General features: G+C 31.2%; 1 protein-coding gene across 1 annotated transcript; it reads left to right on the forward strand.

Moving 5' to 3' along the window:
- The first annotated feature begins 25,154 nt into the window (after positions 1-25,154).
- On the forward strand, positions 25,155-57,576 carry kek4 (kekkon 4). The gene is made up of 2 exons (XM_065508220.1): positions 25,155-26,954; positions 56,630-57,576. Exons 1-2 carry the CDS (start codon positions 25,271-25,273, stop codon positions 57,553-57,555), a joined length of 2,610 nt encoding a protein of 869 aa, XP_065364292.1. The 5' UTR covers positions 25,155-25,270; the 3' UTR covers positions 57,556-57,576.
- The last annotated feature ends 14,513 nt before the right edge of the window (positions 57,577-72,089 follow it).

The raw sequence follows: 72,089 nt of genomic DNA on the forward strand, positions 1-72,089 counted from the left end.
TTATTATAAAATATTCGGACCAAATTTCGTATTTTTAGTTCCATTAGTTTCGGTCATATCATGTTATTAACAGCGTATGTTCGCTTAGGTGGGTCAACGTATTTCCACATATCTTTGTCCATATATGTTTTACCGATTTTTCCAAACATTTTTCAGAAACTAGAAACATTAATAATAAATTTCATACCCTTAGAGGTCCTTTTATTTTGGCTCTATCGCACTTAAAATTCAGTTGATGAAAAAAATTCAAGTATTTGTCTTAAATTGGTGGCCACCATTGTAGATGGTGAAAAGTTAAAACCACATATCTACCTTCTTATGTTATGTTAACCATTTACCATCCATTTACTATTGATCTACATAAGTCTGTCTTGATAAAAATATTGTTAAATTTTAAAGATAGAGTAAAATAAATTCAATAATAAGTCGGTAAAAATTGACAAAGTTCTAAAATTTATCGAAAATTCTTCAACATCTTAAAGTTTTAACAGTTGTTGGTTAACAATTATAAATGAATGAGGAAAATAATGAAACAAGCCACAGATATTTTCCATCAGATATGGTTGATACTTTTAGAAAATATTATAATGTCGGATGAAATTGAAATAACAAATGAAAATAATGGTAAGTCTGCGATGGAGTGTATTTATTAGATCTAAAGTTGTATCTTGACTTTGAAAATAATGGAAATATTGGTCTCCATAATATAAAACCATATTTTTGTTAATGGCGAGAAAGTCTAGGAAACATTATATAGAAAATAAATGGGGTTATTGGGAATTTCTACATCACTAATAATCCTATTTCACTTTTCTCTGACTATTATTAAAACCATGATAACATGGTAACTTAAGAGTGGTTCTGGTAAAGTTTTCATAAATGAATAACAAATTGAGGAGGAATGGAACTCTGTCAATACACTCAATACACCAGTAAAATACACTAATTTTCACTATTGTCTAAACACCTGGTTGACACTAACTTGTATGTATTGGGTCATTCGTCAAGAATGTACTCGTTGTAATGCAGAGTGGTGACAGTTGTTACTTAAACATTCCCAGGTATTGCATGGCGGAGGCAGTCGTCACTTTACTGGTCCTAAGAAATCTACCATTTTTTTCAACATAAGATAATCTAAATCTTTTATGTAGTCATGTATATTCATACCTCTAACCCCCGTTAACACGAAGTCTGGTTATGCCTTAACTAATAGTTATACTGTCGGTTAAAATAATTTTTGTACGAAAACTGTCAGTATAACTATTAGTTAAAACATAACCAGACTTCGTGTTACTGGGGGTAAATGTTTTTATTATGATTTTCTAAAAAAAAACTAAATTTTTACTTGAAAAATTAAATTCATATTTCATATGTTTTAGAACCCACATATGCCGAAGTGGGTATTTTTATACCAAATCCACAAAATCTTCCCTGTGGCTTAGGAAAGTGGGTCTAATCACTTGGCTATTTCGTTTACTGATAGAGGACATCTAAGACTACTAGACGCAAGGAGGGCATGGGGGACTTCCAGTCCCCCCGTTTTCTAGAGCCGTTTATTTTCGAATTTTGTAAAATTGCTCAGCTTTGGCCCACTAGTTCCCCACCAAGGAATGACCTAATATTACCGATAAAAATATTTTAAGTAGCTCGATCCATACTTCATAAATTCCAAGAATAATATTTTTGATATCGCCCTCCTAGAATTTTCTAGAATTTTTCTAAAATTGCTCTATTTTTGGGTATTTTTCTACCCATTCGGCGTTAATGGGTTAAAAAATTAAGACGGACAAAAAATGCTTTTAACTGAGTGTTTGGAAAGATACAAATTTTACAAATTGAAATTAAATTCTTATCAACGAATATTTTCTAAAATAATTTTACAGTTATATTGATTTTTCTATTGAAAATGCAAAAAAATAAAACAAATTTTGAAATTTGTTATCGGGCATCACGAAATTCCCAAAAAATGTTTTGAAAAATTAAAAAAAAATTAGATTTTTTTAGGTTTTTGCTATAATAACTATACCTAAGTCGGGATTATTGGAACTCTTTAATTGGGCCATCTAAAATTGCGAATTTGCGATTTGAAAATTTTTGTCCTAAAATTTAATTTTCCATAAAAAATAGCCGTTTTTTTTGGATGGACCTGGTCCCCTCGATAACACAAATTTTAAATTAGGTTCATTAAGTCCAAATTCAAAACTTAAATTCAGAAATATTTCCTCTTTGCGTATGTGAAATTCCATTCTGTTACAGCACCATCAATGAGTTTTTGTTTGAAAATATGGATGACATTGATTCGTGCGAGATAAGGTTTCAACAGGATGGCCCTACAGGTCATACGGCGACCGCGATTTATTTAAATCAAAGTTTTTCGATAAATTGATTTCGAGAAATGGGCCTGTCAGTTGGTCTCCAAAGTCGTGCGATTGTGACACCTCGATTATTCCCTTTGAGGCCATATAAAGTCAATGGTTTTTGGCTGATAAACCAGCAACAAGGGAACATTTTTAATGTAGTGCTTTTCAATATTACAAACAAAATACTGCGAAATACCACAGTTATTTGAAATATTAAGTTTTACTTATACTCCATAGCGTATGATTAACATTTATAAGTGCTATTAAGGGTTAATTTCCATTTTTGTACTGTTATTGTGAATACTAGACTTCATTTTATATTTTTCTTAAGTTTCATCAAAATCGGCCCAAACATATATAATATTTCGCTATTTTTCCATGAGAAATTCCAAATATTGAAAAAATTGACTTTTGACCTTCACGATTTAAGGGTTAAAGTTTTCCGATTTTAGTAAAACTTTCAGACTATATTTAAAATTACCTGGAATATATTATTCTGAATAGCTTTTACTTAAAAATCATTAGAGTAAGGAAATTCTGGTCATTCCCCAAAATATGGCCAAAAAATTAGTTTTTCTCGAAAATCGCAAAATTTATATCGCAGGTACGGAAAAACTATAGGAGGTATTGACATACTTTTTTCACATTTTTATTCCCTATTATGTTGTCAATAAATCCCCACGTGATGAAAGTTCTGAAAGTTGTTTAACAAAATTTTTAAAAATTTGAAATTGGATTTTAGAAACTGCCGTTAAAAAAATTTAATTTTTTTGGTCATACCTGCGAATAGGTTAACGGTATCCTACGAGGACAAAAACTCATATACAAGTAAATATGGATATATTTTAAGTAAAAATAAGCTTTTATTTTAATATTTCTCAAAATATGTTAATTTTGTTCATAAATTTCTTGTTCTAATGGCCTGAGTCACGTTAATGGCCTGGCGATTTTTTAATAACTTTAACATTTTTCACCAATTTTTGTCTTTTATATCTTATTATAACGACAATTACGTACATATTTCGATTATTTTAAATTAAATTGTAAAAGTCATTATTTAATGGCAAAATTTTTACAAAAACTGAAAAAATTGCATATTTTCCCCTTGTAAATGCACCTCAAAACTTCAGCGTCGTTGCGCCACCAGTTAACGTTATCCTATCATCCTAATATTTTACACAACGTGTTTCTACAATACATAGAACAATTCTAGAGGGGGGGACGGCTTGTACCTAGAAAGTTTTTTTCGTCCATACAATCTTGGAGCACTCTATTTACCACGTTTGAAATATTAACGATTAGCATGAGTTTAAATACATAGTTTAAATTCTAGGACCCCAGTGGAAATTCATGCCATACAACTTCGTAATCAAATCGAAATAACTTCTCGACACTTAGTCGAGTTAGTATTAAAATCACTGATAAATGCGCAACAAACTTTAGTTGAGGTATTGAAGAGAGTTTTGTAGAGTATCTAAATTTTATGGCCAAGAAATTACCAAGACTCTATTGACACTTGATGTTCCATATCTAATTTCAACAGATGCCTTGGATATATCTAGATCCACCACAGTACTTTTACCAAAACTCTGAAGCAAACATTATCTTTCCAACAGAAAGTTCTCAAAAATCGTCCTGCGAAACTTAAGCACCATGTACTTAACAGGATGACAAGATTGAAAATTAAAGGCTTCTATAAATTCCTATAAATCGATAGAATTGTTTGCTCATTTCATATTTCTTCAAATTATATTGGCAATTCAGTTCCAAACATTTGGCTAACGGCCTACAATGAGTCAAAATCGGCAACCGCGATATTTTCACAAAACATTTTTACATAAATTTATCGTAATGGATCCTTGCTTTTGGATGAATCCTGGTACTCACAAACGTTTTTAAATTATTGCTTGAGTAGCTCCCAATGATTTTGCAAGATCTTGTTGAGTTTGACAACCATCCCCAATTCTTGGTCTTCACACTTTTTTGGCTGGCCTGGGCGATTTTTGCCTTCCGTGTCAAAATAAGCACTTCTGAACCGAACAAATCATTTCTCGCATGTTGAAATATGAGCTTTAGTGAGTAACTGGTGTGCTTCAGCGGCAAAATTCGACATTTTTGAAGCAAAAAAAAGATGGTTCTTTATTCTGTAATATTAAATAATTAAATGGGAAAAAAATATTTAAGAGAAAAACAAAATACGCGTTCAAAGGATACTCCATTTATTGCAAATCGAGCATTTTTAAGTCATACACCTAATAAATAGTAATTAATGTCAGTTAAATTAATAATTCTACCATTTCGTCACGAATTTTACCTTAACATACTTATGCCTTTTGTTATATAAATATTATTTTAATGGTATTATGTTATATTTATGTATTTGAAATGAACAATTATGCTGTTAAAGTTTAAAACTTATTTAAAATGAACAAATTTGTTGCTCAAGTTTAAAATTTACTGCTCATTAACGCTTGGTAGCTTAAACAGCCTTTGAGTATTTTAAAATATTGTCTTCTTGTTAATGTTGCTTGGAAACTTTATAAATAGCTGTCAAATTTCCCTTAGGATAGTTGATGGACTTCATAATTTTATTGTCGTTTAAGTAAAAAGTTTTTATTAAGCACACGTTTCAATTGCACGTTGAAGTAAGTACGTTGTACAAGTGTTGCTGTTGTATGTGGCCACTAAGACTCATTGACACTTTTTGTATCCAAAACTTTGCCAGAAAATTGTTCAAAAAGATTTTTTATTTTTTGGGGGGTATTATTTTGAGTTTTCAAACATAGTGCGACATTTTATCTTAATTGTATCAATAGAAATTAAAGTTATTTCTGCAAGCAGCTAGATACTGAAAATGAATGAAAGTGCTTTGGTGTTAAAAGACAGTTTTTGTACAAGAAAACTAAATAATTGGGTGTTAACTTTGCCTTATTAAATTTATTTCTTGTTATGTTTTTTTTTTTATTTCAAAAGTTATCAGCAATTTATAAAGTTTCTAGATGCTGTAGAGTTTTTCCTTTGTAAATAAAAAATAAATTCTTGGAAATTTCAATTACTTGGCTCCTGTTTTAAGGAAGTTTAATTGTAAAGTGTTTGATTAGTATAAGATAAAATTCCTGTTGGGTTGTGACAGTAACGGGTGGTGCAAATGCAGGCATTATTTATTTGTTTTTTGTTTGTTAGGTTAATGTTTTACTAATGTTTACAATTCTCATTAAAATATCGGCCTCAAATGGTGTAAGTTCTGTTTAGGATTTATGGATATATCATAAGAAATGTTTCAAAATATACCAACAGATTTTAAGACTTCTTCACATTATTTAAACATTTTAAAAATGCTTGTATTGAATGAACCCTGTGTATTTTAAGGTTGTTAACTTTGTTTCGGTATGTTAGAGTAAAAAGAAAATACATTGTACATTATTTGTGAAACATAGATAATATTTTGCCAAACTATGGACAACTGTTGCCTTTTACTTTGATTGCTACATTGCACATAGGTCTGGCGACCCACTTTTTTTGGCCAAAACTAAAATATTCACTTATATACATAAATTCATACAAATGATACAATTAATAACAAAAAACATAATTTTTTTTAAGTTTTTAATAATTTAATTTTTTTTTTGTTTTTTACTTCCACTCTGCCAAATTCTGAGTAAATCACAATTTTTAAAGTAAAAGTATCCTGAAACATAAATTGATTTCTTAAAAATAAGCAAAAACTAGCAGAAAGTTATGGATGATTCCTAAGCACAAAATATCACTGTAATTTTGTGCGTTTTTGGTTCGTTGAAATCGGTTGAAATTATGTATGTTATATACACTATATAATTATGAGTAAATCACAATTTTTGAAGTAAAAGTATCCTGAAACAAAAATTGATTTCTTCAAAATAAGCAAAAACTAGCAGAAAGTTATTGATGATTCGTAAGCACAAAATATCACTGTAATTTTGTGCGTTTTTGGTTGGTTGAAATCGGTTGAAATTATATAAGTTATATACTATTTTTTTTATAAAAAGTTAAAATCACTGATTTTTAGGTTATGAAAGTTTTTTATGTAATTTCTAATTACCATAACTTTTATTGAATATTTCACTATTAAAAATTTAACTACTTTCCATCGTCATTAATATCCATAACTAACTGACTTAAAAAGTTTATTTATTTTCGTATAATATGTGACTCAAAGAAAACAAAAAATTACACCACGTGTTTCAGTTTACCACTGCACTTAAAACATTGAACTTTCTCCCTTCATAGAATAACGGTTAATTGAAGTTTGTAAAAAAAAAATATTTTTTTTGTTTATCTGAAGTGTTTGCTACTACATCCTAACAACAAATATAGGAAAAAGAGTTTTGAGTTTTGGCCAAAAAATGTGGTTCGCCAGACCTATGTGCATTGTTCTTTGATAGCTCCTTAAGAATCACATTTTTATGATATAATATATTAATATAAGTAAGAAACTAGGAGTCTGTGGCAATTATTTATAGAAATTCCTGCTAAAATTAAACTAACTTAGTTTTACATTGACTTCCTTAAGCTTTAAAATATGAAAAATTTCATCTGATCTCATATAACTCATATAATTTAAAAGGAAATTTGTTTTGAATTTTATTCCTAAAATATTAATTGCTTAAAGGTATTTTCTTGGACATTTATAAATTCATTAGTGATTTTATATAAAACTGGATTTTCTGTTAGCTAAGTTCGATAAAACCGGTTTAAATATTTTAAAGGTTTCAACAATACATTTTTAGATGCATTTATAGAACTAGAGGCGCAATTGAGAATAAAATATATTAAACATATTTAATCTATCCGAAATTTTATTGCTGCAACAACAAAAACAAAACATTGATTTAAATGTTTTTTATTGTTTCTAGAATTAGATTTTTGACTTAGGTTTTTGTCTCTCAGTAACGCTTCTATGTATATTATATTCTATGCTAAGTAGTTTCATAATTTGTCATTTCCATCCCCTAAATTTGCAATATTTTTTTAAATTTGTAGGTTTTATTTTGAAACATTTATTCAAATTATTGGCCATTGTTAGCTATGACCTTTTCTCATCTTTCTAGCAACAAGTAGATTTGAAGCCAAAAGAACTGCTCATTTTTTGAAGCCAAGAACGAATCAAGCCAATGTCGGATACTGTGTTCCAAAGTGATAACGTTCTTCATCAATCGAAACAAATAGTAGTCGATAGGTGAAGTCGATAGATGAAGTAACGCAAATCCTCTTCCATATGACGATTCGTTGGTACAAAATTCAAAATTTTCGATGTTATATTCGCCTGTGCCGAATCTTATATAACCTTTACCAAATTATATTTAAAAAAAAAATTAAGTATTTTTAGGTAACAAAATTTAATTTAAATTGTTTTTATACATTTTTTTTACATTTTATTAAGAAAAAAAAATTTATTGAAAAAAAAATCAGGTTAAACAAATATTTTTCCCGATTTTTACCCGATATCATATGTATATATAAAAACTAGCTGACCCGACAAACGTTGTTCTGCCATACAAATTATTTCTAGTGAATACTTTGGTTGTTAAATAAAAAATAATGAATGTATTCTAATTGTGTGGGAATGGGATCCATGACAGATGACGATAAAAAATTCTTGAACCACTTATTTGTTCAATTCAATGTATTTCATTAACATAAAATTCCATTGATTCATTTCAGTTAATCATATACAAATATGCATACAAAATTTCATAAAAATCGGTTGAGCCGTTTCGAAGGAGTTCAAACACAAACATTGTGACACTAGATTTGTATATATTAGATATTGGTAATTGTGGGCGTGGCATGTTGTTAAAGACAAATATTTTATAAAAATTGTTATGTGTAAATTTGACCAGGGGCCTTTTCCACTAACCTACAAGTTTTTGTGCCTGTAAAATTGTAAACTTGTGTATAATTGTGTTTCATCAAAATACAATTAGAAGTTTGTAGCTACAAGTTAATTTTACAAGTCACAAGTCTACAAGTCATACCTCCAGGGGCCTATTTCACTAAACTACAATTCTAAAAGTTTACAAGTTACAATTACAAGTCTAATTCTTACAAGTGCTGACGAATTGTGTTTCATTAAAATTTTCACAACACTTGTAGCTTTTTGCACTTGTAAACTACAATTTCTACAATTACAAGTTCTTGTACATATATATTGTGATATTAATTTTATAATTCTTATTTATTATTACTCAAAATACTAAAATATCCTATAAAAACGTAATATAACATATTTCAATAATATTTCTTATATAAAAAATATTTTTTAACCCGAATTTTTTATTCATAAAAAAAAAATTAAAAAACCAAAAAAAATTTTTTTAAATTTAAAATACAAAATTTTTTTTTTTAAAATTTAAAAAAAAAAAATTAAAATAACAATTCGAAAAATATTTTTTTCCAAAAAATGAAAAAAACAACTTTGAAAAAAAAAAAATTTTGTTTACCTAAAAAAATTTAAAACTTGTATTTTGATGTATAATTTGGTGAAGAGTATATAATATTCGGCATAGCCGAATATAGCTCTCTTACTTGTTTATACCCAATCTATCGGAAAATGTGCGGGGACTGATAAAAATAAATAGTTTTGCAATTTTGTTTACTAATTTAGAATTGTATATATATATGTTTAGATTTCCAAAGTGGCTATTCCCAAAGGCAAAAAAAAAACTAGTAAGAAAGTATAGTCTATGAAGCCCGACCATATGATACCCTACATCAATCGCCTTAAAATTAGGTGGCATAACTTCTGTATATATGAAACCTATTTAATAGTAAACAAAATAAATAAATCGTTACTTTAATATAGAAAGGCCCTAAGTCGTGTTTTTTATAAGCCCAGATTTTTGATTATTTCGATAAATGGTCCAATCAAATATCATATTTAACAAAAAAATTCGGCTTAAAAAACACGAGTTAGGGCCTTTCTATATTAAGGTAACCAAATGCTAATTAATATTAAAAATTTTGGATTTTGTGTTTATTTTAACTAATTTTTATTCAAAAATAGTTAAAAATCTAATTTTATTTAAATTTATCATTCACTTGTAACTTGTAAAAATTTTTCTGAGGGTCTCCGTCGACCCTAAGCTTTTTTTCTACAATTCTACAAGTTTACAAGTGCAAATTTAGTTTAGTGAAACAAAACCACTTGTAGAAGTATGACTTGTAGACTTGTGACTTGTAAAATTCACTTGTAGCTACAAACTTGTAATTGTATTTTGATGAAACACAATTATTCACAAGTTCACAATTTTACAGGCAAAAACACTTGTAATTGTGAACTTGTAGCTTAGTGAAATAGGCCCCAGCTGTCATTGCACCATACACCATCACCGAGCCACCAGCGTATTTCACTGTTGCTTTTAAATTATTTAATTGCAACGCGGTTTTTTCTTTTCGCCACTCAAACATTCTTCCATCATATTAAATTTACTTTCATCAGTAAAAATAACTGTTTTCCAGAAGTCGTCTGATTTATTTATATATTTTTTGGCATAATCTGAACGTTGTTTTATATTCGGTGGTGGCTCGGTGATGGTGTGGGGTGCAATGGCAGCTGGATGTGTGGGAAATCTCATGTTTGTGGAAACGACGTTGGACAAATTTAGTTATTTGAATATTTTAAAAGAAAATTTTAAAGCTAGTGCTACTAATTTGGTTATACAAGACGACTATCATATCTTGCACGACAACGACCCAAAGCACACTTCCATGGTTGTTCGAGAATAGCTCCTCCACAATGGTAACCGGCTCGGTCCACAAATGGCTGAGATATAAGGAAAAAGCCAGGACAACCTCGATTTTTGACCTACATCTGGATTACTAAGTCATTAATATTGACAATAAGAATATCTAATGATAGATATTTCAAAGACCTTTGCGACGACTTATATAAGATCATAGTAAGTTGGACCTACAATGGGTCCAAATCGGAAAAAATATTTTTTAACCCGAATTTTTTTTTTTACCAAAAGTATCTTTTTTGCTAAGCATTAAAATTTAAGAAATTTCCAAAAAAAAAAATTTAAAAAAAATTCGAAAAATTTTTTGAAAAAAACAACTTTGGAAAAAAAATTTATTTTGTTTACTTAAAAATATTAAAAATTTTTATTTTGAAGTATAATTTGGTGAAGGGTATATAAGATTCGTCACAGCCGAATATAGCTCTCTTTCTTGTTTTTTCTTATGTTTCTAGGATATGATGTGTCACTGTTCCGTTTAGACCTGCTTAAATGTTTTCTCAGGCACTATATTTTATTCAAATTTTAATTTAAGTGCAATATATCCATAGAGGGTCAAAAGGGGTTAAACAAATTTTACTACCAGAAGAAAGGCGAAAGTGTTCTCTTTAATCCCATATATGATAGTTTACCTATTTGGACCAGTCTGTAGAACACTTTTTCCATTTGAATGAAATTACTCGCAACATTTTTTCTATTTTTAATTTACATGTTCATATGACTGACTGGCTGGCTTGCGGTCTGCGTAAACCGTGTGCGCAAAGCGTAACTTTGAAAATATATCTATAAAATTTGATTTATCTTGGCCATAGGACGAAGCCTATTGAAATTGGCTGAAATCAGTCCATTATTTCACGTAGAACTCAATAAAATATTAATCGGCTGAAATGAACTAATACGGTTTTCCATAGACCCTTTTGAATTTATTCCGTATGTTCTAAAATCCCAAAGTTATGATTCATATAGTATTATTTTACCAGACCCTGACAAATTTGGACTTAATTGTTGAAATTTACAAAAATACCAAAGTGTGTTTTTGAGAATTTTCTTCTCTTATTTGCTTTGACCTATTATTTAATCTATATATTAGGGTATTCGAATTATTCGATTTTTCTCTTGTTCGAATAAAACGAATAATTCGATTAAGAGATTTTAACTTGTTCGAATAATTCGATCACACGTTTAAAATTAATCGAATTATTCGAATAATTAAAATTTTTTCTAAAAAGTAAAGAATGAAGTTTTGATTTCGGTTTTTTAATATTTTATTGTTAAAGAAAAACAAAAAATAACGTTAAAGTTAACAATTCAAGTATTGATAATGTTAAAAAACATTCGAAAACGAAGTCCATTATTAAATTGTCAACAATAATATTCCGATCAGAATAACTCCCGAACAATCTACAATACAATTGACTAGCAAAATCTTTAGTTTCCGTTTTGGAGATATGCTTTAAAAAATTGGAGCTAGTTGGACATGATCCTGAATTCAAATACAATATAAACGTATTAAGAACTTTTTTATGTAGTTCATTAATTCGGGTTTTAAATTGAGTAACTAATTCTTTAGTAAATTAATTATTCACTATTTCTAAATTATTTACAACAAATTGTATTATACATCAAGCTCTATCAACGTTGCCGAATCTTTGCCTAATAAAGTGGTCTTGGGGAATTTCACAATAAAGGGAATCTGTCCAAAGTTTGATATCATTGTCAGTGAACGTGGCTAATTTGAAGTCAGGCAGTGCATGATTGACGCATTTACAAATACGCGAAACGTTTATTACCATGTTAGACAAAGATGTTCAACGATGTTCAAAATCATGTATAAGACGAACTCCATGCTTTTCTTGCAACAAAACATTAGTTTGCAATATTTGTGTTTATCATTCGATTTATTAAATATTTTGCAACACTTACGTATATATTTTAAGATCATGGCCTTCATGTATTTCAATGTAATCATTATAAATATCATCCTCAATATCACTTTCGACGACCGTTTCAAAATCACATTCTCCATCACATTCAACTCCACTTTAATCTAAGTTAATATTTTGATTATTAATTGCAATCTTCTAATACTTCGGCAGCTAAATAACAAATATTTTATTCCGTACCTTTTATTTTCATTGGATCAAGTCCTAAGTTAAAAATTGTGAAAAATTTGTTTTTTGAATTGTAACTTCTTGCAGAAATATTTATATATTTATAGAAGGAGTTATCGGAACACTCATCTACAGTGATCGAAAGTCCCTTTGTTTTTAGTTATTAGTCGAATTTCAGAAACAATACAATTTTTGTGAGTTATTTAATTGAAATTATGAAAAATGTTAAGCAATTTAATAAATTTAATTATATATTAATATTATGATATGAACATTTATTCGATTATTCTACATAGAATTGTTCGAATTATTCGTTATTCGAAAATGGCCATTTTTAAATTGTTCGAGTAATTATTCGTAAGAAATTATTCGATTAATCGAACGATCATTAGTCGAATGAATACCCTACTATATATATAAAAAAAAATGGTCCATGTATGTAATGTCATCACGTGAGAACGGCTGGAGCGATTTGGCTGATTTTTTTTTTATTCGATTCGAAATGGTTTGTAAAGAAAAAAAATTCTAAAATTCGGGGTAAAACTCGGAAATTCTTTTTTTTGTGAGTTCAGTCAACTGTAATAAAAAAGCTCCCTAAAGTATGCAGTACAAATTTAGATATTTTATTTGCAAATAAATAACAACAGGCTGATGTGCGTGGGTTGGAGAAACTTAAAGAACTAACATTAGAACTAATTTTAGTATTATATATTTATGAATTCATCAATTAAACGGTTTTTGTATTTCATAAATATCAGAGTTAATTTATGCATAGTGACTAAAGAATTAAATTATTTTGGACAATTGTTGCTACAAATATTGTATGTATTTGAAAATACTTTGACTGAACTATTGAATAATCTTTAAATTTTACTAATCTTCTCTACTAGAAATGGAAAATAATGATTATTTTTATTGATATTTTGTCCAATGCGAATTAATTATCACTCTCAAATAAAAAAGTATGAAAATCAGTTCAATGTCATGTAAAAGAACTAGTAAACGCCCAGTATAGTACATTTTTAAAATATAAGTTTACCAAGAGAAAGGATTTTAATATTGCTTTTGTTCTTAAAACAATTATTGTAAAGTTTTCTACTGACTTTTCTTTAAAATTTTATATTTTTGAAATATAATTATTGTTTCTATTTTTGGATGCCTTAAATATTTATGAACACACTAACATTTTTTCTAACCTGACTTGTGCCAAAATTTTATATAAATGTTTAACATTTAATAAAAGTACACATAAACAAAATTAACAATTTATGAACATTAGACCTGTTCGTTATACCTATGAAAATAAAACATATTTTCAGTTGTTACGCGCTGGTTTCATTTATAATAATAAAAAAATTGAAAAGTTATGAAAGAAGAAAGGTTCAGTGGCATGAAAGTCTGTGTCCGGCTAACTCTAAACATAGTAGTGGTGGTTCTCAACCCATTTCATTCTGCGCGTAAGCATATAACCTTCTCCCCATGCCAATAAGTAAAAACTACCAAAGAGAAGGCAAAAAAATAAAATATAATGCAAGGTATCAAATAAATAAGTCATGGCAAGATCTGCACCATGTAGGGTATACGTGTTCCCTCCCTTGTCTTACACCTTGACAACTAAAATACCCTGAGTTTGCTGAAGTTGTCCCTAAAAATACATGACCTAATACATTACGCAAAATAACTCATTGTAGTTGTTATTTCCCAAAAATTAAACTAGTGAGATTTCATATTTACAAATTAAACTCAATGAGAAATTTATTGATCAAAACAAATAAAGTAATAAGAGAAAATAAAAATAAGGAGAAAAAAAAAATGCATTTAATTCAAAAATGTTTACATATTTAAGTATAGAGTGCCGAAAGCTTACTAAAATAGATAATGAACAAAATTAAACAACTAGTAATTAAAATATTTTGTATAGGCAAATGAGAGAATGGAAAGGGGACAAAATAGAATCGGACAGGACTGGACTGAATTAGAATACCTACATATGTATATAAATTAAATTATGAATGATATTACTTACAAAATTTTATGTTTTTGTATACTGATGTTTCGTTTTATATTGTTCCGATTGGTGGGCCCATCAATGCTGGAATATATGTGACGTGATGACTGTGTTGTTGAAGTTTTAGAAATTTTGTAAATAATTCATATTGTAGTGTAGACTAGATACTAATTAAACTCATAAAAATAATTTAGTTAAAATGTAACAATATATACGTATTTATAACTAACCTTTGTTCAGTATAATATTTTACATCATTTTTTTATTTTAAATATAATAGATAATTGAATAGTAACAAATGAATTAAAGGTAATAGGAATGATATATATAAATTTAAGTAATAATATATAAGAAAATAGTAAATACGAACAACTTTGAGTATATTTGAATATTTCTTGCAATTTTTTTTTTTAAAAAAAAAGTTTAAGTATTTTACAAATTTAAATTACTTTTTCTTCAAAAAAAAAAATGAATATTAGCATTATTATCAAAATTATGTAAAAAAAAAATTGATTTTGTAGTAAAATTCAGATAATATAATTCAATTTTAATTAAAATATTTGTATTACATTGTAAAGAAATATACATAATAAGGATATAATTTTAAATAACAAGAAATTAATATAATTCTTTTCAAAAAAAAACAATTTATCATAAAATTCAAATTTATTAATTAATCAGTTGACAGAAATTATATGTTAACTGTTAAAAGAAATATAATTTTAAGCAAAATCTGACTTAATAGCTGTGTAATATACTTAGTCTTATATAGTATGAATTATAACTCGAGTGTTGTAAATTTTGAGGTTAGACTCAAAACGTGCTCCGATATTACAATGTTATCTGAAGACGACTAGATTACGTGATTTTACCACGAATGGTGTAAAATTTGAGGTTAGGCCCAAAACGTGCTTCGATATTACTGAGTTATCTGAAGACCACTAGATTATGTGATTTTGCCAATAATTCCACTTATTTGATGTAAGCGTTAGACTCTTCTAACCAGCGAAACCAAAAATTTATAGTCTCAAATCCAGGTCAGAGACAAACAAGCCTTTGCTTGTATAAATGAATATTGATGTCTTTTTTTTGTTGTTTAAAGAAGATTTGCAAAATTAAAGAAGCAACTTTTATTTGAATTTAATTTAATTTTAAATGAAATAATTTTGGGTTTTTTCCACTATTAACCACAATTAATATTTAATATTAAAATATTGATGATTATCTTTACTTCACAACTGCCTAATTGCAAGTGATCGTTTTAAGATTATCAAATAGAAAGCGTTAGGTTATTCAGAAAAGCTTGTTATAATTATGTAGCAAAAATTAATGAATGTAAAAGAAATAGACTAATTATTCTTTCACATAATTACAAGATAAATTGTTTGTCTATTTGCAAAAGGGAGACAAAAGATATTAATAAACACGAGATTGACAATGATATCAAAAGCTGAGAGCATGAAAGGTTATTGTATGTACAATCAAACATACTAATACACAGTGTATATGGATAAGGTTATCTAAACAAAATATATCGCATGCTATATGTTTGGGAATGTATACTAATAATAATTGATACTTTAATAAATAAAAATTTAATTAAGTAAAATAAATCATTACAAAACTGCTTCATTTTTCTTCTGATTTTTATACAAAAAAAAAATGAACAGGAAATATTTATTTTACTAAAAGTTCAAATCATTTGACGAATATTAAAATTATGAAAATGTATTTTAAGGAAATATATATAAGCTTATATATATTCTGAAAAAGCAATTTTTTTATTATTATACATTGCAAAAAAAAGTGTGGCACGACCCACGAAAGCCGGGCAAAATTATGACTTAATATCTGACGCGTGATATTTTCCTATATATTTACCATTTAAATCTTCTAGATCGTATAATGTGTTACCTATTTTATCCCGTATTTTACATTTCACATATTTCGGCATGAATTTTCTGTTTATTCTTTTGGATTGATCACTGAGGGCATGGTTTTTTCTGTACACAATCTGTCCCTTATGGAAATTTATTGGTCTTGTTCTAAAATTATATTTTCTGCTAGATTTCTCATGTGCTTCATTCAAATTACTTCTAACCTTTTCTCTTATTCTATTCAATTTATCACAGTTTTCTAATACACAAACATCTTCTTCCTGCATACAACCAAGTTTATCTAAAATATTGTAAGAACTACCATGCTGTATCATATTTTGACCAAAAGTTGCGAAATATGGAGAACACTTTATTGAGGAATGATAATCACTTCTCAAAATAGATAGAACCTGTGGGATATATTTATCCCAATTACTGTGGTCTTTATGATCGGCTAGAAAACATCTAATTTTGGAAATTATCTCGCGATTTGCGCGCTCTGAAGCATTCGCCTGCGGGGCGTAAAATCCAGTAGTGATATGTTGAATACCATACTCATTCATAAAGTCCTTCATTTCATGGGATACAAATTGTTTCGCGTTATCACTATGGATATATCTTGGGACTCCGAATGTTGGGAAAATCTCTTGCTGAAAATATAATATTACGTTTGCAGATGTTGCAAATTTAAGGGGTTTTAGAAAAAGAAACTTTGTTAAATGGTCTAGGCATATGAAAATAACCGAATTTTTTGCTTTTGTAAAAGGGTAAGGTCCCAAAAAATCACAATAAAACCTCTCAAAGCGCCTTTGTGTAGGATATTGATTACCCATAGGAGGTTTAGAGATCATATTATTAGACTTGATGATCTTACATGTATCGCAATTCTGAATAAAATGTCTAATATCTTTCGCCATAGTTGGCCAAAAATATTTTTGTCTTACTCTTGCTAAAGTTTTTAGAAATCCGCCATGGCATGCAGTTATTGAACTATGAGCAGATTCTATTATATTTTTGCATAACATTTTCGGAACCCAGAGGCGCCATAGGTTTTCTTCTTCCTCAATAGAACCTGATCTAAATTTTACCCTTTTATAAACCAATTTATCATTTATACATATGTCAGGCAATGATTTCCTATTTTCCTCAATAGTTTTCCTAAGACTCTGATATTCTTCATTATCAAATTCCGAAGAATTCAGGTCTACTTCGAGTGGTATGTCTGTTAGCGATAGCTCGTCCGTATCAAATCTTGATAAGCAATCAGGAACAACGTTTAATGACCCCTTTCTATGCTCTATAGTGAAGTCATACCTTTGCAGTTTTAGACTCCAGCGAGCCAGCCTTCCACTTAAGTCTTTCTGAGACATAAGCCACTTAAGTGAAGAGTGATCTGTCAGAATACGAAAGGGTAAGCCTTCTATATAGGGTCTGAATTTATTTACACATACAACTGCTGCCATGCACTCTAGCTCTGTGACTGTGTAATTCTTTTGAGCCTTGTTTAATTTCTGAGACACAAATGAAATAGGGTGTTCCTTACCAGCATCATCACACTGAAAAAGTACTCCACCAACGCCAACTCTTGAGGCGTCGCACTGAATTATAAATTCCCTTTTGAAATCTGGCTGGGCCAAAACGGGAGCTGTGGAAAGTGACTTTTTCAGATTTTCAAAAGATATTTTCGCCTCTTCGGATAAGGTAAAAGATTTTTTTGAATTCCTGAGGCAGTCAGTTAAAGGAGCAGAAAGATCAGAAAAATTACTTACAAATGACCTGTACCAGTTCGCCATTCCGATGAATCTACGGACTTGTTTAGGACTCTTCGGCAGAGGGAACTTAACTATTGAACTAACTTTGTCGGGATCTACTTTGAGGCAGCCATTTCCTACAATGTAGCCCAAGTATCGAATTTCTGTTTGACAAAACTTACTTTTGCTAACGTTTATTGTTAGATTTGCTGTTTTTAAACACGAAGCCACTTCAGCCAAAAGTTTTATGTGTGAATCAAAGTCTGAGCTACATACCAACAAATCATCTAAGTAGATGAACACATTTTCCCTTAACTTTGATGGTACCACTTTGTCCATAAGTCGGCTCATTGTTTGTGGTCCATTACATAGTCCGAATGGCATAAATTTGTATTGATACAGAGGCTTACCTGGTATTACAAAGGCTGTTTTTTCCTTTGACGTTTCGGTTAGCCTTATTTGAAGGAATGCATCCTTAAGGTCAATGCCGCTAATAAAATACGTATCCTTGAGTCTACTTAATAGCCCATTTATATGGGGCAATGGATACGAGTCTTTTTTTGTGACTGCATTAAGTTTTCTCGAATCTATACATAATCGAACTTTTCCAGGTTTTCGCACCAAAACAGCTGGTGAACACCATGGAGAGTTCGATTCTTCTATTACACCCATATTAAGAAGTCTTTCTATTTCTTTGAAAGCTTCCTCTTGCCGTGGAGGTGATAGTGGGTAATGCCTTGACTTAATGGGGCCTGCATCCCCTGTGTCGATGTTATGTTCTAGTAAGTCCGTGCACCCAAGTCCTAGCTTTTCAAAAGAGGGAAATTGTAAAATTGTCTTTTCTAAAATAAGTTGTTGTTCGGAGGAAAGCTTATGAAATTTAGCGTCGGCATTAGAATCAGGTGATTCAGTCAATTCTGCATCAATGGCAGAAACTGTTGGGAAAATATCGGGTGCCAGAGCGAACTCTCGCCAGAAATTTATGCCTAGATATACTTCCTGATTTAATGATGGAACTAAGTAGAATTCAATATTGCGTGTAACATTTTTGAATAGAACTGGCAACAAGCAAGAACCAATTACTTCTTGTCGTGATCCATTTGCTGTTTTTAAAAAAGATTTTAATGGTCTATAATAAATTTTATTCGTTTCTAAGAAGGGTAGACAGTTTTTCCCCAAAACGGAAACATTTGCCCCTGAATCCAGCAAACCTAATAATTCTTTATGAAAAACTTTGATTTTAGCAAATGGTCTATAATCTGGACCATGAATGATAGTTGATTCTAAAATTTTACGCACAAGTTTCCTCTTTTTAAAACGTTGTCTACATTTTAGTATTTTCAGTGAAGGTTTTCTTTGAGTAGTATGTTTTCTGTCTGTGGAATCGATTAAGTCGTGTTTTTCTTTTTGAGATGATCTTGGAAATTCATATTCGGAAAAATGTTTGAAAAATGACTCAGAATTTAATTTAAACTCGGGGTAGGGTGAACTAGACGAGTGTCCCCGGTAGCCATCTCGTCCTTTTTCTGGTTTCCCTGTCTTACAAAAGCATGCTTGTTTGGACATTTGGGAGTAAGTACTCCTTTAAGCCCACACTTAAAACAAAAAGCTTTTCGAATTTCTTCAGGACAATAAATGTACGAATGTCCTAAGGACAAACAGTTCCAACATTGTATTTGTGAGTAATCGTACTGACTTCTTTTCCTCGAAAACTGTATAGCATCTAGTTGGGGGTCGTTATCTTCTAAATCGTTATCTTCACAAATGGAACTTTCAAGCTCATTTACATTACGAGTTGATACTAAATTTGGGTTCTGAAATTTGTTATCTCTAAGTACTTTTTCCGCTTTACGAGCAATATCTCTGAAATCATTCATAGACTTTGAATCAGAGTTAAATAATAAAAATCTGAGATTCGAGTTAACATTTCTTTTTACAATGTCAATTAGTGTACTATCAGGTAGAGGTGTTCGAAGTCTCGAATTCATAGAAATAATAGCAGCATGGAAATCGTCATACACCTCTTTATACTGTTGTTTTCTTAGCGAGATTTTTAATATTATGTCGTGGTCAGACTCTAACTGCCCGAATTCTCTAGTAAGAGCACTGCAAAGAAGAGGATATGAAATATCTCGGTTTTGCTTTGTAAATAGCCAGTACCACTGCTCAGCTTTACCGTCTAATAGTACATGAAAATTTGATAAGATATGCTCTTCCGAACATTTTGATCTTGTGCATAATGTATCCACTTTAAAAAGAAAGTCTGATACTGAGCCAGAACCGTCATATGAAATTTTCCATTTTTCTAATTTGACGTTTGATTCGCCACTAAAATTGGATTTTGTTTGAAAATCCATGGAATGATTCATAGTTTGAGGATTTGTATTCATATTAAAATTGAGTAAATTAGGTTGAACAAAATTATTTGACAGGTCGGGTGGTCTGTAAGGAATAGAAGTGTTCGTATTCCCTATTTGGGATATGCTGTCTCTGATTGAACTCAATTCCCTCCTAAACTCTTCCCTAGTATTCCGCATAGTTTGCTCCATGAGAGCTATCAAAGAATCTAATGGAGTGCTCCCATTTTCTTCTGAGCTAATTGTAGCAGCATTTTGTTGTGGGAGTCTAATTGAGCCAGAAGGTAGTTCAGCCTGTTCTACATTGGCATTTTGTGAAGATTGTAGAGGAGCAAAACTTTGAGAATGTGAAGGATTTGAATTATTTGTATCCATGATTTGAACTTGTTGTTTATTTTGGCTTGTTGGTACAACGTTAGAATTCTGACTTGCCTGAGCCTTTTGCTTAGTGCCTTGAGTTTTAGCTGGAGAATGAACTACTCGTGATTTACGATTGTTAACAGAATTGTTTAACTCGATGGAGATGTTGTTACCAGATGAAGACAAGCTTCTTCTATGACCCCTATAAGAATTATTTTGCAATCCTCTAGCCGAATTTCTCGTATTCATAACGAGGAATATTAGTCTAATATATCAAAATGTATTCTATGTACAAATTTTAACCAAAATACTTAAGCAATTCAAAAAAATATGTATATGTTATTTATATATTATATAAAACTAGTCTCGGTATATAAACCAATATTTTCCTAATTCTTCCTCAAAGAAAATAGTTTTGTTTAAATCGTATATATAAAATTATTTAAAGGTATTAAAAAAAATTAGTTTTGTGATAATTTTAAAAATAATAACTATGCAAATCTTATGGGAATAACAACATACGTAAAATCATTCTGCGAAATAAATATAGTCATGTATTATTTCCTTTTCTTTTTTTTTTTCTACAAAAAAAATAATTAGCAACGAATTTAGCCTTCTATAGGTCATTAATTAAGGATCTAAATTATTTTATAACATTGTTAATTCATAGTATGAATTTCATACAGACAAGCTGTTAGATATAATTCTCCTATAATCCGAATTATACATTAACAATTTTTCCTGATATCTGGCACAACGAAAATTATAACTATAGTTTCAAAATTCGGACTTCCAGAAAAATAGAAATTTGGTAGTTTAAGAGCTGTTAATTCTATGTCATCATTGGTGCAACTAGAAACAAAGTTTCGAATCTTCAAATTCCTAGGACTACCACGATTCATTCATTGGTGTTATTCTGCACGTCTGTGTATTTTTGTTTTTTTTTGTTTTTTTTTTAACAGCTTGAAAGAAAAGAATTTAATTTTGCTACTTTGTTTAAAACAAAGTTAAAAAAAAATAAACTTAAAAGATAGCTTGCCGTTGGGCGCCATATATGTTACGCGCTGGTTTCATTTATAATAATAAAAAAATTGAAAAGTTATGAAAGAAGAAAGGTTCAGTGGCATGAAAGTCTGTGTCCGGCTAACTCTAAACATAGTAGTGGTGGTTCTCAACCCATTTCATTCTGCGCGTAAGCATATAACCTTCTCCCCATGCCAATAAGTAAAAACTACCAAAGAGAAGGCAAAAAAATAAAATATAATGCAAGGTATCAAATAAATAAGTCATGGCAAGATCTGCACCATGTAGGGTATACGTGTTCCCTCCCTTGTCTTACACCTTGACAACTAAAATACCCTGAGTTTGCTGAAGTTGTCCCTAAAAATACATGACCTAATACATTACGCAAAATAACTCATTGTAGTTGTTATTTCCCAAAAATTAAACTAGTGAGATTTCATATTTACAAATTAAACTCAATGAGAAATTTATTGATCAAAACAAATAAAGTAATAAGAGAAAATAAAAATAAGGAGAAAAAAAAAATGCATTTAATTCAAAAATGTTTACATATTTAAGTATAGAGTGCCGAAAGCTTACTAAAATAGATAATGAACAAAATTAAACAACTAGTAATTAAAATATTTTGTATAGGCAAATGAGAGAATGGAAAGGGGACAAAATAGAATCGGACAGGACTGGACTGAATTAGAATACCTACATATGTATATAAATTAAATTATGAATGATATTACTTACAAAATTTTATGTTTTTGTATACTGATGTTTCGTTTTATATTGTTCCGATTGGTGGGCCCATCAATGCTGGAATATATGTGACGTGATGACTGTGTTGTTGAAGTTTTAGAAATTTTGTAAATAATTCATATTGTAGTGTAGACTAGATACTAATTAAACTCATAAAAATAATTTAGTTAAAATGTAACAATATATACGTATTTATAACTAACCTTTGTTCAGTATAATATTTTACATCATTTTTTTATTTTAAATATAATAGATAATTGAATAGTAACAAATGAATTAAAGGTAATAGGAATGATATATATAAATTTAAGTAATAATATATAAGAAAATAGTAAATACGAACAACTTTGAGTATATTTGAATATTTCTTGCAATTTTTTTTTTTAAAAAAAAAGTTTAAGTATTTTACAAATTTAAATTACTTTTTCTTCAAAAAAAAAATGAATATTAGCATTATTATCAAAATTATGTAAAAAAAAAATTGATTTTGTAGTAAAATTCAGATAATATAATTCAATTTTAATTAAAATATTTGTATTACATTGTAAAGAAATATACATAATAAGGATATAATTTTAAATAACAAGAAATTAATATAATTCTTTTCAAAAAAAAACAATTTATCATAAAATTCAAATTTATTAATTAATCAGTTGACAGAAATTATATGTTAACTGTTAAAAGAAATATAATTTTAAGCAAAATCTGACTTAATAGCTGTGTAATATACTTAGTCTTATATAGTATGAATTATAACTCGAGTGTTGTAAATTTTGAGGTTAGACTCAAAACGTGCTCCGATATTACAATGTTATCTGAAGACGACTAGATTACGTGATTTTACCACGAATGGTGTAAAATTTGAGGTTAGGCCCAAAACGTGCTCCGATATTACTGAGTTATCTGAAGACCACTAGATTATGTGATTTTGCCAATAATTCCACTTATTTGATGTAAGCGTTAGACTCTTCTAACCAGCGAAACCAAAAATTTATAGTCTCAAATTCAGGTCAGAGACAAACAAGCCTTTGCTTGTATAAATGAATATTGATGTCTTTTTTTTGTTGTTTAAAGAAGATTTGCAAAATTAAAGAAGCAACTTTTATTTGAATTTAATTTAATTTTAAATGAAATAATTTTGGGTTTTTTCCACTATTAACCACAATTAATATTTAATATTAAAATATTGATGATTATCTTTACTTCACAACTGCCTAATTGCAAGTGATCGTTTTAAGATTATCAAATAGAAAGCGTTAGGTTATTCAGAAAAGCTTGTTATAATTATGTAGCAAAAATTAATGAATGTAAAAGAAATAGACTAATTATTCTTTCACATAATTACAAGATAAATTGTTTGTCTATTTGCAAAAGGGAGACAAAAGATATTAATAAACACGAGATTGACAATGATATCAAAAGCTGAGAGCATGAAAGGTTATTGTATGTACAATCAAACATACTAATACACAGTGTATATGGATAAGGTTATCTAAACAAAATATATCGCATGCTATATGTTTGGGAATGTATACTAATAATAATTGATACTTTAATAAATAAAAATTTAATTAAGTAAAATAAATCATTACACAGTCACCACCTAATCATCAGATATGATCAAGCTTAGTTTGAGAGATGACGCTGGTTATATCGGCTTTGAGAACCGGTGTGGTTTGTGGCTTATTTACATAGATCTGTTACTTTAGAAAACCTCGGAAGAAAAAGTCTAACGAGGTCAATCTGGGTGACCAGATTTTATCACTTCCAAGTGAGATAAAAATGTGCTCATATCCCTGGTACAGAATGTCCAATTTTGAATTTTTATACAGTATTTTTTCCTTCGATATATAACACAATCGAAGCTTCCACGGAGCCACAGAAAAACAACTTAGGTCTACATAATCAGCAATCCTAGAACAATCAATTTAAAATAAGAAATGGTATAAAAACAGAATTTAATTTTTAGGGGGAAACCGTAGTTACATGTTTTCACGAACCGGTCTACTAAACATATATAAAACAATAAAGCAACAACCATAAACTAACAACAGCTCATATTTTAATTTAATTTTAGCCTGGTGATATGTTGTGCTGCTGTCACTGTGCCAACAATAAACTTTGAAAAGAAAACGACTAAAAGGAGCAGGAGTAACAAAAACACTGTTGAAGCCACTAGTGCTACAATATAAAATTGTGGGCAACTTGTAAAAAGTGGGAGACCGAAACAAAAAAAAAATTATTAAAACCAACACAGCACAACGCAACACAACTTGCAGCGACAAAAATTTCTATGAAGCGAATAACAACAAATCAACCTAGAAAAATTATAGCAAAAGCAACAACTGCAAAAGGCAGAGACAAGAGACAACGATTAAATGAAAACACAACAGCAGACAACAGAAATATTGCTAACACAACAACAACAACTACAATATACACAGTTAACAACAACGACAACAGGAGCAGCAACAGCAGTAGCCAGAGCAGCTCTACAAGTCCAATTACGTGTCGTGCAACGGTGGCCAAAATTGTCAACGTGACTGATGTGAGCATAGAAGTGATAAAGGCTCAGAGGAAAACATGAAAAACAAGAGCAATAAAATACAGCTTAAACAACAACAACAACATCATCAACCTCAGCTACAACAAACAACAAAAACGGAACAATTTGAGAGCATACGACGTAAAAAGAAAAGAAAAATCCCCACTAAAGAGCAGCAGGAACGACAACAGACTTGCAGAATATTTGTGAAAAGAAAAGAACAGCAGGAACAGCAACAACAACGACGACGATATACGCTAGAATTGCTTAGATTTGTACAGTTTTTACCATTTTTCAAATACAATTCAACGTTATTGTTGTTGTGCCAGTTAATTCTTTTCACTTTCCTGTGCAACATGCCAACACAGGCCACAGCAGATTGGCTAATGGATTGCGGTGACTGCCACTGTAAATGGAATTCGGGCAAAAAGACAGCAGATTGTAAAAACCTAACACTAACCGGCGTACCCGAAAACCTCAGCAATGAAGTACAAGTGCTGGACTTATCTCTCAATCGTATAGTCTACCTGGAGCAGAATTCATTTCTCAATGCCGATCTCACCAATCTACACAAATTGTATATACGAAACAGTACTTTGCAGCACATAGATCCGCGCAGTTTTACCCAACTAGAGATATTGATTGAATTGGATTTGTCGAATAATCTGCTGCATTTGCTGCAGGCCAATTTGTTTGCTCGTCTGGTCAAGGTGAGAGCCATAATCTTGAACGGCAATCAGCTGGAGTCTTTGGGGGATGGCATATTTCAAAATCTAAAATATCTGCACAAGGTGGAGCTGAAGGACAATCGTTTGGTCAAGATAGCCACGCAGGTGTTTGTGAATGTGCCGCTGCTGTCGCAAATCTATTTGAACAATAATCGTTTGAGTTTTTTACGCAAGGAGAGCTTTGAGTCTGTTAAACGTTTGACGGCATTATCATTGGATGGTAATCCCTGGAATTGCACCTGCGAGCTGCAAATCTTTCGCGACTTTGTGCTGCGACGTAATCTCTATACCCCGCCCACCGCCTGTTACTATCCCAGTTCATTGAGAGGCATGCTTTGGATAGAAGATCAACCCGAAGCTTTCGCCTGCAAGCCACGCATCATTTTCCCCGCCAAAGGAGCTTCCATTAATACCTCCAAAGAAAATGTCACCCTAGTGTGTAGGGTGCATGCTTCGGCCAATACACACATCTCCTGGGATTATGGCAGCAAATCCATGTACAAAACTGGCACCAGCCAATTGGCGCCACCACCCCAGCAACAACTGCAGCAGCGCATACACATACAAATCATACAGGATGATATGTCCAAGGAAAAAGAGTTTGGCCGCAATGTCTACATCTCACGTCTGACGATAATGGGAGCTGAAAAGTCTGATGAGGGCACTTACACTTGCATTGCCGAAAATGCCGGTGGTAAAGATAGCGTACAAATGACTTTGCTCATACAAAAGGCCGGAGCACGTGACATGTTGCAGGGTAACCTGGCAGCCGTTATATCCCTAATGGCTTTGGGTCTGCTGAGTGTATCCGTATTTCTGGCCATGGTTACCTGTTGCATATACAAACGTTTCATAGCCTCCGCCTCAGCTCATCAGCATCGTCATCATCATCTCGACTTAAGTGGCAACGATCCCCTGACCACCCATGGCACAGTAGTGGCTAATCATGGCACCACCACTGTGGCCGGCAACACTGATGTAATGCTGGGTGTTGTCGATGATACGTTGAAATATAAAAAACACCATCATCATCTGCAACAGACTACAATAAATGGGGGAACAACATTGATTAAGGATAAATATAGTGAACTTATAAAACACAACGGAGGTGGAGGTGTGGGAATAGGCGGCATTGGTGGTGGTAGTGGTGGTGATAGCATGGGTTCAGGCAATTCACCTTTAATGGAGCAAGATGGCAGTAGTGGCGGTGGTGGTGGTGGCAATGTTGGTAGTGGGATGGTGGGTGGCAAAATAAACTGTGATGTACAATTGGGTCATATGGAGAAGAAATATTACGAGCAGAGCAATGATGGTAAGTTGAAAATAAGTTAGAAGTCTTATTTAGGTATATTTAAAAATTAAATTCAAAATAAATAGTTAAAGCTGGTTAGTTTTATACCCTACATTATGATGATGTAGGATATAACAACATCGTGGCTGGTATTTGAGATAAATTTCTTCAATGCACGAGTAGGCTTATTGACATAGACCTTTGAAATAAAATAACACCATTAAAATAAATCCAATGATGTTAAATAACACGATGTTGGAGAACCATTCTTATTACCCGAATGAGAGAGCATATGACCAGAAAATGTCTCATATAGTAATATAATATTTGAACCAGCCTCATTTTCCAATTAATACCTCAGCCCAAACAGTGACACCTTCTTATATTAGTTATCAAGCTGAAGTTTAGTATGACTTTATTGGAACTGTGGCCGAAAAACTTTAATTATTTTTTAAATATGTGGCTTTAAAGATGAAAATTATAGGTTTTTAAAATTTTGATATAGTATAACACTTCCCTTCCCCGAATTTAGTCTATATTTTGTATAACCCCATAGCTTGGAATCCTCAATGAAATACAAGAAGTCTGGTCATATGTTAGCTAATAGTTATACTGACAGTTTTCATACAAAAATAATTTTAACCGACAGTTTTACTATTAGCAAGTAAGAGAGCTATATTCGAAATTATGCTATAAATAAAAATTTTAAATATTTTTAGGCAAACTAAATTTTATTTAGTTTTTAACAGGGACCGAAAATAATAATTATTCTTGAAATTTCTAAGGAAAAAAGCCATCACAGGATAATATCGGAGAGTCAAGTCAAGCATACCATTTTGATTGTTTTCAACTATATTTTCATAAAATAACATGCTTTTTAAATTCTTGATTTTTATTTTTTTTGTCAGAAATAATTGTTATTTCTTATTTTTATTTTTTTTTTGTCAGGAATATTTGTCAGACTTTGAGTTTTATTTTTTTGTCAGAAATAATTGTTATTTTTTGATTTTTATTTTTTTTGTCAGATATATTTGTCAGACGTTGATTTTTATTTTTATACCCTTCACCACGAGTGGCAAGGGTATAAATAAGTTTGTCATTCCGTTTGTAATTTCTACATTTTTCATTTCCGACCCCACAAAGATCGTTAATAGATAGCGAAGTCGATATCACCATGTCCGTCTGTCCGTCTATTCGGCTATATGTTGAAATCAACTTTCCGTAGCCCCCAAATAACTTACAAACATGATTGATACATCAATATATCGGGAGTTCTTTCGGCTCGGTTGCCATTTAAAATCGAGAAAATCGGCCCACAAATGGCTGAGATAACGGGACAACCTCGATTTTTGGCCTATATTTGATCTATATCTGGATAACTAAGTCATTAATATAGGCATTATTGATATCTAATGATAGATATTTCAAAGTCCATTGCAACGATGTATGTATATAAAGCTTTGACCTACAATGGGTCAAAATCGGGAAAAATCTTTTTTAACCCGAATTTTTTTCCCAAAAAATTTTTTTGTTCATAAATTTTTTTTTACCCAAAAAATTTTTTTCTCATATGTACATTTTTTTTTACCAAAAATTTTTTTTTGTCATAAATTTTTTTTTTAGAAAAAAAAATTTTTTGTCATAAATTTTTTTTTACCAAACAAATTTTTTTGTCATAAATTTTTTTTTTACCAAATTTTTTTGTCATAAATTTTTTTTTTACCAAATTTTTTTTTTATTTTTTTAAAAAAAAATTTGGAAAAAATTAAAAAAAAAAATTAAATAACAATTTGGAAAATAAAATTTATGACAATAAAAATTTTACTGTTAAAAAAAAATTTATGAAATAAAACTCAGAAAATAACAATTATGTTGTGATTTTTATTATAAATGTTGTTACGGTCCCTGGTTTTTAATTTATTGGTGGACAAACATTTTATGGCAAAAAAAAAATAATTTTTTTTAAATTAAAAAAATTATTTTAGTGAAAAAATAACAAAAAAAATGTTGCTGTTTAAAATCAAGCAAATCGGCCCACAAATGGCTGATATATATGAAAAAACCAGGACAACCTAGATTTTTTACCTATTTTTGATCTATATCAAGATTGTTAAGTCATAAATATAGATAATATGGATATCTAATGATAAATTTTTCGGGGTAAAAACAATTTTTCCCGATTTTGACCTATTGTATGTCCGTCTTAACTTAGATAGCGCCTGATTTTTTTTTTTTTTTTGAAAACTTAAATTTTTATTTTGAAACTTAAATCTTCATAGGTATCAAACATTTTTTTGTTTAATAAATTTGTTTCTAAAAATCTATAGTTTTGCCGGAATCGAGTGTTCTTTTAAAAGGACGCACAGTGGGGCAGACTCGAAATTTTTTGGAAATAAATCTGGCATTTCTAAACGGCTGATCCGATCGGAATAAAATTTGTCGTGAACGTAGCCAAGGAGTTATTCAAACAAATGCTTCAGGGGCGGCGCTCTGGGGGCTCAAAGTAGGGTACCGTAGAAATATAAAATTTTGAAGCATGTGCCATTTTTTGTTTCCCACCCGATTTCAAAGATTTTTATATTTTGGGATTTTTATATTTAAATTTTAAAATTTTTTGCCATACCTTGGTCCGCTTTTTTAAAAATGGAGTGCGTACTTTTGAACTGAATTTTTTTTGTTAGTTACACAGCTAAATTATAAATAATATACAAAAGATTCAGAGCAATATCAATTATGAATGCAAAAATAAACGATTTTCAATTTAAAAATTCAAAAAATAGTAAATTTTTGCTGTTTTTTGAACGAAAAGGTGACTTAACTTTTTTTTATTGAAAAAAAAAGTTCTTTTAGGACATATAACGAATTTATGTTAACCTTACGCCCTTTGGAAGTTGACCTATTTTTATCAAAATTTCAATATTGGGCCACATGTTCTAAAATCCCAAAGCTAGGATCCGAAAACGGAAAGCAGCGTTAGAAACCTTGATATGTTTCCTATTTATCTCCAAAGTATTTTCCCAGCGCCGAAGAAAATGTGGATCTTATAGACAAAATTTTAAAAAATACCATTTTTGGGATTTTTAGGAATTACGGGATCCCCTTTCAGGGTTTGATAAGTTTTGTTACTCTTTATTATTTAGAATGACACATTTAAATAACGATTTTATTACATATTTATTGAGTTTCTAAAACTAAAATTTGTATCAAAATTTTAATAGGATTGCAAATATTAGGATCAATTTGTTCCACATTTATTCCGAACTAATTTTTTTGTTTAGACAAGTTAATATATGTCACTTTGAAAACTCAGTCCTTCGTACCAAAAAATTTCGATGAAGACTCGTTTAGTTCAGAAGTTGTAAGGAAAAACTTTATTAAAAGTACGTTTTTTTCATATAACTTCATATAAAAATGTAAGCACCTGTGTTGTACTATATAAATTTTAATTGATTCGAAAGTGTTCTGTTTTTTAAAATTTTTATATGAATTTATATGAAAAAATTTACTTTTAATAACGTAATCGAGTCTCCATCGAAATTATTTTGCACGAATATAGTAGAGAGTTTAGGTGCCCGTGTTCTTTGTTAATTTTTAACACCGCGGTCTTAGATATTTTTTACATTGAAATATATACTCCGAAAATTGACCTCTAACCTTTTGGAAATAAACAATTTCATTTACACAATTTTAAAATATCTTTGGCTTTAAAATGGTCCAAAATTATGCTGGTCTTTAAGTAGTTTCAAAGTTATGGGAAGCTATGTGTATATAATTTTAAACAATATTAACAAATTTTTCAATTTTCAAATCGTGAATTTTTTACATCGGAATGAAAAAGTCTCGGATATGAGGAACATATTGGATATGTTATGTATGAAATTTCATTAAAATCGGATATGGTAAATCCGAATCCTGTCCGCTTTCACATGTATCCTTCCTAATACCTTTTGTATCAGCAAGACAAATAATAGGAATTGAAAAAGGCAAAGATCGTGATCTTTTCACCCATCCAGTAAAAAGAACCATACACGTAACACTGCAGATGTGTGGATCTTATATTCTATCGATATAACTGCAGCTAAAGCTGCTTCATATCTCACCTGTAGCAGATTTTTACTTTATTCTATCAAAATCATCAAAATTGGTTCCTATTTTACGATGGTCAGCTTTGGCTTCCTTTAACTTATTTTGTGATCAAACAGGCAGTTTAAAATTTTGCTTTTCCGAAAAGTCATGTCCTCCGTTATAACATTCACATAAAATTCATTTCAATCGTACCTTCAATTTAAAAGATACAAATTGATTACCACCGTGCAACGATTGTCTTTAACTTTTAATACTTTCCTTAAATCTCATTTACAATTTCAACATTTAAATTACTTTTAAACACTTTTATTAAAAAAATGTATTCCAAGGAACAAAGTAATTTTAATAATATTCCATAAATCCACTCATAACTGGCCAAACCAGTTATGGCTTTGTACAAAAATCTTTATTAATATCTTTAATGTCAAAAGAAAAAAAAAATATTTTCCCTACAGTCACAATGATAGTAACCATTTGTTTTCCTTGAAACCTTCACAAAATTCCTGCCAAGGAAAGGCAATAGCGGCACAACCAGCAAAATCAGCACCAGGTATGTCTGGCAGTTGTGTTAAATACAGCAATTAATTTTTACCCATGAACAATTATTGAAATGAAAAAAATGGTTTTTTATGGTTGTGCTGCTGCTACTTTAACATCGTTTCGCTATTGTTTTTTTTTTTCATATTTCCATTTTGTTTTAATTTTGTTGTTGTTTCTGTTACGCAAAAACTGTTAAATGTCGAGAACATTAATATTCCTCGTCATTGTCGTTTGTTTCTTTTCATACATCAAGTAAAATCTTTCTTATTTTTTTTTTCGTTTCCTTTAAATTCCGAGACAAAGAAGACCTTTCTGGGAATTTCCGTTAAGCCATAGGCAGAGCAATCAATGAGTTTCTTTTTGTTTCACAGATGACTACAACTTTGTTTTCTTTTTCAATGCCTCGCGGCAAGATTGATGGTAAATATTTATTGTTTTCCATTATAAGTGCCTAACGCGAGTACTTGTTCAATGAATTGTGTATTGTTTGGTATTATCTTTCCATTACCAGCAAAACTCCTCCTACATCCTACTTCATAGACTTATTAAAGTTGTTCAATAGTACGATAGATTTGGAAACATTATTGACGTCTTTTGTTTCTTTATTTGACATGTGATATGACTTTCTAAAGATTACCTTGAAAGGAATTTTGAAAATGCGAATAATCTAGCTTGTGGCTTCTAATAAATACGAGTAAATGAAAATGAAATATTGGTTATTGGCATTTAGTGGGAAATTTTAAAATTTCAAAGTTATGAAAAACTTACCATTTTTACAGTATTGGCCAGATTAGCATATTTTATAGGAAAGAATTCTGGAAATTCATTCTCTAATAAAGTCGGTATTTTTAAAAATGCGAAGCTAAAAATCTATGAAGACGTGACGTCTTGATGCTCTGTAGCAATATCTATTAAAAACTCAATTTTAAATTGTTTGATTGTTATGCCCTTTTGCATTTCAGGTGACGATAAAATTTAATAAATGGCCGCAAGGTTTTGTGGAATTTCTGAGCAGTAACTAAAGGCTTTTTATATAATTATAATGGTGAAAACTTTGGGAATTAACCCATTAATGCCTGACCTCAGAATCCGTTGTCCGATTTTGATGAAATTTTATACAGACAGTACTTAAGGCATTTATATTGCCCTGGATATTTTTAATTTTTTTTATCTGCCATACCTGAGCCTGCAGGGTATGGGTATTTTTCTACCCACTTCGGCATATATGGGTTCTAAAATGTATGTTTTTTTTAATTAGCTACTTAGAAAAACGAAGCACTTAAGGCATTTTTTTTCGATGTTTTGATGATTACCTTGTAGATTAATCAATTCCTAGATACAGGCGCGGATCTAGAGGGGGGTAATTGGAAATCCCCTCCCCCAAAACCGAAAATTGTTCATATAAAAAGGAAAAAAAGAGAAAAATGTAGAACAAATTTTAAATTAAAAAAAATTACCACACACTCCCACCCCCAAAATGATTGATCTGGATCCGCGCTTACCTAGCTTTCATACAGATGTTAAAGTTTTAACAGTTGTTGGCTAACAATTATAAATAGGTGAGGAAAATAACGACGCAAACCACACATATTTTCCATCAGATAATGTTGATACTTTTAGAAAATATTATAATGTCTGATGAAATTCAAATAACTAATGAAAAGACTGGTAAGTCTGAGGTGCAGTGTATTTATAAGATCTAAAGTTGTATCTTGACGTTGAAAATAATGGAAATATTGGTCTCCATAATAGAGGACCATATATTTGTTAATGAAGAGAAAGTCTAGGAAACATTATATAAAAAATATATGTGGTTATTGGGAATTTCTGCATCACCTATTCAACTTTTCTATGACTATTATTAAGACCATGGTAACTTGGTAACTTAATAATGGGTCTGGTAAAGTTTTCATAGATGAATAACAAATTGAGGAGGAATGGAACTCTGTAATATTACCCAGTAGTTCGACAATAACTCAATACATCCGTAAACTACACTATTGTCTAAACATCTGGTTGACTCTAACTTGTATGTATTGGGTCATTCGTCAAGAATGTACTCGTTGTAATGCAGAGTGGAGACGGTTGTTACTTAAACATTCCCAGGAATTGCATGGCGGAGGCAGTCATCACTTTACTGGTGCTAAGAAATCTAGAGATGGGGACATTTGACACTTGTTTTTTTGTATTGTACTTCAGAAAGTAGTTATTCAACCTATTATGACAGCTTCGAATGCAGAGTAAATTGTCCATTTGCAATCGACAAAATGCGGCTATTGTCCCCAAAGAGTCAATTGACTTCCTCCTAGGACAAGTCTGCTAACTCTGTGGCTATTGGTAACCTGAAAGTAGACTAGAATGCTAGTTTTAGACTGCCACCACGAACTGTGGGGTCTAAAAACCCCTACACACACATAACTACTACTTTTTTTTCAACATAAGATAACTGTGGTAATCACCATCAGTATAAAAGAACAGGTTTGGCATCATTATTTCATGGGCGAAAAAATTTTAGTTAGGTTGTGTCAACCTTTCACCATCTAAATATTTTATATAGTCATGTATTCTCATACCTTTAAATGTTTTTATTATGATTTTCTAAAGAAAAAACTAAATTTTTACTTCAAAAATTAAATTCATATTTCGTATTTTTTAGAACCCACATATGCCGAAGGGGTATTTTTATACCCAATCCACAAAATCGTACTTGTAGCTTAGGAAAGTGGGTCTAATCACTTAGTTATTTTGTTTGCTGATAGAGGACTATTAGACACATGGAGGGCATGGGGGACTTACTCCCCCCGTTTTCTAGAGCCGTTTATTTTCGAATTTTATGATTTTGTAAAATTGCTCAACTTTGGCCCACTATTTTCCCACCAAGGAATGACCTAATATTACCGAAAAAATTATATTATGTAGATCGGTCCTTACTTTATATATTCCAAAAAAAAGGATTTTTGATATCGCTCTCCTAGAATTTTTTAGAATTTTTCTAAAATTGATCTATTTTTGGGTATTTTTGTACCCATTCGGCGTTACTGGGTTAATCGAATAATTATTCGAACAATTTAAAAATTACCATTTACGAATAACGAATAATTCGAACAATTTTGTGTAGAACAAGTAAGAAAGCTATTTACAAATTTTGTATTTCTTTTTTCAAAATGAAATTTTTTTTTTTTAAATTATAAATTTTTTATTTTTTGGTTTTTTAATATTTAGCGAAAAAAAACATGGCTTTGTCGACTCCGCTATCTATAAGGATGGAGAATATATATACTTTATAGGCTCGGAAAATTATATTGCGGAAATTACAAACGGAATGACAAACTTATACATGTATATACAATACACTTCTCTCGAAGGTGAATAAAATATTTTTTAAAATTGATTTCGAAACAGAAATTTCAGTGTCTAAACATGACGGGCGGGCGGCCTTGGTGTGAACAAATGCTGGCGAAATATTATAATATTATTAGAAATTAATAATCAAAGTGGTGTTGAAAATGATTGCGAATCTTATTTTGAAACGGTCGTCGAAAGTGATATTGAGGAAGAAATTTTTAATGACTACGTTGAAATAGACGAATGCAATGATCTTTAAATGTATATATTAGTGTTGTTATTAACCTCGTACATAAGTGTTGCAAAATATTTAATATATTTGCAATAAAAACATGGAGTTCGTCCGTCTTATACATGATTTTAAACATCGTTTTATGTCTTGGCTAACATGGTAATGAACATACCAAAAACCGTTAACGTTAAAATATTGTTATCGAAATAATTCGAACTAGCGTTACTGTTACCTTTTAACAGTTTTGAAGCTAGATTTTATTGATATTCCCAAAGAGTGATTAATATTTAATAATAGCATAAATAATATTACTCATACGTTTACATTAATGTAAAGAATACAAATATCTATATACAAGGGTATTTAAATTATTCGAATAATTCGAATTCGATTACTTTTTAACGTGTGATCAAATTATTCGAACAAGTTAAAATCTAATACTCGAATTATTCATTTTATTCGAACATAAGAAAGACTACAAAATGTTAATATGGTGATTTTCCATGAAGAAAAATATAAAATTTGAATTAATGTAAAATTTTAACGAATAAAGATATCAAAACAAAATTTTTAAATAGTATAGACTCAAATGTTGTTAAAGTAATGGCATTAGAATTTTTGACATTTTTTATTTTCAAATACCAAAATTCCTAAAAGGGGGAAAATGTGTTCCAAAAACTGACTTTTTTAGAAAACATTATTACCGTATGATCAGTGACATTATTTGCCGTATGATCAGTGTTGCCAGTTTAGCCTTTTTGAGGCTAAATTTAGCCTTTTTATTTACTCTTTAGCCTCGAAATTTTGGTTTTAGCTTTAGGCTATTTTGAAATTAAGAAAAGGCTAAAAATTTCGAGACTAAAGAGTAAATAAAAAGGCTAAATTTATATTTGTGAACCATTTTCATTTTAATTCATTACTGATTTTCATTTAGCTTTTCAACATACTCAAGAATTGTGCAGTATTAAAAGAACAAATAACAATTGCCAATAGCAAGTGGTTCAAAATGAAATAGAGTATTTTATATCTGAAAGCTTAAATGTCTAGCAAATTCTCTTTCAAGACAAAATTGTTATTACACATTATATTCATCATTATATAATGGACAAGAGCCCCACAAACACTTGAAGGCTTGTGATACTCGATGGCGATCAATAGCCGTTAAACGTCTTGTGGATCTATGCTTCGAGTTAAAACCCATTTTGTTTTAATTTCGTCAAACCAGCAATTCTAAAAAGCCAAACTTTTAAGTAATTAATACACTGATTATAATTTGGCGTACCATCTTTTTTTAAAACCAGTATTGCACAAAGTACAAAAAGTAAATAAATCATTTGCTGTTTTCTGATTTAAAATTCAAGGAATTTGATTCATTATCGTCGCCAATTGAAAATTGTTTAATGTTTTTGACACATTTTTCATACTAGTTTGATGAATGAGAGATAAAATAAAGAACGTTTTAATTAGTGAAGATTATGACAAAAATAATACGACAAATTAAACTAATTGAGCAATTGCGACAAAGATTACCATATGAAAACTCTAGGCAAAATCAATTTTCTTCCCGTTGATAATAAAGTAGTAAAACCAAAAAAAATATATTATGTCTATTGATAGTGAAAAATTAAAGTGCTAATAAAATTACGAAGCTTAAGGCTCAGGGGCAGAATATATTAAACTACAAATGGACAAATATAGAACCAACAATGTCCATTTTCTGACATGGTTAATCTAGTATTTAACTTTTTAGTACTTCCTTTAAGTAAAGCAGATGAATTTTATGAACATATTTTCTAATTTTTTATTTAAAAATAAATATAAACCAAAATTCTTAATTTACTTATAATATTTTAGCTTTTTTTTGGCTTTTTTCTAAAGCGGTTTAGCTTTTTCTGGCCTTTTTTTGAAGCCAATATAGCTTCTTTTATCGCCAGCTCCTGGCAACACTGCGTATGATAGTAAAAAAACGTTGAAGGTATTTAAGAAACATATAGGGTTATGCAAATATGTAGCTTTCTTGAGAACAGGTGCTTTGCCTTTTTAGAATTTTTTATTCAAGCCGAAAGTTTTTTTTTTAAATTGGCCTAGATGTTCGCTTAAGTGAGCCAAATTGTATTTAACACGGTTTTTCATTAATTTATCTTTCTGAATCATATAAGAAGAAAATTTGTTTCTACAAAAGATTTTAGATGGATTTTAGGCGATTTTTTTTTTAAATTGAGACCCAAGGTGAGACCCAAGGTGACCAGCTTTGCGTGGCCGATCGTAACAAAATTTGGTGACATGAATTTTGTCTATATAAAACTTATTTGGAGCGGAATTTGTGGAGATACATATATAAACAAGTAAGAAAGTATGGTCGGTCAAGCCCGACCATATAATACCCTACACCAAGTAAATGAGTAAAAACATTTTTCTATTAAAATTTCAATAATTTATATTTTTGAGTGATTTTCGGAAGTGGGCCTTATATAGGGGCTATGATTTCAGCGATTTTCGGAAGCGGGTCTATATGGGAGCTGTGACTAATTATGGACCGATCGTAACAAAATCGACTCAGAAAGTGATTCTAAGTCGATCGGTATACTTTAAGGTGGGTGTTAGACTAATATTTTTGGGCGTTATAAACATCTGCACAAACGCATAATAGCCTCCCCACTATGGTGGTGTAGGGTATAAATATTGATTGATTACATCACCTATTACCGTTTTGAATGACTACGGTAGTCAATGATTTTTATTATTGTGTTAAATACAATCTAGTGATTACATGCCTTAAAGGCCTGCAAATAAAACCAAAAATTTTTTGAGAGAATAAAAACGTTATAACAAATACATAAATCCTGTTACTTAAGCCATTTATTACCTGATATTTATTATTTACTTTACTTATTTACGTGGTGCCATTCACTTTTTTCACTTCTTATATTTATTTATTTATTTTGTTTTTCAATTCGTTTTAACTTGTGTGTAAGTGTAAGAAAGGAATTAAATTTTGTGCCATAAATAAAATTTACTGCCATTAAGTATTTTTTTATTAAATGTTTGAAAAAGTGCGTTGATAACTTCCGCATGTTTGTTTATTTGTTTTTACAAGCGTTTGTAAGTCGTGTGCATGTGTGAGTAAGTAGGAAACGGAAGGCCCAGCATAACGCTTGAGACAGACAGATAATGGGGCCAAATCATTTGTATGTATTAGCAGTATACACGCACTTTAAGTACAACAAAAACAAAGCAGAAAAAAACAGAAATTTAAATCACAACATCAATCATTGTCTGTTCCTGGCACCCATAATAACTTTGCTTTACTTATTATTTCTCTTCTTTTTTTTCGTTTCGTTTCATCACATCAATTTTTTTTGCCTTCCTTCGTTCATTATTCTATTTGTTTTTTTATACGTTTTCACTTTGTTCGTTTTCATTTCATTCTTTATTTTTTTTTTTTGCTTAATGGCCAGATAATGACTTCTTCCCTTTTAATGCTTTTACTTTGTTACTTTACTCCCCCGCCCCGCTTATCACTTAATTCCAAGTTTCGTATTAATTAATATGTTTTCCCTGAAATGTGGTTGATTAATGTCCGCTTTTATTCGGTGTAAATTAAGTTAAAACAAACTTTTGTAAAAGCATTCAAACTGTATGCGTTTGCCAAGAGCATTATTTGAAAGGGTATTAAAAGACAAGTACTGTAATTTATTCGAATTGTGTAATTAACGCTACTCACTGACAACGTACCAACAAACCTACAGCAATATGGTTGTCGATATATAGGGTTGTTGATAGTTGTGGTTATTTCGGTTTACTTGTGATTTTGTCTAGAAAGTTTTACAGCATGTGGTTTTTAATTGCCTTTTCTGTTGAGGTAATCGGCATCATGAAAAATAGTTTTAAAATAAAATAAATTTATGCTTATATTTTAAAACCACATTCCTGAGATAATACAATAAATACTTTTAAAAAGCACTGTTTTTAGTGAAAACCTAAAAGTGAAAATATTTTAAAAACTGCACGTACAATTTTAATTTTTAAATCCACCATCAAAAAAGATGAGAATATTTTGTAATTTCGTTTGTAACACATCGAAATATTTTCCTTTTTATGTCCCTACAAATCTACCCGCCTTACTATACATATATAAGTTTGTCATTTCGTTTGTAATTTCACATTTTTCATATCCGACCCCACAAAGTATATATGTATATTCTGGATCGTTATGGATAGCGGAGTCGATATAGCCATCCCCGTCTGTATGTGGAAATCATCTTTCCGTAGTCCCCAAATAACTTTCATACCTAATTTATACATCAATATATCTGCTATGGACCCGGTTGTTTCAAATCACCCCAAAAATAGCTGAGATATAAGGAACAAACCAGAACAACCTCGATGTTTGACCTATTTATACCCTTCGCCATGAGTGGCAAGGGTATATTTAAGTTTGTCATTCCGTTTGTAATTTCTACATTTTTCATTTGCGACCCCACAAAGTACAAATTTACTACTGTATACTCTGGATCGCTATAGAAAGCGTAGTCGATATTCCATGTCCGTCTGTCCGTCTGTATGTTGAAATCAACATTTTGTAGCCCCCAAATAACTTACATACGTGATTCATATATCAATATATCGGCAATTTTTCCGGCTGGGTTGCTATTTAAAATCGACAAAATCGGCCCACAAATGGCTTAGATATAAGGAAAAAATCGGGATAACCTCGATTTTTGCCATATTTTTTATCTATATCTAGAGTACTAAGTCATTAATATAGACAATATGGATATCTAATGATAGATATTTCAAAGTCCGTTGCAACGAATTATATAAGGCTATAGTAAGTTGGACCTACAATGGGTCAAAATCGAAAAAAATATATTTTTAACCCGAATTTTTTTTTCATCAAACATTTTTTTTGTCTTAAATTCTTTTTGAAAAATTTTTTTTTTTTAAAATAAAAAAAAAATTGGAAAAAACTTTTTAAAAAAATTTCGAAAATTTAATTTAAAAAAAAAAAATTGGAAAAAACTTTTTAAAAAAAATTTCGAAATTTTTTTTTTTTAAATTTATTAACAATTATTTAATTTAATTTTATTTGACCTTTTAATTTACTAATTAATAATTATTATATATTTAAGCGTGAGGTCTTTTTTATAAAAATATTTACACTTAGTCGCAAAACTCTACATACGATATCGACATTTCATTTAATTTGCGAATAATTTTATATTTAATGTTTAATCTTTGAAAATGACCACTTGTAAATATTTGTCAGGGTACACTTTACATCACTGCAATACATTTTTTTTAAAAAACTATGGTCACTGTTTGTTACAATTTAAATTATTGCTTAAATCAATACTTTTCCATTTAAATTATCCTATGTTTCGGGAAAGGATTATTTTTGCAGAATAATGTTAGTTTAACCTTTTTGGATACGATGGTCGCGCAAGACTTTGGAAAAAGTGAAAAGTATTGAAGAAATTAAATCGTATGTAGAGTTTTGCGACTAATGATCGGTTTTTATCTGGCCATGCACGACTGAAGTCCAGCTTTTTTAAAGAAGCGGTCAAATCTGCATCGACATCAATTCCATAACCTTTTTTATATATTTTTGTTCATTCTACGCTAATTTATTTGGAATTTCTAGGACTTCTCTTACAATTTTACACCTTAACATTTCATCAAACTTTAATGGACATCCTGGTCGTGAAAAACGTTCATATCTATCAAACCGTTTATAGTTCCTATGGATAGTTTGGACTCTAGATTTTGACAAACTAACGATTTCCCCCACATTTACCGTATATTTTCCTTTATTTGACAACTAATGTTCCGAAGTCGGCTGATATTTCCTATATTTTCGCCATTTTGAGATTCATTGTATTACAATTAATAAACAATTAGCACCAAATCTCACAAACGCAGCTACTATAAATATAAATCAACTGATCAATTGTGAAATGAACGACTTTATCATAACAATTTTGTATAGAAGTAAAAGTCGTATGTAGACTTTTGCAACGCTTCATATGTAGAATATTGCAATAATTTAAATTTTAACAAACAGTGACCATAGTTTTTTAAAAAATGTATTGCAGTGATGTAAAGTGTACCCTGATAAATATTTACAAGTGGTCATTGTAAATATTTATTGTAACGTTTATAGTTATATTCTGTGTTTAATACTGATACATTTTAAAAGTTTGGATAGTGATTAGATTTTGCACAATGAGAAGATAATGTAGTTTTTTGTGAATTATTGTCTCTATATTTTTGGTCAGATTTATGTCCAGGCATTCTTGTTTTTAGTTTATTTTTCGTTGTACCTATATAAACTTTATTACAATTTTCTGTATCATTTCCATCACAATGTATTTTGTGTACTATATTCGACATATCCCATTTTTGCATTTTATCTTTTGTCCTACTAAATAATTTATTTAATGTTTTATACGTTTTATATGCCATTCTATACTTATTCGTATCGAATATTTTTGATTTTTCTAATCTTTCTGAAATTTCTGGTACATAAGTTAATGTAGCGAAATATTGAAATAAAAATTAAATATTTTTATGAAAAAGACCTCACGCTTAAATAATTATTATACTAAATTTAAAAAACAATTTTAAAAAAAATTAATAAAAAAAAATAAAAAAAATTAATATTTAAAAAAAATATTTTTAAGTACAATTTGGTGAAGGGTGTATAAGATTCGGCTCAGCCTAATATAGCTCACTTACTTGTTTTTATCTATATCTGGATTACTAAGTCATTATTATACACAATATCGATATCTAATGATAGATAATTCAAAGACCTTTGTTATAGTAAGTGTCACAATCGAAAAAATATATTTTAACCCGATTTTTTTTTTTACCAAAAAATTTTCTTCACTAATTTAAAAAAAAATTAAAATTTAAGAAAAAATTTTAAATTAAAAATATTTTTTTTTGAAAAATTAAAAAAAAATGTTTGCAATCAAATTTTTACCTAAAAAATGTATTTTAAAGTATAATCTGGTGAAGCACAGTGGTTTAGAAACGTTTTTTTTTAAATAACTCTATATCTCAGGATATTTGCTACGAAATTTCACATGGTTGGAGCTGAGGTGTTTTCTAATGGGGCCAGTATGAGGCCTAACAAATTTGGTCACCACAGGTCTAAATTTTTTTTTAAAAAAATTGCCATAAACCCTTTACGATCCGAATGAGCAGAAATTTACAAAAGATTTATTGTTTTTAATTTTGCTCGAAATTTTTATGGTTTTTTAAATATGGCTGGCCTACAGAGGGTCCAAATTTATTTTTAAAATGCCAGCTAAATTGGCGATTAAATTTTAAAATAATATAAAAATATCTTGCTAACTTGCGAAAAGTTTCCAAAGTTAAAACATGTTGGAACGTTTTTTCAAAAAAAGTACATACAGTGGGGAGCTCAAATGAGTACATGTTTCTATTTTGTGCACTTCTTATGGAATAAAAATAAAACCGATAAAGCAAATCCAAAAATTTTTCTGTCATTTATTTTATGTCTAATATGTAATAAAATAAATTACAATTCAAAACAAAAAACATCCAGTTCTAAATAAAAAAACAGACAAAACTAAAATAACTCGCATGTACTCAATTTTGCACCGCACAATAACTTTAGGGAAGAATTGCATTTTTAAATAAATTTTCAAAATCCTTTATTAAGTAAATAAAATTCTACACGCACTGGCGTGTAAATTTTAACTTTTTTGGAATACTTAATTAATACTTCATTAACTTTTTTTGGAATACTCTCTCTCTCGTGCTCAAGCTGCTGTTAAAGCTCGTAGGAGTTAATCGGTATTGTTTCAACAGCCAATTCACGATTCACTAAAAATTCTCAATAGGATTGAACTCAGGACATTAAGCTGATAACTGCATTAATAAGAAATTTTTCTAGGAACACCATTCTTTACGATTTTTGACGTGTGCTATTGAAAAATTACTTCTTCTGCTGGATTTCCTTTTTTATATACAAAAACGTGATGATGAGACTACAAAATCGGTATGGTGAGTCTGCAAAATACGCAGATGCTTTTCTTTTCCCATTATTTCATTGATTCTTTGCATTGGTCCAAGGTGGCACCATATAAAGCAACCCCATATCATTACCGTGTTTTACTGTTTCCTTACTGTGTTACCAATTTTGAAAAAATCGGCGAAATAATGAGTTAAGAAGACTATCTGCGTATATTGAAGACTAATCATACCGAACTTATAGACCTGTCATTCCGATTTTGTAGATAAGAGCGCCAATCATGTCGAAGAAGTTATTTTACAGCAGGACGGCGAATTAAAGCACTCATCAAAAACTTTAACCCTTTAATGCATATTGTTGCCAATTATATACATTCCAGTTCCACTTAATTTTAGACGAATATAAGCTTGATGCTAATTCAGATTCTAATTCCGAAAAAACAAATCGAGTACGAAAAGTTTCAGCTAAAGAAATTCTAAATCAAACTAAAGCTAAAGGAAATATAATTAATAAAAATAAAAATCAACTAAATATTTGATATTTTATAGAAAAATAAATGTAAATATCATGCATTTAAGGTTTAAAAATGATCTCTGTATTTTTCACATTCATCTTTTGACTTTGTAGATTATAACGCTTATCCTGCAGAAGAAGTAATTTGACACACGTCAAAAATCGTAAAGAATGGTGTTCCTAGAAAAATTTCTTATTACTGCAGTTATCAGCTCAATGTCCTGAGTTAAATCCTATTGAGAATTTTTAGTGAATCGTGAGTTGGCGGTTGAAACAATACCGATTAACTCCTACCAATTTGTACGAGCTTTAACAGCGGATTGAGCACGAGAGAGAGAGTATTCCAAAAAAAAGTTAATGAAAAATTTATATAAAATATGCCATTGCGTGTAAAATTTTATTTAAGTAATAAAGTATTTTGAAATTTTTTTTAAAAAATGTAATTCTTCCCTAAAGTTATTGTGGGGTGCAAAATTGAGTACAAGCGATTTATTTTAGTTTTGTCTGTTTTTTTACATAAAATAAATGACAGAAAAAATTTTTGGATTTGCTTTATTAGTTTTATTTTTATTCCATAAGAAGTGCACAAAATAGAAACATGTACTCATTTGAGCTCCCCACTGTATATTTTTCTTTTGTAGAAAAAAATTTCTTCAGGACTGTATATAACTTTTATATGATACGGAAAGAAAACTTAATTTAAAATTATGTAAAGAAAAATTTGGCTCACTTTATCCTAACTTGGAAAATTTAAAAAAAACAAGTAAGAGTGCTATATTCGGCTATGCCGAATCTTATATACCCTTCACCTTTGTTGTGGATGCATTATTATTTTTTATAATTAGTATATAGGTATGTATTTACATTGCCCACTTTCAGCGTACAGCATCCTAAATTTATCAAGAACACAAAAAACAACAACAACGCCAAACGAAACAGAACACCGAAAGAAAAAACAAAAACAAAATACGCAAGCCAATGAAACCAACACACATCCAAACATACGTTTAATTGAATAAAAAACAACAACAACGCCAAAAGAAACAACACACAAAAGAAAAAAAAAATACGCAAAGCATGCACATTCAAACATACTATTTGTTGATTTTTTGTCAAAAAAACCAACACACAACCAAACAAACGTTTAGTTGTATAAAAAACAACAACAACGCCAAAAGAAACAAAACACAAAAAAAAAATACGAAAAGCTGCACATCCAACCATACGTTTTGTTGCTTTTTTGTCAAAGCATGCAATACATTGTGTTTTTTGATGAAATTTTTAGAGGTTGTCTCGGATTTTTGCTCATATCTCCGTTATTTATGGACGGATTTTGCTGATTTTAAATAGCAAAATTCTCGAAAGTATGTCTGACAGAATTGTTGAAGATTTGGATCCCGGAGATATCTGGGGCCTTCAGAAAATTGATTTCAACAGACAGACAGACAGACAGACAGACAGACAGACAGACAGACAGACGGACAGACAGACAGACAGACAGACAGACAGACAGACAGACAGACAGACAGACAGACAGACAGACAGACAGACAGACAGACAGACAGACAGACAGACAGACATACAGACAGACAGACAGACAGACAGACAGACAGACAGACAGACAGACAGACAGACAGACAGACAGACAGACAGACAGACAGACAGACAGACAGACAGACAGACAGACAGACAGACAGACAGACAGACAGACAGACAGACAGACAGACAGACAGACAGACAGACAGACAGACAGACAGACAGACAGACAGACAGACAGACAGACAGACAGACAGACAGACAGACAGACAGACAGACAGACAGACAGACAGACAGACAGACAGACAGACAGACAGACAGACAGACAGACAGACAGACAGACAGACAGACAGACAGACAGACAGACAGACAGACAGACAGACAGACAGACAGACAGACAGACAGACAGACAGACAGACAGACAGACAGACAGACAGACAGACAGACAGACAGACAGACAGACAGACAGACAGACAGACAGACAGACAGACAGACAGACAGACAGACAGACAGACAGACAGACAGACATACAGACAGACATACAGACAGACAGACAGACAGACAGACAGACAGACAGACAGACAGACAGACAGACAGACAGACAGACATACAGACAGACAGACAGACAGACAGACAGACAGACAGACAGACAGGACAGACAGACAGACAGACAGACAGACAGACAGACAGACAGACAGACAGACAGACAGACAGACAGACAGACAGACAGACAGACAGACAGACAGACAGACAGACAGACAGACAGACAGACAGACAGACAGACAGACAGACAGACAGACAGACAGACAGACAGACAGACAGACAGACAGACAGACAGACAGACAGACAGACAGACAGACAGACAGACAGACAGACAGACAGACAGACAGACAGACAGACAGACAGACAGACAGACAGACAGACAGACAGACAGACAGACAGACAGACAGACAGACAGACAGACAGACAGACAGACAGACAGACAGACAGACAGACAGACAGACAGACAGACAGACAGACAGACAGACAGACAGACAGACAGACAGACAGACAGACAGACAGACAGACAGACAGACAGACAGACAGACAGACAGACAGACAGACAGACAGACAGACAGACAGACAGACAGACAGACAGACAGACAGACAGACAGACAGACAGACAGACAGACAGACAGACAGACAGACAGACAGACAGACAGACAGACAGACAGACAGACAGACAGACAGACAGACAGACAGACAGACAGACAGACAGACAGACAGACAGACAGACAGACAGACAGACAGACAGACAGACAGACAGACAGACAGACAGACAGACAGACAGACAGACAGACAGACAGACAGACAGACAGACAGACAGACAGACAGACAGACAGACAGACAGACAGACAGACAGACAGACAGACAGACAGACAGACAGACAGACAGACAGACAGACAGACAGACAGACAGACAGACAGACAGACAGACAGACAGACAGACAGACAGACAGACAGACAGACAGACAGACAGACAGACAGACAGACAGACAGACAGACAGACAGACAGACAGACAGACAGACAGACAGACAGACAGACAGACAGACAGACAGACAGACAGACAGACAGACAGACAGACAGACAGACAGACAGACAGACAGACAGACAGACAGACAGACAGACAGACAGACAGACAGACAGACAGACAGACAGACAGACAGACAGACAGACAGACAGACAGACAGACAGACAGACAGACAGACAGACAGACAGACAGACAGACAGACAGACAGACAGACAGACAGACAGACAGACAGACAGACAGACAGACAGACAGACAGACAGACAGACAGACAGACAGACAGACAGACAGACAGACAGACAGACAGACAGACAGACAGACAGACAGACAGACAGACAGACAGACAGACAGACAGACAGACAGACAGACAGACAGACAGACAGACAGACAGACAGACAGACAGACAGACAGTTTGTAGAAATTACAAACGGAATGACAAACTTATATATACCCTTCTCACGAAGCTGAAGGGTATAAAAATTGTGTTTGAGTAAAAAAATCTAAAAAGGCAAAGCACCGTTCCTCTAAAAAGCTCCACATTTGTATAACTCTATATGTTTCTTAATTATCTACAAATTTTTACTATCACAGTGTAAATAATGTCACAGTATTCTCTTTTCCAAAAAAAAATCAGTTTTTGGAACATATTTTCCCCGTTTTTGGAATTTCGATATTTGAAAATAAAAAATGTCAAAAATTATAAAGCCATTGATTTTAGGATATCTGAGTCTATATTAGTTCCAAATTTGGTTATGATATCTTTAAGGGTTAAAATTTTACATTTGTTCAAATTTTATATTTTTCTTCATGTAAAATCAGCATATTATAATTTTTTAGTTTTTAAGATTTTTTTTACGAAAATATCAATCTGCAAGTTTCAAGGTTTTCACTACTATCAATCACTTATATCAAAAGCTTATATTTACTCTCCCAAAGCTGCACAAACCTTGTCTCCTTTAAAAAATCTTAACGTTTAATCGACTCAGACAGTGATACATAAACGCACAATACCCTTCCCACTATTGTGGTGTAGGGTTAAAAAACCAGTAATTATAAACTACGCTATCATAGAAAAGCTCACATTCTGCGAACTATTTCTTAAGAATCGGTATATAACTGTAACTGATTTAATTTTTGAATCGCTTGCTATAGTTTATTTAATAGCAGCTCAATTTTTTCTCTTAGCTATTGATACTCCAAATTTAAGTTTTTGTTAGAAAGTCTCCTTACAAATCCAAGATTTTCAAAACATTACAATAAAATTGAAAATATTTCATTATATATAATTTGTTTAATGTACATTTTTCTTATATTACTAAATATGTAATATGCAAAGATTTGAAACAAATTTTTATACAAATTAAATTTATGTATAGAATTCCATACAACAGAAAATCCCGAACAACATTTTATCCAAATTAAAACTCATAAAACTCATAGTGTACAAATTTTAGCTTTGGGAATACACATTTTTCTTAAAAACCATAAACAATAATTAGTTTTCTTGCTTAGAATGTATAAGAAAAAATAATACAGAAATTTCTTTTAATAACATCAATTTTTTACAATTAGTTTTAGTTATATTAAAATAAAATTTCATTTACATTTAAGCCAGACAAAAACCTTGCTGGTTTCAAATGGTAAAATGAAGATAAACAAATGAATATAATTTATGTATTTAATTATGTATAGTGTGTTTACTTTTACTTATTTACTTACATTTGGAGTTTTAATAAACAAATTAAAACTGAGTTTCTTTTGATACATTATTTTGTACCCTACACCATCATAGTTATTGCTGATGTTTTTAAAGCCAAAAAATATTAGACCTTTATTTACCTTAATATATATCTATTGCTTCAGAATCACTTTCTGAGTCGATTTAACAATGCTCACCCGTCCGTCCGTCCGTCAGAAAGGCTGTATCAATCCATAATTGACCATATCTCTCAAACAAGTCCTACTTTTTATAATCACTTTAACCCTAGTTCTGGCATTTTCTCCGAATAAAGGAATACATCCTAGGATATATAGTTGGTTGGTTTACGTGGTAGTTCCCTGTGCGAGAACAATCAAGTAGAGTCGAAAGGACCCATTTTTAAAAGACCACACCACTCGTCGGATGTAGTGTCATTTAAATCGTAATGAATGCTAAAATGTTATAGTTATTAGACCCTGTAGGTCAATAAGTCTAGACCCAGATAACTACTAATGTTAGTTAATATGTAGTTGCCCAGGAATCTGTGCATTTTGACACTCAGAGAAGGTGGATAATTGTTTCCTATTTTTCCATATCCTTGCAGCTACGACAGTGGTTGTAGGTGACTTGCATGCTTGCTACCATCCTCTGGAACGGAGGCAGAGTATGGTTCCGGTCCTATAAGTGCTCATGACATGGCACTTATGACTATACTTATAACCATCATCATGTCAACGAGATATAAATGACGAAAATCGAGACCTTATATCAGGAGAAGATAAGTCCCCAGGTGCCCTCTGGCTATCTGACATCACAATGATCCTCAAATTCCTCAATATCCCTCCCAAACACTAAACAACCCAAATGAAGTTTGCATATATCTAAGCATGAAACGTCGTATATATACGTAAGCCTCTTTTATCACATTATTTGGCCGAGAAACTTTCAGTATTCCCTCAAGTTTGTCTTTAGCAGAACAGGTGGGACACAGTCTCCTCCTCTTATTCATTTCAACAGCTTCTACTATAATCGTTACTGCTACTGTGTCTTCATTGCTGTAATCAGACAGAATAAAGTCTTTCTAAGAACTTATAGCCAGAATACAGGATCTAATATTACCTTCGCATTTAGATTAATAGATATCCCTTCAAACATTGTCCACAGAAATGATCCTGGTGGATCTAAGGTTCCTGTACCAAAAATAACTCCTACCCTCTCTGGGCAACTCGGAGGAGCACTGCAGCAGAGGCTGCCTTAGCGTGTTAAAGATTGATCCTGATCAGAGCTCACGAGGGCGTCCTCATTAACCGCCTCGTCCTTAGAGAGAGAATTTGTATCTTCAGTGTCGATTGGACTGATGGTATCGCTGCTCTCCATGTCTTCTTCTAAAAGCTAGGGTTCTACATCACCTTCGGTAGACGCGCAGAATTATCGTACCAAACCTACCCTTGCATTTTCCTTAGCTGCGTCAAAGAGTCCTTGTTGAGGACAACGAACCTTTCTGGGAGATCCCTCAAAGTTAGTAACTTTCACGATTTTCCAGTCGTAAGTTAGAAGATGTGGTTTATAGCACTGGAATATCTCCAGTATCTCCTCTGGGATAGATGACTCAGCTAGAATTTTAGCTATGAATCTATGCTTTCGGGATATTTCACTCATCGACACCACCTCAAGCATTGATCCCGACCATACTTCACCCAGCGACAACCATCTTGAGTAGCAACACTGAGCATTCATCTACACAAGACATCAACTTCACGTGAGTTTGTTACCAACCAGCATCATCGCATTGCGGAGGAGTGCCTGCGTTCTCTTCGAACTTTCCAGAACATGCCTACCAGTTTTTGCTTCAACATATCCTAACTAGATTGGGATATAGATTCCTTACTGACACTACTGTCGATAACTGCCCTAATGAAATAAAACTGATTTTATGTGCTAATTTGATTTATGTATGCCTTGGCTAACTTCATTATTCATATATTTTTACAATATTGTAAAACTTTGAATTATTTTTTTCCAAAATTTTGAATTTGGGGCATATCGAGTTGCTGCACTAAGCCCTTCAATTGTTGATGACAATCTAACTAACCATAGGTCATGCCTAATATGACCTAAATAGAATATTAGTTAGTCTGCTGCTGCTGCTTTAATAGTAAAAGTAGTTTTGCATAAATCAACATTTTTAATAATTTACAACTTTGGTTTTTGTTGATTTTTTTACTAAACATAAAAATATCAAATAACTTTCTTTTTTTATATATTATTTTTACTCGTATTATTGTTGTTATTATTTTTATTTTTATTTGCATTGTATTATGTATTCTACTACTTTTTTTATATTTTATGATTATTATTGTTTTTTATTACCCCAAAGGTAATTTTTATTTTGATTAGTTGGGAAATAAATTTTGCAGATGTATGTTTGTCGACGTCAAGAGAGTGATATTCTAATTTGTAAATATTTTAGACGAGTATGAAAGGAATTATGTATTTTCTTTGTCACAATAACTAAAAGTTTATTTACAGAAGTATTTTATTTTACATTATTTGTATACCCTTCAACATGAGTGGCAAGGGTATATATAAGTTTGGCATTCCGTTTGTAGTTTTAAAATTTTTCATTTATGACCCCATAAGGTATTCAGGATCATTTTCGATATAGCCATGTCCGTCTAACCGTCGGTATGTTGAAATCAACTTACCGTAGTCCCCAAATAACGTACATATATGATTCATACATTAATATCTCCGATAAAATCCAGGTTCGGTTGCTATTGAAAATCGAGAAAATCGCCCAACAAATGGCTGAGATATAAACACAACTCAACGACTACCTCGATTTTTTACCTATTCTTGATCTATCTCTGAATTACTAAGTCATTAATACATACAATATGGATATCAATTGAACGTCTTAGTAATACAATGGGAAAAAATCGGTAAATCAATCTTTTGGTGAAGGGAATATAAGATTCGTTATAGCCAAATATAGCTCTGTTACATCTTTTAAAATAATTTTTAATATTACTTTTTTTTGGTCTTGCTATTGTTATTACTCTTTTGTTATTACCCTAGCTAAGGTTGTTGCCAGAATTATTAGTATAAATGTAGAGATTTAGCTACTACGACAACTTAAATGAAGCTCTTAATAATTTCTACTATTTATTTGCTTGAGCAACTGTATGAAATACTATTTTATGGTAAAAGTAGTGGAACTAGTTTAAATAATAAATCATTTTCAAACAAAAAAATTTACATCTATACATATGTATGTATTTGTATTTGAAGCAAACAAATACTTTCAGAATTATTTGTTGACAGTAAAATAGATGTATGAGGTTTTAATTAAAATTAATGGAATATGTAGAATAATTTAGAATGCTTGTATGGGGTAAATTTCGATTTATTTAAAGGGAGTTTTAAAAAAAAGGAATTTTGTACCTCTTTAAATATCTCTGAGTAAACAATATATTGCACTGGCTGCCTACTAAACTTTTTCGATGTTGTCATGGTCTAAATTTTTATCCGTTTTCTAAAAACCAAATGCTGACAATTTGAGCAAAATCTCATAAAGTTTAGAGGTTGAACATTTTATTGGAAGTTTATATTTTTTGACGCAAAATTACAATTTTTTTAAAAAAATTTTGTATTGAGTGTATGACTTAAAAATGCGGTATTTTTCCAAATTTTTATCTTTTGTTTTGAAACATTTGTACAATATAATTTTATTCAATATATTGGCTATTGTTGGCTATGACCTTTTTCCATCTTTCTGTCAACATATTGATTCCGTTAATTTTTTGAAGCCAAGAATGAATCAATCCAATTCTAGATTCTCTGTTCTGAAGTGAGACCAGTGATGCCAGGATATTTTTTCAGAAATCCCTACGCTTATGAAAAAAATCCCTTTTTTTCCCTACACTCACTTTTGATTTTCCCTACACTACTTTTTTCTTTTTTGAACAGCTAAGTTGTGTTCAATCAAAAAAAAAGGCATAATCGGATTTTGAAATTGGCCACATCATTGGTTTTTCTCTTGCCAAAAAGAGAATCCATGGTTCGGGTTTTTATTTTTGAAAGATTTTTTGGTGCATTTGGGTATTAGCACACAAGCCTTGTATCTGCATTTAAAGTCGTCATCTTTGACAAGCTTCAGCCATCCCATTAGCTTCTCGTTTCTCAACCAACTTGAGCAGTATTTCTTTACTTTGTTTCCATCAATATCAGAAGACGAATCGGAATTTTTTTCTAAAATTTGTTGTTTTAATTTATAATGACATTTATTTCTTATTTAAATCGATGAGACCTGCGAAGATGAAGTACGTATGTATGTAAAAAATGCACAAAACCAAACATGTGTTTACTTCAAAAGAAAATTTATTGTAGAATCTACTCTTGTAGCTAGTTCTTTAAGGAAATGTTAAATACCGTAAAAATGAGAATACAAGGCGTATTAACAAGGTGAGAGCGTGAGTGAGTTAATACGCCTTGAGATAATCACTATATATGTATGTAATTTGAAAGCGGTGATGATATTAAAGATGCCACATTATTACTTCATATTATACCAGATTTGCGAATTTCTAATGATATGTTTAAACAAATTTTATTTTTTTTTTTAATTTTATATTTGGAAAATACATAATATGTAGTTTTAAATTGCCATTGCAAAAAATTCCTACAATTCGACAAAAGTAAAAAATCTTTCCCTTTATCTCTACATGTGAAATTTTGGGAAAAAATTCCTGCAAAAAGGGAAAATTCCCTACACTTGGCATCACTGAGTGAGACGTATCCCAGAGAGAGCGTTCTGCATCGATCGAAACAATTAGCAGTTGGATGAAGCAAGGTCTGCAATATTTGGCTTACGTTGTCATGTTGGAATATTACGGTTTCATGTCTGGTCGCATATTCTGGTCATTTATCGGCCAATGATCGCTTGCGTTCATTTCAGAAGTTGATGACCAGATTTCAGCAGTTCATAATAGATAAGACCCTTTTGGAGCAACCCAATACAGAACATTAACTTGATATTTGGCTTTAGTATCGATTCGGCTCATTGACCGGGCTTTACATAATGCAAAATTGTCTTTCAAGGTCTTCAATTCTTATGGAACCCAATTTCCGAGCTTTTTGATGAATCCTGCAGCTTGCAAGCGTTTTGAAATTGCTGATTGAGTAGCTTCCAATGATTTTGTATGGTTTTGTGATTCCTCCAAATCTTGGTCTTCCAACGTTTTTGGCTGGCCGGGGATATCTTTGCTTTTCGTGTCACAATCACCACTTCTGGAGCAATGAATCAAAACCTTGGTGTGCTTCAGCGGCACTTTTTTTAAATTATTTTTTTCAAATGCTTATTGGCACGAAATGCAACATTTTCAAAAACTTTGAAAATAAACTTTGTTGTTTACACTATAATGTTCAATAACTAAGTGAGAATAAATAATAATAGCAACTAACATAGAAGATTTTAAAAACAAAAACCGAGTTCAACAGATACGCCATCTATTGTAAGTCATACACCCTATAGAAAAAAACTGTAACGGCTTTAGTTAAAATTTAGCTGTTACTGTCAGTTATATTATTTTTATATTCACTTAATGCAGTTTAAATTTAATAGAGTTATTTAGTTAGATTCTTAACTGTATCAAGCACTCGTTGCGATGCTAAACGAAAAAACATATTTGAAACCTAGAAATTCATTGTATATAAAAAGGTATCTTATTAATCATACCAAGAATACCAGGGGCAGAGCAGGTGGAGACCAGGTAAATTAATACAAAATCGAATTAAACACTACTTAATGTGTGATTTTCATGAAGATTATCTTTAACTTAATACGATCTGCCTTGAACATTTTCATCAAAACGTAGGAGGTTATTTTCTAAGTCACTTCACCTCATTTTTTACATTTTTCGATTGTTTTCCAACTTTTATTATGGAAATACAAACATTGATATTTTTGTCTCTTGGATTTAAAATTACAGAAATATGTATAATATATAGCTAGATCGTCTTAATATGTTACATATATTTTCATATTTTTGGTATAGTGATGCGTATACTTAATATTGAATACTTTGCTATTGCTCATACGCATAGATTTTATATTTGCATACTTTTAGGGTTTTGTTCTAAAAAAATATTGGTTCGTATACTTAATATTTAATATTTTGGAATTACGCATACTCATAAATTATAAAAATATATGTATTTGCATATATTTAGGGGTTTGTTCTAAAAAAGAGAAAATATGTATTTAAAACAGTGGTGCTCAAACACATACCATCAAAGTCAACAAAAACTCAAAAGTAAATACCACAAAATTGGCCAAGAACTCGCAACAAGATCAGAAGTTATTGTTCATCTACGATCAATTCAAAAAACTTTAAATAATAATGGTAATTAAAGCAGAACTCCTCGTAAATTAGCGAACGGATCGCAAACTTCGTTTGGAATTCGCCCAAAAGCACTTTGAAAAGGACATGGAATTCTGAAGGCGAGTTTTGTTCACTGTTGAGTTGAAGTATAACATATTCGGAAAAGATGGGAGAGATAAAATACGGCGCAAAACAAATACAGCAATAGATCTGAAAAACTTACTCGCTACAGTTAAGCATGGTGTTGGCAGTGTGATGGTTTGGGGTACTGTCGCTGCTTCTGGAGTGGGAAAGTTAGTGTTTATTGAGGATTATATGGATCGTTATCAGTACAAATCCATTTTGGAACACAATTTGAGAGCATATTTTGATATTTTAACTCTTGGTTAAAGTTGGATTTTTCAGCAAGATAACGATCCGAAACATTGGTCTCAAATTGTCAAAGATTGGCTACTCTACCATGCCCCATGACAATTGTACACACCACCTCAAAGCCCGGACTTAAATGTTATTGAGCAGGTGTGGGATGCCCAGACGCTTGTAGATGCCCATGGTGGCCCAACGAAATATTGAATTTACTGAAAATTTGTATTCGCTGAAAAATGTTTATTTAGTGTAGACTTTTGTCAACATATTTTTTTTTAATTTTTTGTGAATAAAAGTTAAATTTATTATAAATTTAACGATATTTTTTTTTTATATTACTAAAAATGTATTTGAAAAATGTATTAGAAGTCCGCGAGTTACTAAAATATTGGTCGTATGTAAACTTTTGTCGGTCACTGTATATGCTAATTGGGAGCTTAGTTTTAACCGAAAATTTAGCCTAAAACATGCCAATTGAATTAAAAAATTAAATATAGTCGGTTTAAACTATCATTTTTGCCAATAAAAGGTTGTAATAAGCTCTAAATACTTACACATAGTAAAAATTTAGTGTTTTCTCCTGTTCAAATCATCTTGAAAAAATGTTTCAAGGGTTTTTGGGTTTTCAGTCGTGGTAGTCATTCCCGTGGAATTGCCCATATATAAGTTTGATAAACACATAAATCCCACTACTTTTTTTTTTTTTTACTTGGACCAGCACTCAGGGGATGACTCCTACTCATGCAATGCATTGTGTTGGAACTAGGAAAATAGGTTATGGGAAGGAGGATAGAGGGAGTAGTGTTTGTGGACATTTGATTTGAATTTTCCTACATTGAAAGGGACAGGAAATACTTCGACAGGAAGTTTATTCCACATACGGACGGTACGGCTAAAAAATGAATTTTCTCTGTAGTGTGTTGTGCGATCCACTGACCAATGGACCACGAATGGATGTGCCCCCGCTGATGAACGCGTATTTCGGAAGAAACTACGGGTATCGGGAACAAGTTCTCTAATTTCATCAGAACACATTCCATTGTAGTATCGATAGAACAGTGAAACACAACCCACATTGCGATGTAGAAATAAATAAGGCTACCTAATTCCAGGACGATCGGTCCACAAATATTCAAAGATCCTATATAATCACAACTTTCGACAAAATAGTAAAGATTGTAGAGTATTATATGCTCGGGCTTGACCAGCTATTCTTTTTTGATTTAATTTGAATTTTTTTTTCAACATTTTTACCAATTTTCGACCTTGTGATCACAAAAATCGAAAAGTTATAAAGTATATAAGGTTCACCCTATTACTCTTTAATAAAAAAATACTTAATATTAATAACTATAAATCGAGGTCAACGAAAACAACAAAAAAATTAATATACTTTTTATATTCTCTTTTAATAATTGTTACAGACATGCTCCATATAAAATATCCACATGGTCGAGCACAAGCGGAAGTCAACACTATGGCAGTAACGACAACAGGTCAACACACCAAAGGTCGTAACAGCAACAATGTAACAGTTGAGTTTCAGCCAGATTTGTTGCCAGCTTATGCAGGAAATAAAATCAACAGTAAACAACATCAGCATCAGCAGCATCAACATCAGGGAGATCAACTGTATAGTCCTGTTATAACACCGGGTTCCATTACTACTAACAAGACAATAAATATGATGGAAGACCAACAACAGCAGCATCACCAACATCTTGTTACGGCCCATGCAACACTGCCAGTAAATGCAACTAGTCGCAGCAAATACAATACCAGTGCTCAAGAGTATTTACAGGCCAGATTTGGAACGATTACTAAAAAACAAACAAAAAGTCAAGAAAAACTTAATACCATAAAACGAGAAGCTCCAACTGTAACAGCACTGGCCACGGGCACAAGTTCTTTGACTATAACACGATCTTCCCCCAATCCAACAGATGCGGCGCTACAACAGACGGCCAGTCGTCAAACAAAATCGTTATTTTTGCCACAACGCACCGTTTGTAGTGCCACCACCACAGTCACACCCACCGATACCAACAACTCCTACGAATATCGTCAACCTCCACCACCACCCTACAATGCCACACATCGTACGGCTGGCAATTTGTTGTTGACACGACGCACCAGCATAAATCAACATGACAACAACGAGGACAACAACAAGAATAGCAATACCAAGGATCAAGGCTATCGGGAGTTGGGTGGCTGCAGTGCCGTCGGCATACCGCTCTATGAAACTGCTAGACAAACAATTGTTACTGCCTCACCTTCAATGAATTTTCCTACCACTATAACGGGCTACAATACAAATACTGCTTCGCCAAGACGACAACTGCTGTGATAAATTTAAACAAAGTTGGAAATGAAAAGTTTAAACAAAAAAATTAAATTAAAACAAAAAAACTACAAAAAAAACGAAACATGAATGAATGAATATGAAAGCATGAAAAAAGAAATAAAGACTATAATTAGGTATGAATAGGAATACTTGATTATTTTTTTGTTTTTCAAATACAGCCATAGGCAGACTAAGACACAAAGTCACAGAGTCACTAAACCAAAGCAGACCAACAAACAATCCTGCAACAGGCAGCCAGCGGAATTGGAAAGTAGAGCAAATGAGGAAATATTAACTGAGATTCAATATTTCAGTGACATTTGTGTGCATCTTTACAGTACAGTATCCTTTACAAATGAGCTCCTGTTTCATTTCATTCTAAGTAAACAGCATTCCAACATTCCCTTGAGGACAGCGACTCGAGTGCAAACATTAATGTTCTGAATTTACCAGCTTTTGATAGCAGTATGCTACTGTGTTGGTGGTGCACGAATATATGACTGACTGTTTGTTGGTTGTTTCGTTGAATGGTTTTTCATTTTAACTTTTTTTTTCGGACACATGAAGCCCTGTAATATAATTTGTAAAGAAAAAAAACAAAAACAAAATCCCATAATTGGATATTTACCATGTCACCATAGCGTTAACATGCCACAGCATGTGCAGCCTGTGTTGCTGTGGTAAATGTTTGCGGATGAAATAAAAATGGGCAGCTGGAAACTAATTGGTGATCTTTTTAGTATTGTATGTAGAAAATATAATAAACCAAAACAAAAAAAAAAAAGAACAAAAACCAACAGGAATATAAAGAAAATGAAAATAATATTAAAATAATTATATTAATGAAGAAAAAAGAAAAAAAAACAGTGTTGCATTATAAGCGATTCTTATTTAGTTAATAATAAATATAGTAAAAACAAAAAAGTATATTATAAAAAAAAATAAGCCTAATGTGTTTTTACTTATGTAATTGGAAGTGTGACAGAGGTAAGATGTATTTTTCCAAGTGCTAGCGAACATACTAATTCAAAGAAGGTGAAAAAAGGACAGCAAAAATCATTAACTATCTGATGAGCCAATAACTGTGAGTTATTAACCCATCTTGTACCACTACCCGAAATCGTTTATATTTCTTTACAAATTTTGGTATGCTGCTTCCTATTAACCTACCGATTACTGAAACCAAAAATCGGGGAGCCATGCTGGGCGTGGTGAACTGTTGCGAAAATGCAACGTTGGCTAATAACATGAAAATCACATTTTAGGTATGTGCACGAATTTGACACTTTTTTCTGTCAACCGTATTTTAGGTTAGCTCTTCTTTTCGAGATATACCGTTATTTCGAAAATGTAGGAGGTTACACAACATATATTCGCGTAACTCAAAAACTGTTTAGCTTATTGAATAAACTAAAAAACCGAAATTCCACAATAAAATTACCTTTAAGCAAGACTGACACTTCTTTTAATCTGCACAGTTGTCTCAGAAATATTTTTTTTTGCAAAAAAAAAATTTAAAAAATTTCGAAATTTTTGTTTTTTAAAACGGCATCAAATATTAGAAAATTCAACTACGCTATTACACGCATAGAAAACAAAGTTCTAAACAAAACAACTGTCAACAACTTTTGGTTTTATACACAAAAGAAAAAACAAATACCATTTTAACACTTTTTTCCATATTTTTGCGTAAACTCTTCCATAAATTTTTGAATTCTTATAAATTGTATATATTTTTGAAAAGAAGACACACAGAGAAAACAGTCATTGCAATCGAATGACTCTAACTTAGTGATCGAATTTTACAGTTGTGGCTATAAAATTTTGGAAGAGGTAACAAACGTTTTGTTGCTTCAACCGAAATTCTTCTTTATCAATTGACTTTCTGTTAATAGAACCGAAAAATTCTATGTATGCAACCGAACCATTCGATTGGCAACAAATTCGGGTGCTATCACGAATCTGCTGTCTCTGTGCAGAATTGCCTACACGTTGATATATAATATATATATGGATTAGCTTCAAATATCCAGAATCGGAGCAAAGCCACCAGTAGAGTAAAAAAATAATAAAACATATCAATCATATGAATGCAAAATCAAACAAAAAAACACAGAATTATTCTAGTTTCATTCAAGATATAATAAAAACATAATAAAATGAGAAAAGTTCTCTCGAATAAACAGCGAGCTTAGAAGGAAATAAAGAAAAAAAAGTGTATTGCATGCTATTAGCCATCGTTGCGTTTTCGCAGTAGTGATTTTGGGAATACTGAATAAATCGGGTTATATTTTCATTTATTGCTTTTTGATAAACATTTTCCAATACTTTCTCAAGCTAAATTAAAGAGCAGAAAATATGTTTTTCTTATTTAAATGAACATAATGCTGTTTTTTAAAAATCTTATTTTTGCACTGTTTTTAAAGCTTGTTTGTCTTAATGACACGAAGGAGTAATATCATTTTCAAGACCAGATCGGAATAGTAAAGGCTCTAAACTAAGGATAGAAGCTAGTTTAGAGCATTTAAAGATGGTGTTGCGAAAACGCAACGGCGGTACAAAATCGGTTAAGTTCAGTATAAATTTGTTTCATAGTTCATAGCAAAAATACATATGAAATTTTTTATTAAATTTTAAAATTTAATTTACATTATTGGTAGTCCGCGTATTTTTGTCCTATTCTATTCATTTTGATAGCTGCTGTAGTTTCTCCTATGATATGGTAAAATTTTTAACACACGTTTTACATTAAAACTTTCAACCCAAGTATTATTTGATATTTTTTTATCACGTTACCTTTGTAAAGCATCTCAGTTATTATGTTTAATGTCAATTATATTCATTTGTTCTGAATCTGTTTAAAATTAGTGACCAGAAAAAAATGCGTACTAAAATTATTGAATATTTTCAACAGAACTCAATTTGGTCCTACAAAAAGTTGGCAAACAATCAAAAGTCTGCCGTCAAACTGATTCCAATGTTATTAAATCATATGAATGCAAAATCAAACAAAAAAACACAGAATTATTCTAGTTTCATTCAAGATATAATAAAAACATAATAAAATGAGAAAAGTTCTCTCGAATAAACAGCGAGCTTAGAAGGAAATAAAGAAAAAAAGTGTTTTGCATGCAATTAACCATCGTTGCGTTTTCGCAATAGTGATTTTGGGAATACTGAATAAATCGGGTTATATTTTCATTTATTGCTTTTTGATAAACATTTTCCAATACTTTCTCAAAGTAAATTAAAGAGCAGACACATTTTTTTTATTTAAATGAGCATAATACTGTTTTCAAAAAAATCTTATTTTTGGACTGTTTTTAAAGCTTGTGTGTTTTAATGACACAAAGGAGCAATATCATTTTTAAAACCAGATCGGAATAGTAAAGGCTCTAAACTAACGATAGAAAACTAAATGATTCAAATCGAAGTTTTATTTTGCATTTAAAGATGGTATTGCGAAAACGGAATGGCGGTACAAAATGGGTTAAGTTCAGTATAAATTGTTTCATAGTTTATAGCAAAAATACATATGAAATTTTTTATTAAATTTTAAAATTAACTTTACATTATTGGTAGTCCGCGTATTTTTATCCTATACTATTCATATTGATAGCTGCTGTAGCTTCTCCTATATATAATTTGTCATATCTATGGGAGGCGCCATACACACTATTGCTATTTTGCCATTTTTTGTCCTCCATACGTAATACATACAAAGTTTCAAGGCTTTACATATTACAATTACACAGATATAAGGACTGAGATCGTATAATTTTTAACACACGTTTTTTCATTAAAACTTTTAACACAATATTATTTGATTTTTTTGATCAAGTTCCTTTGTAAAGCATGTCAGTTATTACGTTTAATGCCAATTATATTCATTTGTTATTAATCTATTTAAAATAAGTGACCAGAAAAAAGTGCGTTCTAAAATTATTGTATATTTTCAACAGAACCCAACTTGGTCCTACAAAAAGTTGGCCAAACAATCAAAGGTCTGCCGTCAAACTGACTCCAATGTTATTGAACAGTAGCGGGAGAACTTGTCCGTTGATAGAAAACCTGGTTCAGGTAGAAGGAATGGTCCACATGATTTTTCTAAAGCAAATAAATAGAAAGCATTTTTAAAAGAGCTCACATTCGTTAGGAAATCCGACCGGTTAGGTCAGTACTCAGACTATTTTGTACGAAAAATTAAAGCCAATGAAGGTTTAAAAACATACAAGACTCAAAAAGTTCCTGACAGATACTCTGCTAAAAATTTAGTGGTCAAAGACAAAGCACGCAAATTGATGTCAAATTTTATACAAAAACGAGTAAGAAAGTATGGTCGGTCAAGCCCTACCATATAATACCCTACACCAAGTAAATGAGTAAAAATATTTTTCTTTTAAAATATCAATAATTTATACTCGTGAGTGATTTTCGGAAGTGGGCCTTATATGGGAGCTATGACCAATTATGGACCGATCACCATAAAATTAGGTCGTGTGATTTACGTCTATATTAAAGTTAACTATGTTGAATTTTGTGTGTATACCAACATTTTTAAGCGATTTATGCACGTTAAAGTGATTTTCGGAAACGGGTCTCTATGAGAGCTATGACTAATTATGGACCGATCGTAACAAAATTTGGTGACATGAATTTTGTATATATAAAACTTATTTGTAGAAATTTTGTAGATATATAGATAAATTAAACATTTATGACCGATAAAGTTCAATTTCGAGGGGACATTTGTATGGGCGCTAGGTGAAATAATGGACCGATTTCAGCCAGTTTCAATAGGCTTGGTCCTTGCACCGAAAAAGTAATATGTACCAAATTTTATCGAAATATCTTCAAAATTGCGACCTGTACTCTGCGCACAAGGTTTACATGGACAGCCAGCCAGCCAGCCAGCCAGCCAGCCAACCAGACGGACGGACGGACGGACGGACGGACGGACATCGTTTAATCGACTCAGAAAGTGATTCTAAGTCGATCGGTATACTTTAAGGTGGGTGTTAGACTAATATTTTTGGGCGTTACAAACTTCTGCACAAACGCATAATACCCTCCCCACTATGGTGGTGTAGGGTATAATGAGAAAAGTTCTCTCGAATAAACAGCGAGCTTAGAAGGAAATAAAGAAAAAAAGTGTTTTGCATGCAATTAGCCATCGTTGCGTTTTCGCAGTAGTGATTTTGGGAATACTGAATAAATCGGGTTATATTTTCATTTATTACTTTTTGATAAACATTTTCCAATACTTTCTCAAGCTAAATTAAAGAGCAGAAAATATGTTTTTCTTATTTAAATGAACATAATGCTGTTTTTTAAAAAATCTTATTTTTGCACTGTTTTTAAAGCTTGTTTGTCTTAATGACACGAAGGAGTAATATCATTTTCAAGACCAGATCGGAAGGCTCTAAACTAAGGATAGAAGCTAGTTTAGAGCATTTAAAGATGGTGTTGCGAAAACGCAACGGCGGTACAAAATCGGTTAAGTTCAGTATAAATTTGTTTCATAGTTCATAGCAAAAATACATATGAAATTTTTTATTAAATTTTAAAATTTAATTTACATTATTGGTAGTCCGCGTATTTTTGTCCTATTCTATTCATTTTGATAGCTGCTGTAGTTTCTCCTATGATATGGTAAAATTTTTAACACACGTTTTACATTAAAACTTTCAACCCAAGTATTATTTGATATTTTTTTATCACGTTACCTTTGTAAAGCATCTCAGTTATTATGTTTAATGTCAATTATATTCATTTGTTCTGAATCTGTTTAAAATTAGTGACCAGAAAAAAATGCGTACTAAAATTATTGAATATTTTCAACAGAACTCAATTTGGTCCTACAAAAAGTTGGCAAACAATCAAAAGTCTGCCGTCAAACTGATTCCAATGTTATTAAACAGTAGCGGGAGAACCTGGTTCAGGAAGAAGGACTCGTCCACATGATTTTTCTAATGCAAATAAATAGAAAGCATTTTTAAAAGAGCTCCGAACACATTCGTTAGGAAATCAGACCGGTTAGGTCAGTACTCAGACTATTTTGTATGAAGAGTTAAAGTCAATGAAGGTTTAAAAACATCCAAGACTCAAAAAGTTCCTGACAGGTACTCTGCTAAAAATTTAGAGGTCAAAGACAGAGCACGCAAAAGAAGTCAAATTTTATACAAAAAATATACCTGCTGCATAATGGATGAAGAAATGTACGAATAGAAAATGTTTCGCAGCTTCCGGGTCAATATTTTTATGTTACTGATCCTCGATGGAATGTTGTAAAAAAGTTTAAGACCCAAAAGCAGATAAAATTTCCCAAAAAGTTCTTAGTTTGGCAAGTAATATGCTTTTGCCGAAAAAAGCCAAACATCTATAAATACCGAAATTTACATCAAGGAATGTTTACAAAAAAGACTTGTTAATGTGTCCACTTATTTGTTGCCTGCTTTGGCAAATCCTCCAAACTGCCTGGAGCTAAGGCCAGTGTATAGATATTGGGCTCTTGTTAAAAGAGAATTGAAGAGCACAAAAAAAGTGTCCAAAACTGTGGTAGATTTTAAACGGAGATGAACAACCTGTTCGAACAAAGTTACATAAAGCACTATAAAAACCATAATGGAAGGGTTTCCGAAAAAGGTTAAAAATTTCATCACTAGTGATTAGAATTATAAAAATATTTTTTTTTTCTAAATTGTAATAATAATTTCAATCAAATAAAAGAAAAATAAAAACTGTAAGTTTAGTGGTTTAGTTTTATTAACATATATGCATGTTAAAAATTTTTCGATCTCAGTCCTTATATGAATTTTAGTACTAAGTTTGTATAGAAGGTGCCGCGCTCTCTATTGATAGTCTCCCCATTCTCTTTCTAAATATTAATATGAATGGTAGAATTGCCATGCCCACCTGAAATTTCAAAAGGTAGCCTATAGTTCCTTTCATACACACATAAACATATTGTAGAAATTTCAAGCCAATCGGATCAGCCGTTTAGCCTTCTACAGAATTCAAACTAATAAACATACAAAATACATATTCACTTTTATAAATGGGGGATTTCGTGTCAAGTTAACCAACTTTTGAAATTAATGTCTTCCAATCGAAATTTGCATCAAAGTAACTCAGACACAATTTTTCAACAATATCGGTCGAGAACTCTCTGAGTTGACATTTTGGCCAAGCAGGTGCTTTTTTTATCCATATAACTTGTGTGCCAATATGTGTCCCAAATAGTTTAAATAGCTATTTCTTAATTTTTCGAAAAAACTGATTTTCTTTTACGGCGTTAAAGTTTTATTCCGGACATGCAGAACATCTTTCATGGTCTGTCGGCTTCAATTCGTATGGTAACCATATCCCTGCTTTTGCATGAATCATGCTGCTCCCAAAAAATTTGAACTATCTGCTTGTGTAGATCATAATGGTTTCGCAAGATCTTGTTGAGTTTTATGGGCGATCTTTGTTTTCCGTTTCAAAATCACCACTTGTAAACTGCCCATACCATCTATCGCACGCCGATACCGATGGAACACATTTACCATAAGCATTGGTGTGCAATCGGTGTGCTTCTGTGGCACATTTTTTCCAACTAATGAAGTAAAGCTAAATTCCCGCATAAAACTTCCCGACATTTTCGAAGCAAAAAGAAAATTTTGTTGCTTTCATTAATTTCATCTGATTAATATAACCGGCATAATTGTTTCATCCCTTACTAAGGTAAATTATGTAATTAACATATTTAATTATTGAAATAAGTTTAAAAAATTTAACAAAAATAATTAAAATAAACTTTTTCTTGAATTTATAAATACCTTTATAAACAACCTTGATTTTAAATTGATTTACATTGTTTATTTACACCTTTTTTCATATAATTTTTCTATTAATCCCAAATACAAAACAAAAAAATGTTAAACCCTTTATTTGTTTGCAGTATTTTACCAATGTTGATTATGTAAATTTCCATTATGAAATAATCATTTCTGTTGCTCTAGCAGAAGTAAGTTGAAATAAATTTAACAATTCTATTGCGAGTATTGCAGGTATTACAAGTACTGAAATAAAAAAAATAACCATGGAAAAACATAAAATGAAAATAATAAAAATAATCTTTTTTAAATTCATATAAAATGTAGAGAAAATGTAAAAGGAGTCAGTCACATAGGAATCAGGTTGTGAAGAAAAGTAAATCTTTATGAAAAGCAAGTTTCAGCATTGTTACCCTCAACCACAGCTAAAGTTCATCGTGCAGAAAAGGAAACGCTGAAGAAAAAAAAATAAAGAAAAACGAAGCTGTAGATGCCACGCCAAACAAAAGACATGGATGGATGGCGTAAATGCGGAATTCTACACATTTCCTGTGTTCACATTACAAACTAGAGCAACGGAGCATTAGAGCACAAGAGCATCATAATTATCAACATCATAATTGTCAAAGTAATAATAAAGTTAGTGACTTGAAGGTATTTATTCTAACAATTTGGAATTTTGATGTTGAAATCAAATTTGGATCTAAAATAATAGAATTTCGTCATACGAAGGAAGTGACTAAAATCTAATTATTCAAAACTACTTAAATTACAATTATGACAAAAACTAGGTTGACAATAACAACCCTTTTTTTTGAAAACAATGACCAGTCTAATATGTCCCTGACATAAATACATACCTTCTAACTAATTATAAATCATTCTTTTACCAACATGATTTTCAAAATCATGTAAACAAACAAATTTAGAATTAAAAGCAAAAAAAAGAAGGAAAACAACAACTAAAGCTCTAACATATACACCATCAAATTCCAGCTGCTGCAAGGCATTTGGCACACAACAAAAGGAAATCTACAACTCGAGAGGATTGTGAGGGAAAAACACGGATGAAAAACAAATCAAATAGAAGCAGATGCAGAAAAAAGTAAAAACCTCAGTAACGACAGAAAAAAAAAACAAGTAAGAGTGCTATATTCGGCTATGCCGAATCTTATATACCCTTCACCTTTGTTGTGGATGCATTATTATTTTTTATAATTAGTATATATGTATGTACATTGCCCACTTTCAGCGTACAGCATCCTAAATTTATCAAGAACACAAAAAACAACAACAACGCCAAACGAAACAGAAAAGAAAAAACAAAAACAAAATACGCAAGGCAATGAAACCAACACACATCCAAACATACGTTTAATTGTATAAAAAACAACAACAACGCCAAAAGAAACAAAACACAAAAGAAAAACAAAATACGCAAAGCTTGCACATCCACACAACCAAACAAACGGTTAGTTGTATAAAAAACAACAACAACGCCAAAAGAAACAAAACACAAAAAAAAACAAAATACGCATAGCTTGCACATCCAACCATACGTTTTGTTGTTTTTTTGTCAAAGCATGCAATACATTGTGTTTTTTGATGAAATTTTCAGAGGTTGTCTCGGATTTTTGCTCATATCTCCGTTATTTATGGACGGATTTTGCTGATTTTAAATAGCAAAATTCTCGAAAGTATGTCTGACAGAATTGTTGAAGATTTGGATCCCGGAGATATCTGGGGCCTTCAGAAAATTGATTTCAACAGACAGACAGACAGACAGACGGACAGACAGACAGACAGACAGACAGACGGACATGGCTTAATCGACTCCGCTATCTATAAGGATCCAGAATATATATACTTTATAGGGTCGGAAATGAAAAATGTAGAAATTACAAACGGAATGACAAACTTATATATACCCTTCTCACGAAGCTGAAGGGTATAATAACCATCCATTTTCTATTCGCCTGAATAGAACCAAACGAAGAAACGAACGAAAGAGCGAATGAATGAAAGACGCAAATGAATTGGAGACTGAAGAGCAGAGAAACTGTAGGTTTGTGTGCATGTAAGAGTGTATGGTTCTTGTTGTTATTGTAGTGGCAGGGTTTTTTATCATGACAGCAAATACTACGTGTCCTTGACATTCTGTCATTTAAGTTGATTGTCAATTCAACAACTGTATTAGAAGAAAAGCATGTTACTTGCCTTTCATTTTACAACTACAAGTTACTTCACATAAATACTGAATGAAGTATTCGCTATAATGAGTATAGATGGATTTATTATGACATTTGCAACGTAGTTGTCGTTTGTTAGACCTGCTGCCTTGTTAAGAACATTTAATTTAAATTAGACATTTATGAGGAAATTATGTACTTAAAGACTTGGTATTTTTGCAATTTAAGTAGTATTAGTTGTCAAATAAATTAAAGAATAGATCTAGTGGTATTGAAAATACATTCTATAAACTTTATATTATTAAAGTTTGTCGAAATCATATGTCTCACACATATGTGTTATTACTCGACTGTGCCGAATCTCATATACCCTTCACAAAAGTATAATTTAATATAAAGAAAATGTTTTGTTAAAAAGAATTTATATATTTTGTATAAAAACAATTATATTTCGAAAAATTGCTTTAGTGGAAAACACGTCATTAAAAGATTTGGTTTTTATTATTTCGGCCGCGGAAAACACTGCATTGCGGAGAGAACACTGCATTGGACGTCAGACGTCCTTAAAACTCGAATGCAATATAAAATAATTTTTTTAATCGCGTCAGCTTTTAAGAATATTAACTTTTCAAAACAAAAATCCAATATCGACTTTCAAAAAAATAGAAAAAGATTTAAAGTTTCATCGTCACACTATTTGAAAAGACAGAAATTCGCAAAACTTTGAAGGATATGTATCATTACTATTGTACGTAGTTGGCTAAAAAATGTGCTGGATTGTATTAGTTATTATCGAATATTTGGAGAACAATAATTTTGAAAGTCTTTAAGTTTAGTACAGATATAATCCATACCACTGTACGAAGTTTAGCTAAAAATGGACGAAATCTAAACTGTGGATGTAAGACTTCCATTACAAAGGAAATTGTGATTTCGAGTTTGTCATTCAGTTTGTAATTTCTACATTTTTCATTTGCGACCCCATAAAGTATATATATTCTGGATCGTTATAGATAGCGAAAACAATATAGCCATGTCCGTCTGTCCGTCTGTATGTTGAAATCAACTTTCCGTAGTCCCCAAATAACTTAAAAACATGATTGATACATCAACATTTGGGAATTCTTCCTGCTCGGAACAAATGGAAGAGATATAAGGAAAAAACCGGGACAACCTCGATTTTTGGCCTATTTTTGATCTATATTAAGTCATTAATATAGGCAATATAGATAGCTAATGATAGATATTGCAACGATGTATATAAGGCTATATTAATTTGGACCTACAATGGTTCAAAATCGGGAAAAATATTTTTTAAATCCGAATTTTTTTTTACCCAAACAATTTTTTTTTCACTAATAAATTAAAATTTTTTTTTTTAAAAAATTAAAAAAAAACAATTTGTTCGAAAAATTTTGAAATTTTTTTATTTTTTATTTATTTATTTTTTTTAATTGTATAACCCCCATTAACACGAAGCCTGGTTATTCGTTAACTAATGGTTATACTGTCGGTTAAAATTATTTTTGTTTGAAAACTGTCAGTATAACTATTAGTTAACACATAACCAGACTTCGTGTTACTGGGGGTAAATGTATAAAAATAAGTGGGATCAGAATAGCGAAATGGTATCTTCCATACCAAGTATATAGTTATTTTCGAATATCAAGTGAACTGTTATTGTGAGATTCTTTACACTTTGTATAAATTATGTTGATACGACCCAGCGGGAAACGGATGCACTAAAGAGAACTTCCTAAGGGCCTAAATTTGCAGAGACAAGCACACCCAGCCGCATCGCAGAGTCATTTCGTGTCATTGGGAGACAAGATCTTCCATTGAAAGCCTGTAAGGAGAACTATTACATTTCTATATATATATATACCCCCTATAACTCAGAGAGTTCTCGACCGATGTTGTTGAAAAATTGTGTCTGAGTTACTATCCAATAGAGCTAACCTTGGTGCAAATTTCATCCCGATCGGAAGACATCGATTTCAAAAGTTGGTTCACTTGACATGAAATGCCCCATATATAAAAATTAAATGGTTCATGTATGTAATGTCATCACGTGAGAACGGCTGGAGCGATTTGGCTGATTTTATTTTTATTCGATTCGAAATTTTCAGGAGATGGTTTGTAAAGAAAAAAAATTCAACAATTCCTGGTAAAACTCGGAAATTTTTTTTTTTGTGAGTCCAGTCAACTATAATAAAAAAAGCTCCCTAAGGTATGCAGTACAAATTTAGATATTTTATTTGCAAATAAATTAGAACTGGCTGGTGTGCGTGGGTTGGAGAAACTTGAAGAGCTAACATCAGTAAATAGCTACCGGGCGAAGCCGGGGCGGTCAACTAGTTTATAAATAACTTTAGCTAAAACTAAGTTTATAATGTTGGAATATTATAAGCGTAAAAAATTACTGGAAAAAATGCATGTGATTCGGAAAAGTAATTGTTTAAAATAGACTACAAACATGCATTTGCATGAAAATATAAATTCTAATTATGTATGTTATTTTGTTAAAAATGGATAATAGGTATAACTCCAACTTTTTAAACATCTATTACATAATCCATCTTGAATTGTAAGTATAAATATATTGTGTGTGGTACTTTTCCCAGCAGTTCTGGGTTACTGTCCTAAACTAGTGATTTTACCTATCATTTAGGGTGACAACAACTTACATAACTAGCTACGTGACTATTTATTTTAACACGTGCATGTCCTAAATAGCTGGTTATTAACTAAACTAAATAGTCAATTGAAAAGACACCTTCAATAACCGATTGATTGTCAAAATAGCTCCTCCGATAACTCTCCAATTGATTACTTCTGGTGGGTAAAATAACTAACTAAATAACACTCTTGGTTACTTAGAGACATTAAAGTGACAATTAACTTCGCGCTAGGTTACACAGGGCATGTCAGTATACTTAAACAAAATGCAAATAAACTGTATGAGAATTATATCAACACAATTTGTATACAACCAGTTTGTACGAATTACTCACAAAAAAGTTCATTTTAAAATAAACGTTTACAGTGACTATATTCTAGATTACTTAGAGGCACTTAAGTGACAAATGTCTTCATTACATTGTCAAATGACTCAAAATATATAAAATGGAGTCAGCCAAGTGTTCAGACATTAGTGACAATTACTGTCTATTTTTGGATATTTTATAAATTTATGTACATATGTATTCATATATATGGATGTATGTAGCTATAAACAATACATATATTCATAAATAAATGTATGAATCTATTTATTTTTCTTTTCCTGTTTTCGTCTTCTTCATGTTTTCTTAATCGAATACTTAACGGTGAGCAGGCCCGGTTTCAGTCGAGATGGTTTTATTTGTACTATATCTCTTTATTTTAAGACAAGAAATTTTCTTCCTCTTTGGATTTATGCCTATGACTATACATTTTTGTATGTATGTACGTCTATAAGAATATTATTAATGCATGACTTTTTATCTTTGTTAACAAAAATTTAAGCAAGTGAAGAAATGTATGAAAAACAACAGCAATGTATAAAAATATCTACCAAAATTATGAAAAAAATTTAACAAATGACATTACAAATATTTAGCTGCGTTAACAAAAATATTTTCCTACGAATTTCCTTCTCTTTTACTGCCACAGGGAAAATATTCATTTATTTTTGGCTAGAGTTAAAAATTTTTTCTTGTGAATTAATGTCAAAACTCAAACATGGTCAAATAACAATAACTTCCTGTAACGTAAATCAAAATAATTATGGAAAAAAAACTCATAAATTTAGTCAATTTTAATAAATTGTATCAGTTCGAACTGAAGAACAAAAATAACATCGTCACTGGTGGGTGTTGGTTTTCTTGTTTATAAATACTTCAATTGAGTTATATAAAGAAGTTATTTATAAAAATGGATAATTAATATTCATTGAATAGTAAACAAAACCGTAATTGGATTTCGTTTAAAAGGCGTGAAACCATGAAAATTTGAGCGCCTTTTAGAAATTATATAAAACGTTTACAGAACGATCTGCGTAAAATAAATGAAATATACATATTTACTAAAAAAAAGGGTGACACAAAATTTGAGCAGGATTGAGTTTAGATTGTTATTTTTTTAATTAATCATATAGTACACATGGAAGGAATAGTAAGTCTTTCAAACAGTCCAAAATCCATACATAATTGTGACCTTTTTTAAACATTCACATGTGGGTTCTCTGAACCCCAAATGCAGAAAATATTGATGATTAACAAAGCTGCCAAAGTGAAAATATTCCAGTATGCAAAAGGATTCGAAAATGAATTACTTTTGGCTAACTTTTGTCTAATTTGGGTATGATACCAATTCACAGATTCATATTTCTATGAAAACAACTTTTTTTTTGGAAATAATTCGTTATTTCGGGAACTATTGGAGATAATTTCACATGGTTGAAGCTGAGGTGTTTTTCAGTTGACTTATAATTTTTCAGCTCCCTAGGGGTAATGCCAGTAAGTTGTCACCACGGGTCTCACTTTTTAAA

Source organism: Calliphora vicina, chromosome 4 (assembly GCF_958450345.1).
Source record: "Calliphora vicina chromosome 4, idCalVici1.1, whole genome shotgun sequence".
NCBI lineage: Eukaryota > Metazoa > Arthropoda > Insecta > Diptera > Calliphoridae > Calliphora > Calliphora vicina.

What these genes read in the sequence shown, in the direction of transcription:
- kek4 (XM_065508220.1), top strand. Translation starts at nt 25,271, where the DNA reads ATGCCAACACAGGCCACAGCAGATTGGCTAATGGATTGCGGTGACTGC. An exon ending in TTACGAGCAGAGCAATGATG is followed by an intron (nt 26,955 to 56,629) that starts GTAAGTTGAAAA and finishes TAATTGTTACAG; the next exon opens with ACATGCTCCATATAAAATAT.